General features: G+C 40.6%; 1 protein-coding gene and 8 non-coding genes across 9 annotated transcripts; 1 reads left to right on the top strand and 8 right to left on the bottom strand.

Moving 5' to 3' along the window:
* Window positions 1–1,791: 1,791 nt before the first annotated feature.
* Window positions 1,792–1,863, bottom strand: trnah-gug (transfer RNA histidin (anticodon GUG)). The gene has a single exon. It is a non-coding gene; the product is annotated as a tRNA-His (tRNA).
* Window positions 1,864–3,379: 1,516 nt separating this feature from the next.
* Window positions 3,380–3,451, bottom strand: trnah-gug (transfer RNA histidin (anticodon GUG)). Its single transcript has one exon. It is a non-coding gene; the product is annotated as a tRNA-His (tRNA).
* A 9,017-nt stretch (window positions 3,452–12,468) lies between these two features.
* Window positions 12,469–12,540, bottom strand: trnah-gug (transfer RNA histidin (anticodon GUG)). The gene has a single exon. It is a non-coding gene; the product is annotated as a tRNA-His (tRNA).
* Window positions 12,541–12,830: 290 nt separating this feature from the next.
* Window positions 12,831–14,669, top strand: LOC125896171 (general transcription factor II-I repeat domain-containing protein 2-like). The gene has a single exon (XM_049588537.1). It carries the CDS (start codon window positions 12,831–12,833, stop codon window positions 14,667–14,669), a length of 1,839 nt encoding a protein of 612 aa, XP_049444494.1.
* A 529-nt stretch (window positions 14,670–15,198) lies between these two features.
* trnah-gug (transfer RNA histidin (anticodon GUG)) lies at window positions 15,199–15,270 on the bottom strand. Its single transcript has one exon. It is a non-coding gene; the product is annotated as a tRNA-His (tRNA).
* A 3,934-nt stretch (window positions 15,271–19,204) lies between these two features.
* trnah-gug (transfer RNA histidin (anticodon GUG)) lies at window positions 19,205–19,276 on the bottom strand. Its single transcript has one exon. It is a non-coding gene; the product is annotated as a tRNA-His (tRNA).
* Window positions 19,277–22,028: 2,752 nt separating this feature from the next.
* On the bottom strand, window positions 22,029–22,100 carry trnah-gug (transfer RNA histidin (anticodon GUG)). Its single transcript has one exon. It is a non-coding gene; the product is annotated as a tRNA-His (tRNA).
* Window positions 22,101–27,852: 5,752 nt separating this feature from the next.
* On the bottom strand, window positions 27,853–27,924 carry trnah-gug (transfer RNA histidin (anticodon GUG)). Its single transcript has one exon. It is a non-coding gene; the product is annotated as a tRNA-His (tRNA).
* A 6,815-nt stretch (window positions 27,925–34,739) lies between these two features.
* trnah-gug (transfer RNA histidin (anticodon GUG)) lies at window positions 34,740–34,811 on the bottom strand. The gene has a single exon. It is a non-coding gene; the product is annotated as a tRNA-His (tRNA).
* Window positions 34,812–61,276: the final 26,465 nt, after the last annotated feature.

A 61,276-nucleotide genomic window follows, 5' to 3' on the forward strand; every position in this document is an offset into this window, starting at 1 on the left:
TTTCCGACATTTGGTGATATTTCCTCCGCTCTTTCGCCACAGCATGTGCGCGCTCACAGCACTGCATTCCAAGCATCCGGTGTTGTGACTTCATGCACCGGCCGTAAACAATAGCCAATTAAAAGGTTCCGCCTGTCTATCATCACATTATACTTCCGATCAAAATTATTAAATGTTTATATAATAAAAATAAATCATGATTAACAATGTTTTTTCCATCAAGTGTATTTAATTTTTTAATGCCTCTGCACATCGAATTTAATGCTTTTTAATGCCATTTAAGACCTTAATTTTCACAAAATCTATTTAATGACTTTTAATGCTTTTTAATGACCCACGGAAACCCTGATAACGTTAGCTAGCTGCTGCGGCTAGCTGCTGCAGCTAGCTAACGTTATATGGAGATGTCAGCTAGCTGCTGCGGCTAGCTGCATTTAAACCTCAACATAATATTTACAAAGCTCTCAAAATGCCTTTGAATTATCTCACAACACAAAAACCCAAATAAATATGCAAACGTTCTCGTTCTCTGCCGCCTCTTCGTCTTTTCCTCCTTCTTCTTCTTCTATAGAATTCCGGGAGGCCGTACGCTCACTTCTTCGTTACCCCAATGAGTGCAATCCCGGTGTCAATTGCGCCACAGCGCCACCAACATCTATGATAGTGGTTGGGGGGTGTATTGCGCATTGAAACGGGTATTTTTTTTTTTTTTTTTTTTTGTTGCTCAGACGAACACTTCAGCGTGAGAAATCGGGGGTGTGGCATTAGAGCGTGTGAAGCCAATTAAATGCGCGTGTCTCATGGCCAATGCGTGAGAGTTGGCAGCCCTGCAATGTTATACCAGTATTTGTTTTATTTCTACAACAGCATTCTGTCAGTTGTAATCTAAATAAGTGTTAAGGAATATATGATTTATAAAGTCTCAGTTAGCCTTCATAGCACTAAACATAGCCTAGCTAACGTTAGCTGGCTACAATTTCGCTGGTGGACATAAATACAGTACAGTAATATTCTATTCACAAAATAAAACCAATAATAAAGTTCAGTCTTACTTGTGAAAAGTAATCCCCTGAGCCCTGTTTTCAATAGTCTGCCGATTTGAACAGGAATACACCGCACAGTGCTCAGGCGTCTTGTATCTTCTGCTGCTTTGGAAGGATGACCGGTTCAAGATGGCGGCTGCATTTCTTGCACCCCAGCAGCCAATGCTGCGTCTACTCTTTATTATGTCTATGGGTAAGACATTCCAAAGGGACCAACTCAAATATAACCTTGCACCAACCACTGACAGAAGGGCCTCTATCACTAGTCCACTGTAATGATATTTTTTCTAGCAGCAAATGTAAGAATGATATACAACCTTTTGCTGGCTACAGTGGTTACATTCCTAGTTGGGAGACCTAAAATCAAAGACAATGGGTCCATTTCTAAATCTTCACCAAATATTTTTTCCATTTCACATAAAATATTAGACCAATACTTATGTAGTTTTTGACATGTCCACAGGCAATGAGTTAAGGTACCTATTTCGGTTTTACATTTGAGACACAAAGGAGAAAGTGAGGGGTCAAAAGAATGTCTGCGATTCGGGAATATGTATTCTATGTATAATTTTAAACTGGATTGCTTTCGTACAGGTAGATATCTTTTTGGCATGATTCCAAATATTCTCCCATGTGCCTTCATCAATAGTCACTGATAATTCTTTCTCCCACACACCCTTACTCCTCTGTATTTGAGGGAGACACCAAGAACTTTTTTAACATACAGAAACAGAGTATGTCAAAATTCTGCCGTGACCCGGATTCGAACCGGGGTTGCTGCGGCCACAACGCAGAGTACTAACCACTATACGATCACGGCGAGCTGCTGCTAAGCCTGTATGCACTGTATAAACACCTGCTGCAGAGCAGCATGACGTGTCAGAGATGGCCTTTGTTACTGGAGGCTATTACTGGGTTTTTATGTTATGTTCTTAGAGGATATAATCTCTAGCTTAGTATTCAGATCTTAAAGTCCTATTGTACTCATTTTTTGGGTCATATTTTTATATTGGGGTGTTGATGACAGCTGAAAGTCCAAATGAAAGAAGTATTGGTGTGATATACATATATATACTCTAACATCATAACAAAGTCAAAGGTGCATGATAATGTGATGCAGAAATATATATCCTGAGGCTTTTGGGAAACAGCATTTAAGTACTATTAAACATTTTCAGGTACTGTATCTCAAACACAAAACCACATATAATTTCTGTAGCTGTTTCCATCCAAAAGTGATTCGAATCATTGGGAAATGCGCATTAAAAGAAATACAAATCCTGTGTGTTTCCATTAAATGTACGGACTTTGGTGAAAACTACAAACTTGCGCAAGTTTTCCGCAAAACCACAAACAAAACAAGTCTCTCATTCTTCTTCTTCTATGTTTTCTGGCAGTTGGCAACCAGCTTGTAAATGCATTACCGCCTTCCCGACCTGGAGTGTGGATATCACCATGGAGAGAGGTGCACTACATCAGACTTAATTCGAACATAACTGTCTCCATCCCCCGTTTTGCGAATCAGCATTTTTTCGAATCAACCAAAACCCGGCTAAAGCGAGCGTATTTTAGTTAGTGCGAATCAGGGGATTTTAATTCGAATTTTGGCATTTCCATCATAATTTTCTGATGCGATACTTCAAGATGCACATCTAAACAGGCTGATGGAAACATGGCTTGTGTTATGTGTCTTTGCTTAGACGCTGCATCCTCAATACACGTGAAAAACACGTGAATGCCCCCACAAGTCAGACCAACTTGATAAGTCGGTGGAAATGTCGGTATACAAGTTGCAGAGTTGATGCCATATATGCACAAACATGTTGGATGATAGTAAATGTTCAGTTCATGGTAATAAACTTTTTATTAATTCACAATTACATTTTCATTTTTTCCTCACATGTCATTTTAACATGGTATTAGATTGTAACCTTTAGTTGCTGTCAATGTAGAGTGACTTAGATTAGTTAAAAAAAAGTTCCTCTTCATCATTTGTCAGGTTAAGTAATATTTCAGCAGTTTAAGGAGATGTACCAGTGCAACAAGTAGTCTGGGACAAAATCACTTTGAAATATAAAGCCTTAAACCATTTTCAACACATTGTTTAAATGTTCTATGCAATAAAAAGCTGTTTGTTGATGTAGCAGTGCAGTGTTTGTATAGTTTAAGCTGTTTGTTGGTGTATTAAGGGTACAGCTCAAGCCAAAAAAATAAATATTATTTGAAGACTGTAAGAACAACAGTTTCTTCTAAGCCTGGAGTGAAAGTGTTTTTGTAAAGTCAATCTGTAATAACAAAAACTTTTTACCATACAGAAACAGAGTATGTCAAAATCCTGCCGTGACCCGGATTCGAACCGGGGTTGCTGCGGCCACAACGCAGAGTACTAACCACTATACGATCACGGCGAGCTGCTGCTAAGCCTGTATGCACTGAATAAACACCTGCTGCAGAACAGCGTGACGTGTCAGAGAAGGCCTTTGTTACTGGAGGCTATTACTGGGTTTTTATGTTATGTTCTTAGAGGATATAATCTCCATCTCAGTGTTCAGATCTTAGTTCATCTTGGAAGATATTTTCCAACATACAGCAATAACTTATCTTCTGAATAATCCTATTAGAATGGTTGCAGCCTAAGGTAAGAGTCTTAACTGTAACACACCTTAAACTTAAAGATAATCAAAACACAAAGATATCTAAATAGGCTGTGCATGTTCGTGTACTGTTATAATGGATATTATCATCTGGTGTGATCTTTTTTCACCAAAGTGAGTAGCACAGCATCACTGTGTGCTACACCTACCTACATTAATCTCACTATTCCTTGTTGGACATGATTTTGCAAAGCCTACAACTCAACAGGGCTGCCTGTCTCTTCTTTAGCAGGTGAGTAAAGCAACCATGTCCATGTTCGCTCTTAGCTGGATTTTGACGACCCCATTTTCTTTTATTTTATTTGTTTTTTGTGGCAACAACTTGGCATAAATTAGCATTTAACGAATCATCTTCTGATTTTCAGCAAGGCACATGGGTAGTTCCACCAATAGTATAGTGTTATCAAACTCAGCTGACCAATAAGAGCTGAGTGGGGAGGGTCTATAAACAGCATGCACACACACACACACACACACACACACACGGACAGGGTTTCAAGACACACTACTTTCAAGTACATTTTGTTTAGGTGTCCGTTACAGCCTGATATCCAAATGAGTGTGGGTGAATGTACCAGAAATGGACAATTGAACTGCGTTTGAATGATTAGCTTGTGTTAGCTTGACCGCTAGCTATTGGACACTGAGAGAAAACAGCATACCGTGTGCGTTTTGTGCAACAGGTGGATGCGGTAGTCTACTGGTAGAGTAGAGAGAGAGAGAAGTAGTGGCAAAAAGGTTTTCCGTCGTCACAAAACTGGCCCAAATCACATTGCTGCAATCCGTGCCTTAAAAAATAAACCCACGCCGCGACCTCTTCCAAGGACGACTGACAGAATTGTGGCTGTGCAGAAGATGATGCATGTTTAGAACAACTTTATAGTGTTACAGCTGTTTCAATTATCTTCATCCTCTCTTGAGGGTCGCGGGGGGGCTGGAGCCTATCCCAGCTGACATCGGGCGAGAGGCAGGGTACACCCTGGACAGGTCGCCAGACTATTGCAGGGCTGACACATCGAGACAGACAACCATTCACGCTCACATTCACACCTACGGACAATTTAGAGTTACCAATTAACCTAGTCCCCAATCTGCATGTCTTTGGACTGTGGGAGGAAGACGGAGTGCCCGGAGAGAACCCACGCTGACACGGGGAGAACATGCAAACTCCGCACAGAAGGGCTCCCACGCCCAGGATCGAACCGGCAACCCTCTTGCTGTGAGGCGAGAGTGCTAACCACCACACCACCGTGCTGCCGGTTTCAATTATCTTAAAATACCAATTTCGAAAAGGCTAACGTGGTCGAGTTGATGACTAGCTTAAATGTGAAACCAACATTAAGCCAGTTAACTACTGTCAAACTAGATAGCTAACGGCAACATTAACATTTTTAGTACAGTGTGGTGGGGTGACTTTTGTTTTCTTTGTAACGGCTATTAAACCAGTAAACCAGCAAAGACTGCATTAGAGGGGGAATTAGCTAACGTTGGCTACAGTAGCTAAGATGTTATCTTAACTAGCTAACGTTAGCTTGACTAATTAACCGTGCACACAATGCTGTTATAACTTAGTTCACCAGGCCTGATTTTTTTTTTTTTTTTTTTTAATTATTACTTGTGTGTTTAAAATAATGCTACATCTTGACAAGTAGCAAACTCCTGTAAGGAATGACTTGAGGGATAATGTTAGGTAGTATGCCTTAGTGTGCAGCCAAATGCCAGAGTGTACATGCTGTTATAGCTATGAATGTAGAATGTAGTCCTCTAGACCTGAGCCAAGTCCCTGCATCTTGCTTGCTGCTGTAGCAGATTAGCTTGGAAGTTAGGTATGTTTTCGATCCAGTTAAGGTGGGCTGACCCTCATGCTGTTCTCATTTTTGTGGTAAGCCAAGTCAAGGCAAAACATATTAATATATATTTAGGAGTTGGTCCATGTACTGCTAAATTTAAATAATGTGGTGCAGAGTTTATAATTGGCTAATTTATGTCTACGTTCACTCTTATTCTGTTGCTTTGTTGTGGTTATTTGGACACTGTAACAACAGCAGTTTCTTCTAAGCCTGGGGTGAAAGTGTATTCATAACTTCATAACAAGAATTTTTTTTTTTTGAACAAGATATTTATTTGGTTTTCTGAATTTCAACAAAAATAATGCAATAGAATGCATACAAAACAAACAACAACAACAAAAACAGCTCAGATCAACAAATATAGGAGGTTACAGAAAATAGTCCCTGTTGCAGGGAAATCACAAAGTGTAAGAATCCATGTTATATATAACACATAACACAATAGATAGAAGTTATATATCAGAGACAATGAGATATATAATTTTAAAATATATATAATATATAATTCATACATATATAGAGAGAGTATCAATATAATCCATATATATGTGTGTATATACATACATACGTACATATATATATATATATATATATATGTGTGTGTGTGTGTGTATATACAGTATATATATGTCGAGAGAGAGAGATTGTTCTTTAGGGAAATCCTGCTTACCCAGCCTTTAAGAAAGTATAGGGAGTGATTGGTTGTGTTTAGCCAGTCAAGGGCCATTTGAAAGAGTGACTGTTCCGAGGCCGTTCTACCCAGGCAGATGCACATTCACATCAAAACAGCAGGAAATGTACCTATTCCAGCATTATCAGCACATATAGCAAAGCAAACCAAAAAGTTCCACAACAGAATAAAAAAGAGTGACAACCATGAGTGACTAGAGCAAAGCCTGGATAACAAATGGGGAGGGGAAGGAAGTGGAAATGCCTTTACAGCTCTCATCTTGCTTTTCAGACTTGCATAACAAAGCAAAGAGAGAATAAAAATGTAAATTCTCAAGTTAAACACAAGAACATGACACACCCCCGCCCCAAACTATATTTACACATGTACAAAGTTGCTCATGAAAGTTTTACATGAGCTAAAACCCCTGAAAGAGGACTGTTTTGCAGAGCTTCTTTCTCGTGCTCCCTTTCTGCAGGTCAAGAGAGGTGAGTTTGGCAATGTGGTGCAGCAATGTGGTGCAGCCTTATCTTAAGAAACACAGACACAACCAATGACAACAAGTTGGAATGATGGTTGTCGATGCCAAACTGTGTCTCCTCAGTGTGTTCCCCAAGCAGAAAAACATCCTCGGTTCGAATCTCCTCCCTGTGACTGTCGACACCTTTGGAGCATGCTTTGTTGAAGCTCAGCGAATCACCCTCTCTGCAGCTCTCAGCACCTTCACTGTGTCTTGTGATGGAATCACTAGGCCACTGTTGTTTTTCAGGGCCAGAAGGTGGTAGCTCTAGTCAAATGATGATGGTACAGCATCTCTGAACAAGCTTGCACGGCACACATCACAGGACACCTTTCGCAGAATCTGCTGGACTACAAATCCTGCTATGTAGACCAGAGCATTTTCCACCAGACCATCAAACCGAGTGGGAAGATAGCTGTGGTCACACACAACGGCCGAAATGTTGGCGAATGGAGATGGGTGCTCTTCAGCAGTTTCAGCAGAGGACATCTCTACAGCAGACAGGGACACAGTGTGATCTTGGGCTGCCACGTTGCCTGTCTCACTAGGTGAGACACCACACCGAACCATCAGACGGCGGAAGATGGCCTGGAACTGGCATGCAGATCGATTGTTATTCCAGCTGCCTTGATTGAGAAAAAAAAAACAAAATACACACATTACTCACAAGACATAACATATTATTAAGATATTCATTAAGTATATTTTCAGAATTTATTGTAATTAAATGAACATCAACCCTACCCGACGCTCTGATTGAATTAAATAGGAGCTCCAAGTGATCCTGGCTGAACCTGTAGGTGAGGACATACCGCTGAACTTGGAGCAGTTCAGGAATCATCAGCATCAACGTGTCGATGTTAATGACAAATCCGATAACAGACAAGTACCTGCAAAAGAAAAAAGTTTTATTACTCTGATCATGGCAAAACCAGACACCCCAAGAAAGCACCATATAATTTTGCTCATTCAAAGCAGTAATGTGAATTTTCCATCACATCCATCGGTAACATATAATCACCAATTCTTGAGTGCCTATCATAGAGGTGCAAACTCACAGAGAATGAAAATGGTAAACAGCTACCAGGGTGGATAGATAATTAGTTTGCATCCATGTTTGTAGGAATGGGATCAGTTTCTTGTTTAACTTATACAGTATACTTGTAGGACAGGAACTGGGAGAACTCGAGAACAAGAACACATGCAAGAACACATTCAATACATACCATTTTGACACCTACATGTACTTGATGTTGTGTAATACATACCATTTACAAACATCTAGGACCTGAAACACATACAAGACAATTCCGACAAACAAAACTGAACACTGAAAAACATTGAAATAAAAGAGCATCATGTTAGCATACATACTGTTATGACACTTGTGTGGGACTGAATACAAAACAATTTGAACAGAGACAAAACAAAAGAAAAAACATTGTAACAGTAGCATCATATGAACCTGATGCAGAGAACGGAGCATCTTAGGAACTCGATGCATAAGGGAACAGAGTATCATTGAACTCATGTCGTGAATAACAAGCACTATTTTAATAGGCCTCTTAGATCGGTGAAGGGGTGTTCCATCTTTTGTCACCAAAGTGAGCAAGTACTCACTGGCTCTTGACAAAAATGCTTTGCTCTCCATCCAATTCAAAGCACCCAAGGGAGCTTTGAATCCTTTGGCACGAGGATCGTGTCCATTCATTGTATCGAACAGCCTGTCAATCATCTATAAAGAAATAGCTGCATCTTAATCACTATCATTACAGGGTTTCATTAGGTATCAGATAGTTGAAATCAATACTCATCTATTCAAAATATACAGAGAACAGAGTACTTATTTCTAAACTGTATGTTCAACGTGTAAACATGCAAGTATTAGTATTTGCTTGACTTCTTTCTCTCCGTAGGCCTGCTTTGTACTACAGCAAATTTCACACAGAGCTTTACCACTCTAAAATTTGTGAGGGTATGTATAAGGTTATATACGAACATTTGTATTTATGAAGATATGCAATATCACGGTTTATGACAATATTTGCATGTTGAATTTAGAGACAGTCAGAATTATCAATGAATTGTTCCTGATGCTCAAATCAAATTTTGATGAATTATTTTAAAAAAACATGTACTTGGTTCTATAATCACTAATTGTATTACCTCAATGAATTCTGCCATTGCCTCACAGTCTTTAAACTGAGAGTACCCAAGATCCCTCATTGTGCGGAGAGCCACTGACACAGAGCGACTCAGTGTTTGTGCAGCCAGGGACACCCTCATCTTGTGGTTCTCAAAGTAGACATGTTTGTCTGTAATTTTATTGGCAGTGTGCAGTCCATCTTTTTTTTGGCACATCCTTGAGATGATTGATGTACCTCCAATTGATCTGTCCGGTGGTCATTGCAATTGGACTGTACGCCTGCAGAGTAAGAATCAGTCACTGCTCAAACAAGTACAAACAGCAAAATGTTGATCATCACGTCCAGCCATAACTGTGCAAATGAACAGACAACAATATATAGATATAACTTTTAGCAGCAGAGACATAACTTGTACAAATAGGACTACAATGATCATCATTTACCTGCAACATATTACGTGCCAACTTAAGCATGTGGCAAGCATCCGTCATTACAAATACTTTCTCACCAGTCACCAGATGCGGGAAACTGGTTTTAAGCGGTTCTCGTGGATTTCCCTTCAGCTCACACCCAAGTTGGTTGCACATGCTGACGTTGGAGTCATGCCCATCCATTGTTACACATACCACCCGAATGCCCCATGCATGCAGCTCCTCCAAAGCATGACTGAGGAGGACTCTTTGTGTTTCTGGTGACAGAGACTTCGTCAGGTAGTATGCAATGGGAGCCTTCCAATGTCCTTGTAGGCCAACCACCATGAACACAAGAGCCTCAGTAGCAACATCAGTCTCACTGTTTCCATCACCCATGTCTACAAAACCAGACATTGACTGGGTATGTGGATTATATTGCACATGTTTTCTGATGGCCATGGTATCCAACATGAGTGCAGCACATCCATATTTAGCCTGGTCTTCCTGGCATCTTCTCTCCAGCATATCCAGCATCATCTTGTTCAGGTCAGGCTTGTCATCCACTGAACACAAAAAAATTGAGAAGTAGCTATTTAACGTATTTTGCATCATTAATTTCCAAAAATTCAATCGGACAACATTAAGACTACCTTTGTAATGTATGTGGATGTGGGAGGGGAAAATGTCGAGTCTCTCTGAGGTATTTGTATGCCTTTGGACCATGTAGATGGAGTGTGAGGGCAAACTCTGTAGTCCTTTGTGTACTCATGGCCCTGCTTTGCCATGAAGTCTATCTGAAGATCTGAAATTTTATGAGCAAAAGTCCCCTTCACATAATAACTAAGGAGTTTAATAAAGAGTGTAAGAATAAGATGTACATTAATTTCAAAGTGCTAATTTCGTCTTACCTGCGTAGAATTCAAGCGTCTTTTTGAGCTCTTCATTAATGAGGTTCTTTTCCCTCAAATACCCCAAAAGACTCTTCACTGTGGTCTTTGCCGTCTTTTCTCTGGCCATGGCGTGGTCTTAAGAGAGGTAGGAGAAGCAGGCAAGGCATAGCCATGATCCTAGTAGCAAGAGGGATGAACATGGTTTGAGTGACGTTTCACTTCACACACATCACTCTGACACCACTAGTGTATGGCCCATATTTTTTCTTATAGTCATCACCTGTCAAAGCCACTGCCAGCACCGTGTGTGTGTGTGTGTGTGTGTGCGGAAATACTCACATCATTAGGCTGAGGTTGTGGGTGTGAGGTTGCAGTTTCTGGGGCATCCTGAGAGGCCACGGACAGGCTCTCTTCAGCTCTTCTGGAGGTAGACGTAATCCTGCCCTTATCCAGCTAAAATGAAGAAGCATAATACTTGAAAAGAATATATACAGGTTCACCTCCAAAGAGTAGGTGTATCATCATGAGGCTATTAGTATTCATAAATGTAAATATTCTATTATCAATCATAGGGCAGGGTGAGATACTTATATATATATGTGTGTGTATGTGTGTGTATACAGGGATAAGTATCTCACCCTGCCCTATGATTGATAATAGAATATTTACATTTATGAATGCTAATAGCCTCATGACGATACACCTACTCTTTGGAGGTGAACCGGAAAGCTGAAGATGGATGGAATAACACCATCTCTGAGTCTGACCTGTCCTATCAAAATCGTCCTGCTTAAAATGCTCACTGCAAAGCACGTATGAATCACTTGCAGTGAATCCTTCCCTCCTCAAAGCCACTTCCCACTTCTTCCTCACATCTTTGTCTTTGGGAAACCTTCAAAATGAAAACGGGAGATTTGGGAGAGTCTACACAAAAACATTTTACAAAGGAGGTCAAGCTTTTCTTCCTTCTTCTTACTATTTTCTTCCTATTTTTTCTATTTTTTCATCCTATTTTTTCCTATTTCCTATTATTCCTATTTTCCGATTTACTTCTTCCTATTTTCTTCCTTCAAATTTCTCAGAACCTTTCTTCAACAAAACTCCTATTTTTAATGCGTATCTGTTGATAATGAACCAAAGCTGCTGAAATTGTGAGTAAGCTTGTTTGCAAACTATTCTACTGTAAGATGTTCTGTTGTCTGTATTTTTAAGTAAGTGGGGTGGGTATGAGACATGAGAGGTATCTTACTTTTGTTAGGGTGAAAGAATTACATGTGAATAATACAGTCTGTGCCACGTGTGTAAAATTTGCTGGTCAATGTTATACCAGTATTTGTTTTATTTCTACAACAGCATTCTTGTGTCAGTTGTAATCTAAATAAGTGTTAAGGAATATATGATTTATAAAGTCTCAGTTAGCCTTCATAGCACTAAACATAGCCTAGCTAACGTTAGCTGGCTACAATTTCGCTGGTGGACATAAATACAGTACAGTAATATTCTATTCACAAAATAAAACCAATAATAAAGTTCAGTCTTACTTGTGAAAAGTAATCCCCTGAGCCCTGTTTTCAATAGTCTGCCGATTTGAACAGGAATACACCGCACAGTGCTCAGGCGTCTTGTATCTTCTGCTGCTTTGGAAGGATGACCGGTTCAAGATGGCGGCTGCATTTCTTGCACCCCAGCAGCCAATGCTGCGTCTACTCTTTATTATGTCTATGGGTAAGACATTCCAAAGGGACCAACTCAAATATAACTTTGCACCAACCATTGACAGAAGGGCCTCTATCACTAGTCCACTGTAATGATATTTTTTCTAGCAGCAAATGTAAGAATGATATACAACCTTTTGCTGGCTACAGTGGTTACATTCCTAGTTGGGAGACCTAAAATCAAAGACAATGGGTCCATTTCTAAATCTTCACCAAATATTTTTTCCATTTTACATAAAATATTAGACCAATACTTATGTAGTTTCTGACATGTCCACAGGCAATGAGTTAAGGTACCTATTTCGGTTTTACATTTGAGACACAAAGGAGAAAGTGAGGGGTCAAAAGAATGTCTGCGATTCGGGAATATGTATTCTATGTATAATTTTAAACTGGATTGCTTTCGTACAGGTAGATATCTTTTTGGCATGATTCCAAATATTCTCCCATGTGCCTTCATCAATAGTCACTGATAATTCTTTCTCCCACACACCCTTAATCCTCTGTGTATTTGAAGGAGACACCAAGAACTTTTTAACATACAGAAACAGGGTATGTCAAAACACTGCCGTGACCCGGATTCGAACCAGGGTTGCTGCGGCCACAACGCAGAGTACTAACCACTATACGATCACGGCGAGCTGCTGCTAAAATATTAGATCTTGGGTGCCCAACCAGTCGATCGTGATCGACTAGTAGATCGCAGACTGATTCCCAGTCGATCGTGAGATACATAGTCAATAAATAAATAGAACTGTAAAATAGAACTATTTCTCCGGCTGCACTGCGGCCTCTTGTGCCTCAAGCCACGCCCCTTTCCGTTGTGTGAGGTCCCTCCACTCCCTTGCGCAGTCAGACCAGGTTGACAGGTATATGGCCGTTATCAAAGCTAACTGGTTTAGCCGGATAAAAAAAAAACCCCACAAAGATGGCAGAAGCCAGAAAAACGAAAACCTACCATTTTCACTCAGAATGGGAGGAGGATTATTTTTTTGTTTACTCAAATTCAAAGTCCATCTGTCTCATCTGCAATGCCAGCGTGTCCATACCGAAGAAGGGCAATCTGGAGCGGCATTTCAAAACAGTGCACAAAAGCTCCGAGACGGATTTTCCTGCTAAAACTGCTCTACGCACTCGCAAAGTGCAGGAATTGAAGAGTCAGCTTGCAGCGCAGCAGTCTATTTTTACTAGGCCCAACACCAAGGGTAAGGCGGCAACAATAGCATCATATCGAGTCAGTCACGTTCTTGCTAAACACAAAAAGTCTTTCAAGCACGGCGAAGTTGTGAAAGAAGCGTTCATTGAGGCTGCAGATGCACTCTTTGATGAGTTTAAGAACAAAATGGAGATCGTTGCCGCTATTAAGGACGTGCAGTTATCCCGGAATACTGTTACACGGCAGTGTGAGGCAATGACAGAGGATGTTGAGGGGCAATTGAAGAAGGACATTGACGCATGTGAGTGCTTCTCCCTCCAGTTCGACGAGTCGACTGATACGGTGGATGTGGCACAGTTATGTGTTTTCATTAGAATGGTTTTTGATGACATAAGTGCCAAAGAAGAGCTACTCATATTTCTGCCATTGAAAGGACATACAAGAGGCGAAGATGTTTTCAACGCTTTCATGGAGTTTGTTAACAAGCGCCAACTGCCTCTCTTCAAGCTCATCTCCATCACAACTGATGGTGCTCCAGTGATGGTCGGCCACACTAGTGGGTTCATTGCACTGTGCAAAAAAAGTGAATCTTTCCCGGACATCCTTAATTATCTTTGTATAATTCACCAGCAAGCATTGTGTGAGAAGATTTTAAACATGAAAGAAGTGATGGATGTTGCTATGAAGATAGTGTGCTCTGTTCGGGCCAGGAGTCTACAGAGAAGGTTATTCAGGGCTCACTTGGAGGACACAGGTGCAGAACATACAGACCTGCTGCTTCACACAGATGTGAGATGGCTTAGCAGAGGTAAATTTTTGGCAAGGTTCAGTGAGTTGTTGCCTGAAATCAAAGATTTTCTGAAGCTTTCAAAACATGCAGAATATGCACAGCTAGAGGACTGCCAGTGGCTTTTGGACTTAGCGTTCCTGACAGATCTCACTGGAATGCTCAATGATTTGAATTTAGAGCTCCAGGGTCAGGATAAACATGTGATCAACATGATTAGTTCAGTGAACACATTTAAAAGCAAGCTACAACTGCTTTCAAGTAGGCTGCACCGCTGTGACCTGCGAAACTTTCCTTACATGCAAGCAGAACTTCAGCGTCAGGGCAAAGATTCTGCACAGCTTGACAGTGCACATTATAAGGAGCAAGTTCAGAGCATCTTGTCAGAATTTGAGAAGCGTTTTACTGACTTTACATCCATTGAGCCTGTTGCCAGCGAGGGTATCGATGTGGATTACATTGCTTCCAAAGTAGCATCACTGTTTCAACTGGATAGCTCTGCTGTTGAGATTGAGATTCTCACACTGCAAAATGACATTGAGATCAAATCCAGGGCGACACCTGGCATGAAAGGAGACTTCTGGAACCTAATGCTGGAAAACAAATATCCCAACCTCAGAAGTTGTGCCTTGAACTTAACAGCACTTTTTGGATCAACATATTTGTGCGAGGCTGCTTTCTCTCACATGAAAATCATCAAGTTGAAGCACAGATCTACAATGACAGATGACCACGTTGTGGCCTCCCTAAGGCTGGCAACCAGCTCCTACTGCCCTGACTTCGAGAAACTAGCTGCCTCCTCCCAGTGCCAGAGATCCCACTGAGGTAGGGAAATACATTTATGCAACTTTTTTGCAACTCACAAACTGCTTTTTATTATATCTGGATGGGTTTTCTGTTTGTTGTGTGCATATTAAATGTGTAGATAGGCTGTTGGCGGCTTCCTATGTGAACTGGTAGATCTCGACAGGCTGACAACTTTAAAAGTAGATTTTGGTTCAAAAAAGGTTGGGCACCCCTGTATTAGACCAATATTTCTGTAGTTTTTGACATGTCCACAGGCAAAAAGTTAAGGTACCTATTTCGGTTTTACATTTGAGACACAAAGGAGAAAGTGAGGGGTCAAAAGAATGTCTGCGATTCGGGAATATGTATTCTATGTATAATTTTAAACTGGACTGCTTTCATCCGGGTACAGATAGATATCTTTGTGGCATGATTCCAAATATTCTCCCATGTGCCTTCATCAGTAGACACTGATAATTCTTTCTCCCACACACCCTTAATCCTCTGTGTATTTGAAGGAGACACCAAGAACTTTTTAACATACAGAAACAGAGTATGTCAAAATTCTGCCGTGACCCGGATTCGAACCGGGGTTGCTGCGGCCACAACGCAGAGTACTAACCACTATACGATCACGGCAAGCTGCTGCTAAGCGTGTTTGCAGTGAATTAACACCTGCTGCAGAGCAGCATGACGTGTCAGAGAAGGCCTTTGTTACTGGAGGCTATTACTGGGTTTTTATGTTATGTTCTTAGAGGATATAATCCCCCCCCCCCTCCTGACCTCTGGTGGCCATATAAGAAATTGGCATGGCTGCAGACCAGATCAAAAAAAATCTTTTTGACAACTATAAAATGGTTTTGATGTGTAGTTAGTGATAAGCTCTTTCAGTCAGAATGGTTGAAATTAAAAAAATATTTTTCAGGTGTGTGTCAGTGTGTAATCTACTCACAGACACTGAAATCCTTAAAACCAGTATTTTTTATTCCTTGGCCATGGCAGCATAAAATCAGGATTTTCATCAGGTTTTGCATTCATTTTGAAGGTTAGGCCTCAAATTTTATGCTTTTACTCACATTTAGCTGATTTTTTTGTATTTCATATAGTTTCCCACTGAGGAACAGCCATGCCTCTGTCACGCCGAGACCCACACCATCATGTCATACCTCCCGAAAAGAGGAAGAATGTGCTCCTGTTGTCCACCAAGCACCACATATGAACCTCCTAGGAGGGTCTGGGGGCACGCGTCCGAACCCACTCAGGTACTAAAGAACCAATCCTAACAATAAGAAAAATAAGAAAAATGAAGATACAACAATTAGAATTAGAAAGAAAGATTTATTTTTTTAAAGATTATTTTTTGGGGTTTTTGCCTTTAATGAACAGGAAAGAGTGAAATGGGGTGAGAGAGAGCGGGGGGGGGGGGGGTTTATTTATGTAACAAAGATTTATTTGTCAATAGGAACAGGAGCCAGAGTTCACTGATGATTCTGGAAGATTCTGCCCCTCTCTGAAGCAGACCTGAAACCACAAAGACAAAGACTTGTACACCAGCTGAACAGCTGCCTATCATCTGGTCTGGTGTGCATATCTGTTTATTACTGTAATGTAAGGTGTGAAACATGAATATTCAAATATTGTACTTATGACTTGTACTTGCTTTTTTGGCCTTCTGTGCCAATATTTCCAGTGCTTTTTTCTGCTTTTTCATGATCTATGATAATCATAGATTATGAAAGTCTTGGTCTACACTAAGTGGAAAAAGAAATCCTCCTACACACCCCATAGTATTTTATTTATTTAGTGATAACACCTAGCACTGGCTACTAACCAACACTGACCTCTGCATTGGCTGCTCTTTCAAACAGGGGCACTGGCACCTTCACTGCTTCCCTTATCTGCACAGGGCTGTGACAGCTGAGTAGATGTCCCCTGTTGTGACAGGCCCTGAGTTGCTGATGTGACACTACGTGTGGTCAGAATAGTCACTACCTTCTGTCTGTGTGTTTGCATTTTACAGTGCGCCAAAAGGGCATGGGAGCCCTTACAAGAGCAGTTTATTACTTTGCAGCAGAGACTACATCTGGCATGACCTGGTTGGTCGATTTTCTTAAAGAAATGAGACAGGGGAAACACATATTCCTTTCCCTTAATATCAGTGTTTGAATCTAGCTTCAGCCAGGACCAGCTCCACTTACACCTGACTCCTGACTCAAGCTGAGCTACTGTCAGGGCATCCTCCTCCCCAAACTCCCTCATTCTGAAAAATTGAAGTGAGAATGGAAAGTTAGCTAGCTCTGCAACTTGGACTGGTGAAATGTGATGCTAGCTAATGTAGCCTAAATAGCCAAAGCATAGCACATTTCATATGCAGTGGCGACTCAAAAGTGCTTTACGTTGCAATAAAAGTCATATTATAAAACAGTAAGTGTATTAAAGGCATTTAAATAGAGAGGCATATGAGTGGCTCTTCTCCATTAGACTACTCTGTCGTGCAGGCAACACGGCACGAGCCACAGCTTCAATCACTGCAGCCATCAGCATCAAGTCAACATTTATCGAAAAATGAACAGCAATTCTCTGATCTTTGACACCGCCATCGAACGTGACAGTGACTACTGTAACTTACACTACACCATTAGTGGAACTTGATTAGCTACAATAATGGATTCATTCCTCCGGCATCCCACAACGCTGCAGTGAAGCTGTGCTAACTACTACAACTAGCTAATGCTACTATCTTTACTATGACAAATGTTAATACATTAGCACCAACATTGTTTAGCTAGTTAACAGATACCATGGCAAGCTAAAACGAACCAAATGTTGACAAGGTAATGGTATCATGCACAATTAGCCTACTAAAAGAGAACATATTGCTTACCGTAAAGCGAGTGTTCTCCACTTTCCACTTTCGTTAGTTTTAAATCACTAATGTCAACATTAGCCCCAAAAAAGGTATCTCCAGTGACACAGACCGCATGTGCAGGTCGCGTCGTGCACAAGCTGCACTAGTCAGGAAAGCAGGAGACTTGTTCTCGCGCCTCAGAAAAAAAAAACTTGCACGTCATGTGATTGGCACAAGGTGAGTAGGTTTGCCTGATTGCCTCGCAGTCAGATGGAGATATTTTCATGAGGACGGAAGACCAGCATGTACACTTATTATCGCACACACACACACACACACACACACACACACACACACACACACACAATAGCACATGGGCTTGACCCACAGATGTGGCCGGAGAACAAACAGGTGGCCACTACATGAGTCAGGGAGGCACGAGCACCAGCAGCAAGCACAAGCGTCCCAACCCAGAAATCAAGCAATGCAGACAGGGGCCTTTGCTCAGTCTGCCACAAGAGAGTGTCAATCCGCTGTGCCGTCTGCAAGAAGCATGTTTGCAGGGAGCACTGGGCTCCAGTGTGCACACCGTGCACTGATGGACGTTAGACGCACACACACACACACACACACACACACGACTTTCCCTTTTCAATCCAATTCAATTATTTGTTCTGTTGTAAACACACACACACACACACACACACACACACACACACACACACACACACACACACACACCACATTCCCTTTTCAATTCAATTCAGTTATTAGTTCTGTTGTTTGATATCTGTTTTGATGGATGTTCTAATAAATGCTGTTATTTTGCAAGATTTGGTGAGTGGTGTCAGAGGTGACAGAATGAGGCAATTTTGTAATTCTCTTTATTTTACAAAATTTCATGAAGTTTGCTGCAGAGAAATGGGAAATTACAGGGAAAATCTTTTTTTTTCACTTTGTTTCTCATGGGCAGTAAAAAAAAAAAAAAAAAAGTGGTTATAATGGAAGTCTGTGGTACCAGTCTTGTAGCTAACAAGGTCAATGTAACTTTTTTGTTCAATGTCACATTACATTTTTCAAAAAAAGCAGTTAGTGGTATATGATCAAAACTGGCACCTGAAGGGTTAATTATTAATGTGATTCGTTAAATCATGATATAAATCAATCAAGAACCCCTTAATAAAGAAACTAGGAAAAAAAGTTTGGAAAAATATTAATCTTTAATAAATTTATTCCAGTTTAAAGGTCAAACTACAAATCTTGTAGATAATAAGGCGAACATAACTTTTTTGGACAAACTGACATTTTACAAAAAGTAACAATACACCAAAATCAATGTGATTAATTAAATCATGACATAAATCAATTAAGAACCCCTTCATGAAGAAACTGGGGGAAAAAGTTTGGAAAAATATTCATCTTTCATAAATTTATTCCAGTTTAAAGGTCAAACTACAAATCTACATAGTTAACAAGGCCAACGTAACTTTTTTTAAACAAGGAATAAGGGTTAATAGATATTTAGGAGTTGGTCTGTGTGCTACTAAATTTAAATAATATGGTGCAGTTTATAATTAGCTAATTTCTGTCTACGTCACTGTTGCTTTGTTATTTGGACACTGTAACAGCAAGTTTCTTCTCAGCCTGGAGTGAAAGTGTTTTTGTAAAGTCAAACTGTAATACCAAGAACTTTTTACCATACAGAAACAGAGCATCTCAAAATCCTGCCGTGACCCGGATTCGAACCGGGGTTGCTGCGGCCACAACGCAGAGTACTAACCACTATACGATCACGGCGAGCTACTGCTAAGTATGTTTGTAGTGAATAAACACCTGCTGCAGAGCAGCGGACATGTCAGAGAAGGCCTTTGTTACTGGAGGCTATTACTGGTTTTTTATGTTATGTTCTTAGAGGATATAATCTCCATCTCAGTGTTCAGATCTTAATTCATCTTGGAAGATATTTTCCAGCATACAGCAAGAACATATCTTGTGAGAGGATTTGCAAAGTCACCCCACTAATAAATTACTTATGCAGCTGCACACAATGCTGTTATAACTTAGTTCACCAGGCCTGACAATGGTGGGGTTTTTTTGTTTGTTTTTTTTGTTTTTTTTCTCTGTATTTAGGAGTTGGTCCATGTGCTGCTAAATTTACATAATGTGGTGCAGAGTTTATAATTAGCTAATTTATGTCTACGCCAATCTTATTCTGTTGCTTTGTTGTGGTTATTTGGACACTGTAACTACAGCAGTTTCTTCTCAGCCTGGGGTGAAAGTGTTTTCGTATCTCAAAATACTGCCATGACCCGGATTCAAACCGGGGTTGCTGCGGCCACAACGCAGAGTACTAACCACTATACGATCACGGCGAGCTACTGCTAAGCGTGTTTGCAGTAAATAAACACCTGCTGCAGAGCAGCGTGACGTGTCAGAGAAGGCCTTTGTTACTGGAGGCTATTACTGGTTTTTTATGTTATGTTCTTAGAGGATATAATCTCTAGCTTAGTATTCAGATCTTAATTCATCTTGGAAGATATTTTCCAACATACAGCAAGAACGTATCTTCTGAATAATCCTATTAGGACGGTTGCAGCCTAAGGTAAGAGTCTTAACTGTAACACACCTTAAACTTACAGATAATCAAAACACAGAAATGTCTAAATAGGCTGTGCATGTTGTCAAAACAACAACAACAAAAAGTTTAAATGGTTACAGTCTGTCAGCAATTATTCCATTAACAGTGCTGATCAAAGTTGCACTGGGTAGTAGCCTAATGCAGATGGTAGGCTAATTGGTGTTTTTAGTTTTCGTGTACTGTTATAACGGATATTATCATCTGGTGTGATCTTTTCAGCATTCAGCATCAGTGTGTGCTACACTCACTATTCCTTGTTGGACATGATTTTGCAAAGCCCATAACTTAACAGGGCTGCCTGTCTGTTCTTTGGCAGGTGAGTAAAGTGGGGTCTGCCCATTGGTCCGACATCCCATTGTTCAGACCATATTAAACCCATTGTTCCGAAGACCCATTGTTCCGAAATCATCATGATGCCCTATGGTTAAGGTCTGGTTAGGTTTAGGCACAAAAACCACTTGGTTAGGGTCAGGAAAGGCACTTGTATCTCGACCAGTACCCTACTTTTGTTGCGTTTGCTGATCCTCTATGGTACACAAATACAGTATAGCCTAGTATAATCACATATCGGAACAACGGGACGTCGGACTAATAGAATGTCGGACCAATGACATGGACCCAGTAAAGCAACCATGTCCACGTTCGCTCTTAACTGGATTTTGACGACCCCATTTTCTTCACATCCACAGACTGCGCTAAGTATCTTCTTATCACCTATAATTAAGTATTTGGTATTTCCAGTGAAGCAGCATGTTTAGAACAACTTTATAGTGTTGTTTACCATACATTACAGCTGTTTTAATTATCTTAAAAATACCAAATTTGAAAAGGCTAATGTGGTCGAGTTGATGACTAGCTTAAATGTGAAACCAACATTAAGCCAGTTAACTACCGTCAAACTAGATAGCTAAAGGCAACATTAACATTTTTAGCACAGTGTGGTGGGGTGACTTTTGTTTTCTTTGTAATGGCCATTAAACCAGTAAACCAGCGAAGACTGCATTAGAGGGGAATTAGCTAACGTTGGCTAAAGTAGCTAACATGTTAGCTAGACTAGCTAACATTAGATTGACTAATTAACCGTAACTAATGTCAGTTTTGTATGTGCAGACAGTCCTCATAGGTTATAGAATATTTGTAATTGATGGGATTTGCAAAGTCACCCCACTAATAAATTACTTGCAGCTGCACACAATGCTGTTATAACTTAGTTCACCAGGCCTGACAACGTTTTTTTTTTTTGTTTTTTTTTGTTTTTTTTTAATTATTATATGTGCATTTAGAAGAATGCTACATCTTGACAAGTAGCAAACTCCTGTAAGGAATGACTCGAGGGATAATGTTAGGTAGTGTGCCTTAGTGTGCAGCCAAATGCCAGAGTGTACATGCTGTTATAGCTATGAATGTAGCAGAGTGTGCATAGTGTGGACTGTTTGACAGTGAAATGCTACAAGTCCTCCAGACCTGAGCCAAGTCCCTGCATCTTGCTTGCTGCTGTAGCAGATTAACTTGAAAATTAGGCACAGTTTCGATCCAGTTAAGGTGGGCTGACCCTCATGCTGTTCTCATTTTTGTGATAAGCCACTCCATGTGAGTTTTGCTCAGCTGTTAGTGTAGCAGTGCAGTGTGTGTATACTTTAGGCTGTTTGTTGGTGTATTAAGGTTACAGCTCAAGCCAAAACATATTAATATATATTTAGGAGTTGGTCCATGTGCTGCTAAATTTAAATTTTGTGTTGCAGAGTTTATAATTGGCTAATTTATGTCTACGTTGACTTTTATTCTGTTGCTTTGTTGTGGTGGAAACTGTAACAACGACAGTTTCTTCTAAACCTGGGGTGAAAGTGTTTTTGTAAAGTCAAACTGTACCAAGAACTTTTTAACAAACAGAAACAGAGCATCTTAAAATCCTGCCGTGACCCGGATTCGAACCGGGGTTGCTGCGGCCACAACGCAGAGTACTAACCACTATACGATCACGGCAAGCTGCTGCTAAGCGTGTTTGCAGTGAATAAACACCTGCTGCAGAGCAGCGTGACGTGTCAGAGAAGGCCTTTGTTACTGGAGGCTATTACTGGGTTTTTATGTTATGTTCTTAGAGGATATAATCTCCATCTCAGTGTTCAGATCTTAATTCATCTTGGAAGATATTTTCCAACATACAGCAATAACGTATCTTCTGAATAATCCTATTAGGATGGTTGCAGCCTAAGGTAAGAGTCTTAACTGTAACACACCTTAAACTTAAAGATAATCGAAACACAAAAATATCTAAATAGGCTTTGCATGTTTAAAAAAAACAAAGTTTATATAGTTACAGTCTGTCAGCAATTATTCCATTAACAGTGCTGATCAAAGTTGCACTGGGTGGTAGCCTAATGCAGATGGTAGGCTAATTGGTGTTTTTAGTTTTCATGTACTGTTATAACGGATATTATCATCTGGTGTGATCTTTTTTCACCAAAGTGAGTAGCACAGCATCACTGTGTGCTGCACTTACCTACATTAATCTCACTATTCCTTGTTGGACATGATTTTGCAAAGCCTACAACTCAACAGGGCTGCCTGTCTGTTCTTCAGCAGGTGAGTAAAGCAACCATGTCCATGTTCGCTCTTAACTGGATTTTGATGACCCCATTTTCTTCACATCCACAGACTGCGGTAAGTGTCTTCTTATCACCTATAAAATTAAGTATATGGCATTTAAAATGAAGCAGCATGTTCAGAACAACTTCACAGTGTTTTTTTTTTTTTTTTTTGTTTTTTTTTTACCATACTTTAACATAGACTCACTGTTTTCCAGACATCACGGTATTCTGGACACTTGAATCAATAAATAAATACTTCCAGGTCATGGTTCTTATAAATATCTGTGTCATCATTGACTCCAGCTCTTTCTCTTTTGGTAGGGAAGAATGTAAGGGAAAAGAAACAGAACTTACAGCAGGGAGACTCATGAGGCTGCTATGGAGGAGATTAGAAAAGAAGAGAGTGTCAAGAAAACCTCTAAAAAATATAACATCCCCAAATCTACACTTGCTGATCACAATGTGGTCCTCATCCAAACAGAGCCATTATCCAGGAAGAGGAAGAGGCCCTTGTTAATTATATCACCTGGATGGCTGACCATGGCTTCCCGCTGACCAGGTCAGTTATAAAATGCCTGGCCTTAGAAATAATTAAGGACAGCAGCCAGGAGACCCTGCTGAACGTCGAGAAGAGACTCAGTGACAGCTAGTGGTCCAGATTTAAAACATTGCCATCCAGAGCTGACTTCCCAGACACCGGACTCCCTCGATCGGGCCAGGGTCCTCGTGGCCACACCTGAGGCAGCAGAGAAGTTTTTCAGCTTGTACGAGGGTATTGTGGAGAAGTACAGTCTGCAAGACAAACCTGGTCAGATCTGGAATTGTGATGAGTCCAGCTTTGGGGACAAGTCAAAGTCAAAGGAGCAGGTGGTGTGTCAAAAGGGGAGGAGGCATGTTTACCTCCAGCAGACCACCACCAGAGAGCATATCACTATGCAACTGGCAGTCAGTGCAGCTGGTGCAAACATACCTCCCTTCATCATTTATCCCAGATGCCTTCCCAGTGTGCCGTATGCTCTGGATGGACCCAAAAACAGCCTGTATGGGTATTCTGATAGAGGGTACATGATAGCTGAAATTATTATTATAAGGCTGGACCATTTCATAAATCATGCCCCCCCAGAAGGTCCCCTATTACTAATCATGGACCAACATGAAACACACTGTAGCCGCTACATCGTCGACAGATGCCAAGCTGATCAAGTGGAGATCCTGCTGCTCCTCCCACACACCACTCACATGCTGCAGCCACTCGACATCAGCATATTCAACCCCCTCAAAGCGGTGTTCAGCACTCTGGCCAGCCGGATGGGCTTGGAAAGGGGGGACATGGTGGTAGGAAAAAAGCACTTCTCCTCAGTGCTGAAGCACGCATATGAGAAGGCTATCACCCCAGACAACATCATGGCTGGGTTCAGGAAGGCTGGCATCCATCCTCTGTCAAGAGAGCAGTGGACATGTCACAGGTTAGGTTTTTTTATTTTATTTCTGTATAATGATTCCTATTAATTGTTATGCAGCTTTAACGTTAGGAACCCTGTTCCTACCTTATCAATTTCTCTCCAGATCGTAAAGCTCGTGCCTAGTCAAGTTGCTGTGCCCACCGCCTTCTCCACTGTTCCTGAGGCCGTTCCCTCTGTTGGGCCCACTGCAGCGGCCTCCTCTGCCATGCCAACCTCCTCCGCCATGCTCACCTCCTCCAACCCATGAGCTGCCATTCCCTCTACTGTGCCCAGCAGCTCATTGCTACCTTCAGAGGAAACACAGAGTAACGTTAAATGTCCCACATGCAAGAGGTCCAACAAAAATCACCTCATTGAAGCCGGCCTCATTCCGCACTCACTTTCAGAAATCCTTATGACACCCACATCTGGGGACAAACCAGGAGGGGTACGCCGCCAGGTCCCACTGCAGGCTTGGGTCATCACGAGTGATGACTACGTTGCGCATTTGGATAGACTGGAAGCTGAAGAGAGGGAGAAAAACAAAAAGGAAAAAAAGGAAGGAGGAACTAGAAAAAAGGAGAGGAGAGAAGAAGGCCAGGAGGGATCCAAAAAATGTCATCCCTGCAGCAGACGAAGGCAGTCACTGCACATTCTGCAGGAAAGCAACACAGTGTGGCTCCAGTGTGAACTCTGTGAGCTGTGTTTTCACCTGGCTTGTGTCGACGAAGACGCTTTCCGGAGGGAGAGTGGCTATGTCACAAATGTTGTGTCACTGCATAGAACGCGTGCACACACGCGCACGCGCACACACACACACACAAACACACACATTACTGTAAATAGTTTACATACAAATACAAAATTACATGTTTAATTTTCTTGTTTTGTTTAATTTGTTGCAGCCTCTAATGCTCAGTTCACACACTATAGTTTAACGTTACAAACAAAAAAATTACAGCATGTCATTTTATTATATATAGCTATTATCTATTACAGTATATTATGTGTTATTATTTATATTATGGTAATTATTATATTAATTACCACCTTTTTCAATTGCACTGCCATTTTAGACCCTGTGATGCACTTCATATCAGAAAATAGTGGGGTTTCCATCCACCTATTTTTATTCACATTTTTAAAAATTGTGAAAAAAAAAAAGGATAGAAACGCCAGAAATTCTAAAAAAAAAAAAGGCTGAAAATTCACAAAAAAGTTATTACGCTTGGAGGGGGTGGATTTTTCAGCGTATCGATAAAAGGAAAATGCGACTTATTGCTATGGAAACAGGTTTTGCAAATAAACGATGATGTACCGGCACACAGATCCTCAAATGTGGCCCTTGACAAACGGAAATGTTTCAGCCAGAGTTCGTGAGTGAAATGCTGCTGCTTTTTATTTTGTTCATTTTTCATGAGAAGCGCCACCTACTGCTCTTCCTGTTGACTCCCAATAATCGCAAAACAATAACGAATGAAAACAGGCATAAATTTGCATTTTCTTTTGCACATTTTCACAAAATTTGCTCAAAAAGTTCAATACATTTGGATGGAAACCCCACTAATGTAATGCTTAGAGATGATAAATATATAATATCTGATAGTTATTCATCAATATCATGCATTAAATATCTGATATTTACTAAAATGTGTGCTTTAAAGCCTTTGGAAACACAGCTTGAAATAGTAAAAATGCATATATTATTTCAAAGTCGAGTGTCTCATTAATCATCCACAAAAGTCTTAGTGAAACTAACCATTAATAACTATTAGAAAACCTGGTTTAAAAACAGCTAATTTGCCAGGGCAGAGTGGGCGTGGCAGATAACGCTCTGATTGACAGCTCCCTCGTTTTGATTGACATCTCCCTGGCTCAGCAATGGCTGCCCAGCCCAGCCCAGCCGTTCACAAGCCGCCTGTTAATGCAGCTCCACAAGCTGCAAAGGCTCGGATTGTCCGGGCTCTGTAGCCGGTCAACCTGATTCAAGTGCTGCTGGGAGCCCGCCAGAGGCAGAGCCTCCGCTGGGTCTCAGCCAAGCGGTTCAGCCAGTTTACAATCTGTATTTTCTAAACATCAGACTAGAAAGACGAGTTGGCTCAGACTCAAAGAGGCAGATTTAGCTGGAGCAGAAAGGTTTTGTTGCGCTGCCACTGGGGGGTGGGATGAGACAACTGACAGATGATTTATGATCGGTTTGGAATTTATTGCGTAATAAATCTCAGAGATAACCACAGCCAAATCAAACCCAGTTTCAAGAATGTACAAAAACTTAAAAGACAGATATTTCGAATTTGGATGGAAAGTGATTTCTAATTGTTTTTACATGTTTAATATTATGTACATAAGACCCTAAATTACATAGTTAGAAGGCTATTGTGGATTTGGGTTTCCACTTGATCAGCTTTAATAGTGTTAGAAAAAACTCCTCCTTACCATCAGCCAAAATGTCCAACCGTCCAGATCACCGTGAGCATTCCCGTGTCAAGTGATGTTTTTTTAAAAAAAAAATTCTCCCCAACGACTGGTCCAAAATGAGTCACTCAAAATTTGGTATGCATGTAAGACCCGCCCCCAGGAACAGATAAGCCAATAAGGATTCTCTGCCCATGCATTGATATCTTAAGGGACTTCTACAAGTGTCCAGAACACCATGAGTCTACGTGTACTAATAAATTACTTATGCAGCTGCACACAATGATGTTATAACACCAGGCCTGACAATGTTTTTTTTATTTATTTATTTTATTTATTATATGTACGTTTTAAAGAATGTTACAGCTTGACAAGTAGCAAACTATAATGAGTGACTCGAGGGATAATGTTATGTTAGTGTTAGTGTTATATTAGTGTGCATAGTGTGGACTGTTTGACAGTGAAATGCTACAAGTCCTCCAGACCTGAGCCAAGTCCCTGCATCTTGCTTGCTGCTGTAGCAGATTAGCTTGGAAGTTAGGCACAGTTTCGATCCAGTTAAGGTGGGCTGACCCTCATGCTGTTCTCATTTTTGTGATAAGCCACTCCATGTGAGTTTTGCTCAGCTGTTAAGTGTGTGCATAGTTTAGGCTGTTTAAACATATTAATATATATTTAGGAGTTGGTCCATGTGCTGCTAAATTTAAATAATGTGGTGCAGAGTTTATAATTAGCTAATTTATAGTCTGAGTGGGCGGAAGTTCGCTGCATAGATCAGCCTCTCATTGGGCGGAACGAGCCACCCGCTGAAGTCCCGCCCTACCACCTCTGGTTGCAGTTTTCAACACGTCCTTTACTAACTTTTGTGGTGTTTGATCTTGCGGGGATGTAGCCATTTTTCTGCCATGGTTTGCGTCCTGTAGGCGATATTTTTGTGGGCGTGTTACACCAAAACCTGTTTCCCCCCGGCAATATTTTTGAAGGCGCATCGTTGCTGTGGCACCGCCCAGAACGATTGTGACAGGTTGAAAGAAATACAAGCAGCCGGGGTGTTTTTTTCTCCAATCTTAAAGTGAGAGTTGGCCCAGCCAGACCTTTCTTTTCTTGAGAAAGGTCTAGTGAGCCAGACTAGCTAATTTATATCTACATAACTCTTATTCTGTTGCTTTGTTGTGGTTATTTGGACACTGTAACAACAAGTTTCTTCTAAACCTGGGGTGAAAGTGTTTTTGTAAAGTCAAACTGTACCAAGAACTTTTTAACATACAGAAACAGAGTATGTCAAAATCCTGCCGTGACCCGGATTCGAACCGGGGTTGCTGCGGCCACAACGCAGAGTACTAACCACTATACGATCACGGCGAGCTGCTGCTAAGCGTGTATGCACTGAATAAACACCTGCTGCAGAGCAGTGTGACGTGTCACAGAAGGCTTTTGTTACTGGAGGCTATTACTGGGTTTTTATGTTATGTTCTTAGAGGATATAATCTCCGTCTCAGTGTTCAGATCTTAATTCATCTTGGAAGATATTTTCCAACATACAGCAATAACTTATCTTCTGAATAATCCTATTAGGATGGTTGCAGCCTAAGGTAAGAGTCTTAACTGTAACACACCTTAAACTTAAAGACAAAACAAACATATCTAAATAGGCTTTGCATGTTTAAAAAAAACAAAGTTTATATAGTTACAGTCTGTCAGCAATTATTCCATTAACAGTGCTGATCAAAGTTGCACTGGGTGGTAGCCTAATACAGATGGTAGGCTAATTAGTGTTTTTAGTTTTCGTGTACTGTTATAACGGATATTATCATCTGGTGTGATTTTTTTTTCACCAAAGTGAGTAGCACAGCATCACTGTGTGCTATACTTACCTACATTAATCTCACTATTCCTTGTTGGACATGATTTTGCAAAGCCTACAACTCTACAGGGCTGCCTGTCTGTTCTTCAGCAGGTGAGTAAAGCAACCATGTCCATGTTCGCTCTTAAAGAGCAAATTACAAGTTAAAGTTTTTACAAATGTTATACTTAACCTTGTGTGAAAATGACCATGTGAAAAATTAATGCAGGATTTAATATGTTTTACAAGACATAAGTATTCAGAGGAAAGAGTGGCAGTTCTGAGCAAAGCTCCTTACACACGCTTTTTTTCAAACATCGCGTCATATTACGTAACGGGAGGGAGTCGGTCTCCTCAACTCTGCCTCAGATAAGTGCGCAGTAGTAGGTGGTAGTGAGTCTGAGTGGTCATGGTATAGTGATTTGGTCTGTTTTCAGTAGTTTAATTCTGCATTTATTTATCATCATCATGGTAAATTATTGTGTTTGTGCTGGCTGCACAAACTCCAACCTGTCAGGACATCGGGTCTACCGTTTTCCTACCAGGAAAAGGAACAGTGCTATCTTTCATGCCTGGGTATGTTTTGTGCAGGGCATTCATGAACATGGCACTCCTGCATTTCGCTGCTGTGCTCAACCACCTCTGGAGGGAGAAGCAAGGAACAAGGAGTGGCTGGAACCAGTTACAACATACCGTGTACAGTATGTGGCTGAAAATGTTTAGTGATACATCTTCAATGTGCTTGGTTTATTTTGGTTCTATCAATGCATAACCCAGAGGGTGCTGAGAACTGCTTGTGTTGTTATTTTATAAAAGAGAATATCTGGTTTTTCAGCCCAACAGCTTTTTTCAAGATAAAGAGTAAAAAATCATGAACAAGATGTTATACAGTTCACTCCTGACTGTGATCATACATTCATGTCTCATCATCAGAACAAAATATGTGTTCATACGGGATCAGCTGTAGCAGTTAAACTGGAGAGTGAAGCTACTAGAACAGCTCTGGTGAAGGATGTTCGACAGTTGTCCCCACAGCATCAGACCTTTTGTCTGGAGGTGTTTCACTCTCTCATCCTGCACTTTTCGCCAAAGCACACAGGGTTCTCCTTCCTTGGGATGTAGAGCAGGTAAATATGTAATGATCAAAGAATAAGTATGGCTAAAACTAATGCGGTCTAACACAGCAGCGCGATAGGGTACTGAGTGTTCTCACCTCAAGAACTTCACATGGTCTCTCCAACTGCTTCACTCAGTGGTGCACTCAGAGCGCTAAGCTCCGCCCATGGTGAAACAGAGAAGACGAGAGAAACTCAGCGCGACCATAAATGACAGCAAAACGCAGTAGATGCTCACACTGATCTGAAATGAAACAAGTTCACATAAATTAGGTAAATAACAAAAAAAAAGGCCCTACTTCTGGGTATATTCACATGTGTACAACTTGTGATGAGCACATTCTACTTTTTCTACAGGCTTCTCTTGGCAGCTCTGCATTTCAACAGCAATGGCAGCAGAGAAGTTGCTCGAACCAGTGATGGTGAGGTATGTTATGCAGTTCGCTACCCAAGGTTCTGCAAAGGTGGCTGGGTAGTCCGTCCTGTCAAGGAGAAGCCATCATACGGTTAGCAGTTTCAGTCAGTCCAACTAAATATTATTTATTATGTGAGTCAGTCCGAGTCAACAGTAATAACAATGACTGCAGTGTTAACATTTGTTTCCTTCCTCTAGCAAATGCATCAGCCCTCATGGAATCTCTGTGAGTGGGATACTCCAGGTCACCACAGGCTCTCCGAGAGTAAAGTGCTGTCTTGTCTTCAACTACACCTGCCCTCCTTTCCAGATCCTTCCAGAAGATCAATAAGGATGAGGCAGTTGGCCTGTATCTTGCACAGCATTCTCGATTTAACACAGGACATTAGTGTGAAACTAGCACAGGTGTTATGGTTTGAATGACTCATTCTTGGTTTTGTTTTCAAGTTTTCTCAGTGTTGCAAGAAAGCATTTTTGAGCTTTTTTTACTGTTTATTTATGCTTATTATACTCAAATACACATATCTTGTGTATTTTGATGTAGATCCAAATGCATTGGAATTGCAATTAAAACATTTTCTATAAATGAAATATCTAATTGAGAACTGAGACGGCTTTAGTTGGAAGTATGCACTCTAATGAGTGCTTTTTAAATGGGTCAGTTGTCATATTTTTCTTTCAATGATATACATTTGGTCCATAGATATTTTAAAAAAGTTCAGATTTTGAGTTTTGGTTGTTTTACATAATGTGCCTTATTATCTGCAATTCATGAACAAATGAATACATTAATATAAATACATTAGTAGTCTATCTATCTATCTATCTATCTATGCAGCCTAGATAGATATATGACATGTTTGTTATTAGCCTTAGGCTGCTGTGCATGCAGGCCAAATCTTTTTTTTTTTTTTAAAGATATTTTTTTTAAGGCATTTTTTGCCTTTAATTGATAGGATAGTGAAGTGTGAAGGGGGGAGGGAGAAAGGGAGAGACATGCAACAAAGGGCCACAGGCTGGAGTCAAACCCCGGGCCACTGCACCAACAGCCTTGTACATGGGGCGCCTGCTCTACCACTAAGCCACCGACACCCCAGCCAAATCATTAATGCAGATCTGTTTGATATATGATCTAAATTTCATAAAAAGTTTTTACACAGTAAAACACTGTGATTGTGATTTTTTTTTATTGATTGTCACCCAAATGAGGCCATTCAAAGCCTTTGTATATTCCTCCTTCCTCTGGAAACTGTCTTCTGAGAGGTAAGGGCTTTCCTATGTGCCTGCCCAGAATGCCACAGGCCTAGCGGACAACCTGCCTGTAAGACTGTGGATATTCTCATTTATCCAGGTCAATTCCATTTTGGCAACAACTAAATCGTAGGCAACTGGACTTTGATTTTGTCTAGAAGACGTTTCGCCTCTTATCCAAGCGGCTTCATCAGTTCTCAACGCATCGGTCTGACTAGTCCTCACTAGTCTGCCTGTAAGCTGTATAGCGGTATTGCCTGGGGACAGGGACACAATATCCATATTGATGTCTTAATATTAATGTTATCAAAAAGTGTAATACAGGTAGTGATGACCTAAATATGGGCAACTTGTAATAGAGAAATACAATTATTCAGATTGTTTTAGTATTGTCTCCAATTTGCTATTCGTCTACATACAGATACTTAGCTATACTGTTTACTATTATTATTCTGTTTCAAAATGGTCAAGTCAATTTCACATAAAAGGTCAAGTATATGATTTAAAAGCAATGACTTTAGGTTTAGAAATCTGCTGAACACTCAGCATCAATATCTACTTCATTATCTTGGTCCACAAGGCTTTTATTCTAATTGTATAGAAAATCAGACAATTGAATGAATTCAACAGGGTAATAGATTATTTTTGCCCTAAACATACTCATGTCTGCTGGCCTGGACAGGGCCATGCTCTTGCCTGAAGCTCATGCAGGCTATCTGGAGCACAAATGGATTCAGACAGCTTGCTTCAAAGCCTGGGTGCAGTGTCAGGCATGATATATCTGGTCTGAGGGTGAGACCCTCCACCAGGGTCCAGAAGGGGTCCACCTCCCTGCAGCACATGCTCTCTTCAGCTGAGGCCATTGACTGGCATTTCCCACACAAGCACCTATCAAACAAAGCGTTTATCAGGAAGCTGTTTATCTCTCTACCCCTTCTCTCTCTCTCCCTCTCTCTCTCTCTCTCCTGCTTTAACGGTAAAGCACTATACAACGTAGCATGGAGTTGCATTATGCAGTGCGAAATACGACTGATAAAAGCTCATTAGTTTCTGTTATGGGTAAGTATCAGTACTCCTGCCAGTATTAGACGATCTTTGCTAGTTATAGCCTGATACGTGATAGCAAACTTTACAATGTTGTGATGTGAACACAGTGTTGGATAACGCTTGCTAACGTTCATAGATAAATGCTATATCTACAAGCTAATGCCGGTCACTGACCAAGACACCTGCCCAGTCCTCCACTGGTTCTCCTCGCACCACAACTGAATCTCTCTCCTCTGACCGTTATTTCTCCTGACCTTGGTCTGTTCTGGTCTCTTTGACCCCTAAGATACTCGTAATTTTAAGGCTGTGGTCCATCATCTTCGTATGAATACACATTCACAACCTCTTCAGTGTCACAACTAGCATTAATATCCATTATTTTCCTATTGTTCAAATTGGCCGCAGTCCATCCCATCTCATCCCATTCTCTCACAAAAACGACTCCAGAGGTCGCTGTAGTGTATATATATATATATATGTGCATATTTCAATGAAAATTCAGTTCCTACATCATTTTCCTACACATTGATTCACTGGGGTCTCCAACCTGCAATCTGCTCTTTAACTGGATTTTGATGACCCCATTTTCTTCACATCCACAGACTGCGGTGTCTTCTTATCACCTATTAAATTAAGTATTTGGTATTTCAAATGAAGCAGCATGTTTAGAACAACTTTATAGTGTTGTTTACCATACATTACAGCTGTTTTAATTTTCTTAAAAATACCAAATTTGAAAAGGCTAATGTGGTTGAGTTGATGACTAGCTTAAATGTGAAACTAACATCAAGCCAGTTAACTACTGTCAAACTAGATAGCTAAAGGCAACATTAACATTTTTAGTACAGTGTGGTGGGGTGACTTTTGTTTTCTTTGTAACAGCTATTAAACGAGTAAACCAGCGAAGACTGCATTAGAGGGGAATTAGCTAACGTTGGCTACAGTAGCTAAGATGTTAGCTAAACTAGCTACCGGCCATTAGGGAGGTAGATGACCTTGTGGCGAATGGCCACCACCTCCTCAGTAACTCGGAGGACGATGCGGTGAACAGTGGAGCGAGGCATCCCAAACACCGTTGAGACCACCCTGTATGATGCCTCACTCACCAGCCAGAAGAGAAAGACCAAGGTCTCTATTGTGGCACCCCACCCATGTCATCTTTCCTGGTGGAGAAGGTCCAGCAGCACCTCCAGGGACTCTCTGCTCATCCTGAAATCTCGCCTTGTGTCATCTTGATTGAAAAAATTCTGCAGCACCGGTACAGCCAGGTTTACCCTGCAGTACAAGGGCCTGGTCTGGATGAGGAAAGGAGGCTAAGAACAGGAGTACATAAATGATCAAAGCAACAATAGCTAGTTAATTTCAGTTAATAAGACAAATCTAGTTAATGCTATAGCTTAGATAAATAATGCTATATCTGTCCATCTATCTACTTTGGATTCTCATTATGGTTTTGATGTTTAATGACAAAACATTTTAATATTGAAATTAAGTCAGGGCTATTTACAGGGTTCGTACACATTTTACTAGGTCCAATTCAAGCACTTTATAAGCCCTGTCAAGCATTTAAACTAAGATTCAAGCACTTTTCAGACCGTGAAAACACAGCATGAAATTTACAGCATTTTCAAAGATTTTAAGCACCTGTATGAACCCTCTATCAAGTCTAATGGTTAAATGGCATTAACCATATATGCTAATCTATGGTTTATATGGCTAGCGTTTGTCACTTAACGGTATCATTTATTAATGAGTATATTAATTACCATGAACTTTGCTAGCTATATGAACATTAATGTGGGTTAAAATAACAGGTTTACCTCCCCACTGCTCTCTCCCAGCCAGAGATAAATGAGCCGCTGGTGTCGCTGGAGCTGCCTCTCCTCTTCCTCGATCAAAAAGTAAATTAAAAAAAAACAAAATGACAAGCTCTAGCTCCATTTTAGTAGCCGGTTTGTCGCTGCCGTCTGTTCTGTTTTGTTTTTGTGTATTTCCCGGGCTTGGGCCACAGAAATCATGTCGTGGTGACACACCTAGGAAATCATCCGTAGGCTAGACCATCCTCGAGTAGCATAGGCCGCGTCCTTCGAAGGATGCAGATCCTGAATTGGGACTCAGCTAGTAAAATGCTACAACTCCTCCAGACCTGAGCCAAGACCCCGCATCTTGCTTGCTGCTGTAGCAGATTGCTCAGCTGTTAATGTAGCAGTGCAGTGTGTGTATAGTTTAGGCTGTTTGTTGGTGTATTAAGGTTACAGCTCAAGCCAAAACATATTAATATATATTTAGGAGTTGGTCCATGTGCTGCTAAATTGAAATAATGTGGTGCAGAGTTTATAATTAGCTAATTTATGTCTACATTCACTCTTATTCTGTTGCTTTATTGTGGTTATTTGGACACTGTAACAACAAGTTTCTTCTAAACCTGGGGTGAAAGTGTTTTTGTAAAGTCAAACTGTAATACCAAGAAAGTTTTGATATACAGAAACAGAGTATCTCAAAATCCTGCCGTGACCCGGATTCGAACCGGGGTTGCTGCGGCCACAACGCAGAGTACTAACCACTATACGATCACGGCAAGCTACTGTTTGCAGTGAATAAACACCTGCTGCAGAGCGGTGACATGTGTCAGAGAAGGCCTTTGTTACTGGAGGCTATTACTGGGTTTTTATGTTATGTTCTCACAGAATATAATCTCCGTCTCAGTGTTCAGATCTTAATTCATCTTGGAAGATATTTTCCAACATACAGCAAGAACGTATCTTCTGAATAATCCTATTAGGATGGTTGCAGCCTAAGGTAAGAGTCTTAACTGTAACACACCTTAAACTTAAAGACAAAACAAAAATATCTAAATAGGCTTTGCATGTTGTTAAAAAAAAAACAACAAAGTTTATATACAGTCTGTCAGCAATTATTCCATTAACAGTGCTGATCAAAGTTGCACTGGGTGGTAGCCTAATACAGATGGTAGGCCAATTAGTGTTTTTAGTTTTCGTGTACTGTTATAATGGATATTATCATCTGGTGTGATTTTTTTTCACCAAAGTGAGTAGCACAGCATCACTGTGTGCTATACTTACCTACATTAATCTCACTATTCCTTGTTGGACATGATTTTGCAAAGCCTACAACTCAACAGGGCTGCCTGTCTGTTCTTTAGCAGGTGAGTAAAGCAACCATGCCCATGTTCACTCTTAACGGGATTTTGATGACCCTATTTTCTTCACAGCCGCAGACTGCGCTAAGTGTCTTCTTATCAGCTATAATTAAGTATATGACATTTCAAATGAAGCAGGATGTTTAGAACAACTTTATAGTGTTGTTTACCATACATTACAGCTGATTTAATTATCTTAAAATACCAAATTCGAAAAAGCTAATGTGGTCGAGTTGATGACTAGCTTAAATGTGAAACCAACATTAAGCCAGCTGGATGATTCTCTGAATTCGGTGCACTTTGTGTCCCACAGGTTTACCTCAAAGATTTTCATATGTAAACCACAAAATGCATTTAAAGCAATAACAGGAAAGATCTATGTGTCTTTGCATTATAACACGCAAACATACTTTTAAAAAATATGTTTTGAAAAATTTCATGGGTTGCTGAGGAGTAGAGGTCAGCCAAATGTGCATGTCCCCACTGACCAAAGTTGCTTTTTTTTATTGAATATAAAACAAATAAAAATAGCCAGTAACCCCAAGTCTTGTCTGCTAATATAATCATTTGCCCATCTACTTTAACCTAAATAAAAGAAATCTGAGAAAAATACATGAATTATTTACAGTACAGGCCAAAAGTTTGGACACACCTTCTCATTCAATGCGTTTTCTTGAATGAATATTTACATTGTAGATACTCACTGAAGGCATCAAAACTATGAATGAACACATGTGGAGTTATGTACTTAACAAAAAAAGGTGAAATAACTGAAAACATGTTTTATATTCTAGTTTCTTCAAAATAGCCACCCTTTGCTCTGATTACTGCTTTGCACACTCTTGGCATTCTCTCCATGAGCTTCAAGAGGTAGTCACCTGAAATGGTTTCCACTTCACAGGTGTGCCTTATCAGGGTTAATTAGTGGAATTTCTTGCTTTATCAATGGGGTATTGGGATATATTATGGCAAGTGAGATTCTCACTGTAGATTCCTTCAGTGAGAATCTACAATGTAAATAGTCATGAAAATAAAGAAAACACATTGAATGAGAAGGTGTGTCCAAACTTTTGGCCTGTACTGTATATTATTGAATCATTGTTACAGGGTTGAAGGCTGAACTGTTCTTAAACCATTCAACCAGCCAGCCCCTTTTCTCTATATGTTATTTCATGTTCATTCTTTTCAGATATCGTATGGCTACATCAAATGCAGAGAGGCAAAGAGAGTACAGGGCGAGAAGAAATGCAGATTCACAGAAAAGGGAAGAATACCTCAGGAAAGCGGTGGAAAAGAGATACAGAAGCAGGGAAAAAGAAATCCATCAATGACCTGAGTAAGAGAGCTCAAAGACATAAGCAGAAGGAGCGGCAGAGGGCTAAAGAAAGACAGAAAAGGAAAGCTGAGACTGACAACAGTGGGCCTATCTCTCTCACCCCTCCACATAGTCCTGACAGTGAGATTCAAGATGCAGTGCAAGCCAGACCAGAGTCCTCACGGTGAGGGAAATATGTGGCTAGATTTAATTATGCTGGGATTTAATTATGATAGCTTGTTTAAAAAACACTGCAATATACACTGCTTTATACATGATGATACATGCTGATTATTCTAGTGGCTCCTAAGAAATGCACATTTGGAGGGGAGCCATGGTTTACTGTTTTTAGTAGTGAATTCAGACCCCCCCTTCCACCCACCCACACACACACACACACACACACACTCACATACACACACTCACAAACAAACACATACAAAGCCATGGTGGTCAATTATTGCACCCTTGTGTATATCATGTAATTGCTATGTCACTATAGACAAATTCGGTGAGCGATTTGTGTATGCCGCCATCTTGCGGCGGTGCCATTACTGTGGTGACATGTGTCAGTCATCAATTCATTATGCTGTCATTGTGAACTGACTCTCTACAATGACAGCATCATGTATAGCTGGATTGATGATGTTAAACGGTGGCCTCCGGTAACTGATGAAGGTATCTTAAATGAGTACCGATATTATTATAGAAATTATTATTATAATTGTGACGGCCTCCTGCCTCTAGGGCCTGCTGTTGTGTTTTGTGTTCCCTCTTTTGTGTTGTCGTCTTTCCCTGCAGGTCGTAGGTGGGGCTTGCCACACCTGGGTGGACCTGGCCAGTCCACAGGTGTATAAGAGCTGGCACTGCTCCTCACATTGTTCTCTGCTCCGCTCTGCTCTGCTCCGCTCCATGACCTACCTGGTGCGGCTGCATCACTGCACCCGCGATTCCTCGGCGCATTATGTTGTGGTTTAGTTAGTTCTGTTAGTGTTTGATTATGTTGCCCATTACCTAAGTTTATATTGTTTGTAATAAAATCATTTCGTTTTACTTTCACAACCGTACGTCTCCTCGTCCTTGTCATGGCTTTGAGCCAGGTCATGACAAAATGGGGGCTCGTCCACTTGTTTTTCATGTGCGCACTGGTAAGTCATCCATTCATTCGGTTTGTGTATGAGCTCGGAAAGTTGTGAATGAAATGACGTTACCGTGCTTACTACGGAGAGGCGTGGGAATCCGGAAACTGCAAGAGCTTTGTTTGAAATGTTTGGCACGTTGCGCGGAGAGGTATGGTTGTTAAAAATAATCCGTTTGGTAAGTAATATTTGCCGTGGCTGCTTTGTATTGAAGTAAAGTTCATTGTTTTGTTTTGTTTTGTTTTTGAGCACCCCGATAAGCTTAGCCGGCGGGCAAGCAGGACTTGTCACTTTGTTATTTTTTCTTTTTTTTCTTTTTTGTTGGCAAATCCTGAGGAGGGAGCGCTCCGGGCTCGGGGTATTACGATCGGCTGTGTCTATGGTCGAAAGTGGTATGTCGGGTCTGGTGACGTTTCGAGCTCGGCAAGCCATCGAAGACGGCTATTTGAGGCTCAAGTTAGATCTGTGGGTAGGCAGTCAGGGTTTGGGGTGTCTCAAACTTTTCCCATTTGTTAAAGTTTAGGGGGAATTAAAGCAGCTTGGTGAGTATTTGGTGTTTGATGCCACTTTGTGCGCGAGGTGCTTGGTAGGTAAATTTGTTAATCTTTGATTTGTAACCGCTGTAATAACAAATGGCTGACATTTCTGACTTCGTTAAAGCTCCCTCTGAGGACTTTTTGAATAAATGCACTAAGGAGCAGTTGTTAAAAATTGCAGATCATTTTGAAATTGATATTTCGGACAGGCGGTTAAAGGACACTGTACAGCTAATTTAACTGAGATGGGGGTGTTGGCCGGAGAGCCTGTGTGTCCTCCTGAGGCTGGTTTTTCCCCGCCGTTCATTGCAACATCTAATTTCACTTTCGAGCAGCAAAAAGAAGTGTTAAAGTTGCAATTAGAACATGATAAAATGAGACAAGTGGAAATAGAAAAGCAATTAGCTATTGAAAAGTTGCGCTTTCAGACTGAACAGGCAAAGCTCCAGCTTCAGCAGTATAAGCTGGATTTAATGAAAAGCGGTAAGTTAATTGGGGATGGCTCTTTTGAGGTGGATGCGTCTTCGTGTTTTCCGGGGTCTCCTGACTGTTTTGATGTTTTAGGTAATCTTAGGTTGTTGCCTAAATTTAGTGAAAAAGACCCTTTCTTCTCGTTATTTGAGCGTGTTGCGGAGACGAGAAAGTGGCCTGAGTCCGCTCTTCCTTTAATGTTGCAGTGCGCGCTGACCGGTAGAGCGCAGGAAGCTTATTCAGCTCTGCCCGTGTCAGACAGCCAGAATTATGGCCTTGTGAAATCTGCTGTGTTAAAAGCTTACGAGCTCGTACCCGAAGCTTATCGCCAACGTTTTCGTACGTGGAAAAAGACTGATAACCAAACACATCTCGAGTTCGCTCGGGATTTAACTGGACATTTTACGCGTTGGTGTTCCGCATTGGAGGTCAAGACTTTTAATGAGCTGTGTGATCTGATACTGCTGGAGCAGTTTAAAAACTCTGTTCCCGTGAACATTGCGCAGCTTATTAATGATCACAAGGTTAAAACAGTGAGCGAAGCCGCTGCCCTGGCTGATGACTATGTGCTGACGCACAGACGGTCTTTTGGAGAGTTGCGCACTCAGGTTGCCAGTTTTGGTGAGTGTGCAGGTGCCGTGAGTTATGTTCCTTTGGGTAAGTCTGACTTTAGAGAGCACAACACGAGAAAGTCTGATAAAATCTGTAACTACTGTCACAAGAGAGGGCATTTTAAAGCGGACTGTTTTGCACTCAAAGCTAAGACTAAGCAGAGTGGACCTGCGGGGCAGCCGAAAGGTGCCTGTCTCGCTGTGTCCGTGCCAAAAACACTCACAATACAGGTAGAAAGTGTGACTGAGCATGTTAAAGATGTACCTGCTGAACTTGAATCCTTCTTGCCTTTCGTTTCTGATGGTCACGTTTCTTTGGTGGGGAGTGATTGTAAAGTGCCTGTTAAAATACTGCGGGACACTGCTGCCTTTGACTCATTCATTCAGGCTTCGGTGTTGCCGTTCTCTGAAGAGAGTCACACAGGGTGTTTTGTGCCGGTTTTGGGAATGGGGATGAAGGTTTTGCAAGTTCCTTTGCACAAAATGATGTTGTATTCTGATCTTTTTCAGGGGGAGATAACAGTTGGGGTGCGTCCTGCGCTGCCAATTGCGGGCATCACTCTGATTTTGGGTAATGGTGTGGCAGGTGGACGTGTCTGGGCTGACGCTCCACCTCCGCCGTCCCCTGTAGTCTCGTCTGTTCCGCTGGTGAGAAAACAGCCCGATGAGTATCAGGCCAGCTTTCCTGAAGTTTTCACTGCGTGTGCGGTAACGCGTTCAATGACACGTGACACTCCTGATTCAGTCTCTGAACCTGTAAAAAGTAAAGGTGAGGTGTCAGTTTCGTTTTTTTTTTATCTGTCTTACGTCCTCTCTCAGCTTCGCAGGAAGAGCTGAAATTGGAGCAGCAGGCGGATCCTTCTCTGGAGGGTTTGTTTGACATGGTATTACCTGAAGATGAGGTAAAAAATAATTCTCATGGTTATTTTTTGCTGAATGAGCTTCTGGTGAGAAAGTGGGTGCCTCACGGAGATGACTTCGTTGGAGACCCCATTATCCAAATTGTTGTGCCTGTTAAATTCCGTGAGTCTGTGTTGAAACTTGCTCATGATGAATCTGGACACTGGGGGGTGAAAAAGACTTATAACCGGGTCCTCAGGCACTTCTTTTGGCCTCGATTAAAGAGGGATGTAGCATCTCATCTTAAAACGTGTCACACCTGTCAGCTTATAGGTAAACCGAACCAGAGCGTTAAGCCCGCTCCTTTGCTCCCGATTCCTGCCATAAATCAGCCGTTTGAGCACCTTATTATTGATTGTGTCGGACCGCTTCCTCGCTCTCGTTCAGGTGCTGTGTATTTGTTAACGGTTATGTGTCGAAGCACTCGTTTTCCTGCGGCGTATCCATTACGCACGATTACTGCGCGCTCTGTTGTGCGCGCACTGTCTCAGTTTATTTCTATTTTCGGTATTCCAAAGGTAATCCAGTCTGACCAAGGCTCAAATTTTACCTCCAAACTCTTCTCTCAAGTGCTGAAACAGCTTCACATTAAGCATAACAAAGCATCTGCGTACCATTCCCAAAGTCAGGGAGCTTTGGAACGTTTCCACCAGTCTTTAAAATCATTGTTGCGTTCCTATTGTGTGCAGATGGACAGAGATTGGGAGGAGGGGTTACCCTGGTTAATGCTGGCAGCTCGAGATGTGACACAGGAGAGCACTGGTTTCAGCCCAAATGATTTGGTGTTCGGCCACACTGTGCGCGGTCCTCTAAATGTTCTGAGTGATCAGTGGAAAGATGCCGAGCCACCTAAAAATCTTATTGATTATGTGAATGGTTTCCGCCATAGACTGTTTACTGCCGGAGAATTGGCAAAGAAAAACTTGACATTTGCTCAGACTAAGATGAAAAAACTGTATGACCGGCGTGCTGAACGCCGTGTTTAGTGTGGGGGACCAAGTCTTAGCGTTGTTACCTATTGTGACTTCTCCTTTTCAGGCTAAGTATTCTGGTCCATATGAGGTGACAAAAATAATCTCTGAACACAACTACATGATTTCTACTCCAGAGCGCAGAAAGAAAATGCAGCTGTGTCATGTCAACTTGTTAAAACCTTATTATGGTCGTGTTTCAGATGACGCCGACAGTGAGAGTGCCTCAGGACTTTCGCACTCTGCTTGTTCGGTGGGGAGAGTGTCCACAGTTTATTCTCCACAGTCAGTGTCCACTGAGGTAGAGGATAGTTTACCTTGTGTTGATCCCGCCGTTCTTCAAGGTCGCCTTAAAAACTCGGAGTGCCTGAGTAACCTGCAGGCCCTCTTAGGTCACTTAACCGAGTCCAAACAGGCAGATTTATGTAATGTCATTAAATCTTTTCCTTGTTTGTTCGGCGACACTCCCACGCAGACAAACTTAATAGAGCATGATATTGATGTTGGAGATGCCCAGCCAATCAGGCAGAGATTTTACCGGGTGAACCCTGAAAAACGTAAATATCTGGATGCTGAAATAAAATACATGCTTGATAATGGCATTGCTGAACCTTCTTCTTCCAGTTGGGCTTCCCCTTGTCTTTTAGTGCCTAAGTCTGACAACACTCCCAGATTTTGTACCGACTTTCGTAAGCTAAATGCTGTAACGAAACCTGACTCTTTTCCGCTTCCTCGCATGGAGGACTGTGTCGACCAAGTGGGCCACGCCAAATATGTCAGCAAGTTTGACCTCCTAAAAGGTTATTGGCAGGTCCCTTTGTCTGAGCGCAGCGTGAGTTATCCACGCTTATTACACCGACTGGTTTGTATTCTTACAATGTCATGCCTTTCGGGTTGCGTAATGCCCCTGCCACATTTCAGAGGCTCATGACAAAAGTTCTGGGGGACTTGGAGGGGTGTACCGTCTATTTAGACGATGTGGTTGTCTTTTCTGACACCTGGGTTTCTCATGTTGAGCACATGCGTGCGTTGTTCGCCCGTCTGGCTGAGGCGCGTCTGACCGTTAACCTCGCAAAGTGTGAGTTCGCCAAAGCAACGGTGACGTACCTCGGTCGGGTGGTGGGGCAGGGTATTGTCCGTCCCGTTGACGAGAAAGTTAAAGCAGTTGCGTGTTTTCCTGTTCCTACAACCAAAAAGAGCTCATGCGCTTAGGTCTTGTTGGTTATTACAGGAGCTTTTGCAGAAATTTCTCTGATGTAGTCGCGCCATTAACGGATTTGCTTAAGGCAAGCGCGACTTTTGTATGGTCTCCTGTTTGCCAGCAGGCATTTGGAAAAGTTAAATCCCTGTTGTGTAATGCACCTGTTCTCTCTGCTCCTAGGTTCGATCGTCCCTTTGCGCTCCAAGTTGATGCCAGTCACGTGGGGGCGGGGGCGGTACTGTCGCAGAGTGATGAGTTTGGTATCGAAAAACCAGTGAGCTTCTTTTCTAAAAAGTTTAACTCATACCAACTCAACTATTCTACCATTGAGAAAGAAGCATTGGCATTAGTGTGGGCACTTAAGCATTTTGATGTGTATCTTGGATCTGGTGTCGTACCTGTAGTGGTCTTCACTGATCATAACCCTCTTGTTTTTTGAACTCGTTACAGTGTCCCAATCAAAGATTAGTGAGATGGTCACTATTTCTTCAGTCCCACTGGCTTGATATTCGACACATAAAGGGTCTGACAATGTGGTGGCAGACGCATTGTCCAGAGCGCCTGTAGAGTAAATATAGCCCAGTGTTTTTCCTATGTTGTTGTTTCCTTGTCCCACTTGTTTTTCTCCCCTTACCCCTCTTAAATTGCTCCCAGGTACCAGGTTGCTGAGGTGGGCGGGGGGGGTGATGCAGGTGAAAGAAGGAGTCTTAATAATAAGCATAGGTAGGTTTTTGTACATAGTGAAAAAAGTGACTTGTTGGGTAAGTTTGTAATAGTTTAGTGTAATGATAAAGATGAAGTAAAAGAAAAATAGATGCATTTGATTTGGTTAAATTAAAAAATTTATATTTTTAATTTCAGTTAGCGCTGAGTTGTCTGAGGTTCCGGGATAGGAACCCGGTTTTTAGGGAGGGGGGTGTGACGGCCTCCTGCCTCTAGGGCCTGCTGTTGTGTTTTGTGTTCCCTCTTTTGTGTTGTCGTCTTTCCCTGCAGGTCGTAGGTGGGGCTTGCCACACCTGGGTGGACCTGGCCAGTCCACAGGTGTATAAGAGCTGGCACTGCTCCTCACATTGTTCTCTGCTCCGCTCTGCTCTGCTCCGCTCCATGACCTACCTGGTGCGGCTGCATCACTGCACCCGCGATTCCTCGGCGCATTATGTTGTGGTTTAGTTAGTTCTGTTAGTGTTTGATTATGTTGCCCATTACCTAAGTTTATATTGTTTGTAATAAAATCATTTCGTTTTACTTTCACAACCGTACGTCTCCTCGTCCTTGTCATGGCTTTGAGCCAGGTCATGACATAATCATTTGTTTGAGCGATAAGCAGGAAAGATTAGAGTAATAGGGAGATAATAGATTGTATCGTTAAACACTGTGTAATATAACGTTAGCATACGTTACGTGTGCTGACGTTAGCAAGCTAGCAGCGTGAGGATGCTTGCATCTCTTGTCTGGCATACTGCAATGAATTTGTGATTTATCTCGTCCAAACGATGGACGGACCAATGAACGCCGGGGGTGGGGGCGGGTCTAGCGATTAGCCAATCAGCGCTACGCTGATGTCAGCAACAATAGCGACCGCTACAGATCCTACAGACCAGACCTACAGACCACATTAACGATGCTATCGAGGTATTTCGCCACTACTCGCGTTAATGGAGGACCAAATTAAGGAAGCTGCTAAACTTAAATTTAACGGCGATGCAGCAGGTCCATGTCATTGGTTCGACAGCCCATTGGTTCGACATCACATTAGTTCGACTGTCCGCGGTGCTGAACAGCTCGCGGCAGGCATATGGTGCGCCACGACCGGCTTGAGGCGGAGCAGGCTCACAGCTTATGTGTTTGTCACTTTCTTTTTCATTTTAACCCACACCATGATCTTTTCCTGACCCTAACCAAGTGGTTTTTGTGCCTAAACCTAACCAGACCTTAACCACAGGGCATCTTGATGATTTCAGAACGGACTTAGGAACAATGAGTTTAATATGGTCGGAACAATGGGATGTCCAACCAATGGGCAGTTCCCGATGCAGCTGGGTGTGCACGACGATGGAGACATTTTAAACAGGCAATGCTCGCTTGTTTTCAGAACCCCCAAGGCATGGATACTAATGACGTCAGATTCTGGGTGAGTTGTTGATCTCTACTGATTGGTTAGGGAAAAATCAAATTCCCTCCCTCTTGTAAATCGCCTTCAATGGAGGCAATGTCAGACTGAAGGTTCTGGCAGCTTCAGTCTGACACTCAGGCTAATGTCACTACTAATGATTAATGAAATAGTTTTACCTCATATGTTTGTTTCTTCTTGTTTGTTTTAATGAAAAGTCAATTTCAATTTGATTAAATGTTGTGTCATTCATTCAACCCTGTTACAGTTACAGTGCGTTCAACCCTGTTACTTGATACATTTTCATACATTTTTTGATAATAATAACAAATATTAGATAAATGTTTGTTGAACTGTTTGCAGAGTTTAGAAGACAAGTAGAAAATATATGAAAGGCGAATCTAATGTTTATGTTAAAGTACATTTTCATGATTTATGAAGACCGCTTGTACATTAAGTTGCCATATCCTACATGACAGTCAAATTGTTATTATTTAGAATCAAATAAAATACTTTATTTATACTTTAATACTTTATTTATATTTAGTTATTTTACACAAGGGACAGATGATTACCAAGGCACTGCAAGAATTAGTTTGAATATGTTTTAGAATTATATTCACACAGGCATCAAATTGTCCCGTTATGGGGTTGAATTTGTAAAACAATCTAAGTGACAAAGAAATTCCTAATAATGTTTATGGTTTCATGCCTAAGGTGGGAAAACGTATTTTCTCAGAGGTTCAAGTAGTCCTTCATTAGATGCAATGTTCAGAAACACAATTATTTGTGGTATTTTTTTTAGTAACCAGAGAACCCAATGTGCACCAAATTCAGAGAATCACTCAGTTAACTACCGTAAAACTAGATAGCTAAAGGCAACATTAACATTTTTAGTACAATGTGGTAGGGTGACTTTTGTTTTCTTTGTAATAGCCATTAAACCAGCGAAGACTGCATTAGAGGGGAATTAGCCAACGTTGGCTAAAGTGACTAATACGTTAGCCAAACTAGCTAACGTTAGCTTGACTAATTAACTGTAACTAATGTCAGTTTTATATTCGCAGGCAGTAGGATATTCATTTGTGAGGGGATTTGCAAAGTCACCCCACTAATAAATTACTTATGCAGCTGCACACAATGCTGTTATAACTTAGTTCACCAGGCCTGACAACGTTTTTTTTTTTTTTGTTTTGTTTTTGTTAATTATTATATGTGCATTTAGAAGAATGCTACATCTTGACAAGTAGCAAACTCCTGTAAGGAATGACTCGAGGGATAATGTTAGGTAGTGTGCCTTAGTGTGCAGCCAAATGCCAGAGTGTGTATGCTGCTATAACATGTAGCTGTATGTGCATAGTGTGGACTGTTTGACAGTGAAGTGCTACAAGTCCTCCAGACCTGAGCCAAGTACCTGCATCTTGCTTGCTGCTGTAGCAGATTAACTTAGAAATTAGTCACAGTTTTGATCCAGTTAAAATGCTGCCCATCTCTGCCAACAATGCATAGGCCTATGTGATACAACAATATAAAAGAATACAAGTAAATATATGCTGCATATAATTTGAATTGTCCGTATCAATAACCTGAAGAATTGCAGGTCTGTATAATCCATCAGAAACTAAGAGAAAACCAGGCTTTCATTGACAGCAAATAAATCCATGGGCCTACTGCCATCTGCTGGTAAAACAGACAAACATCAGCTTGACACTTCACTGACACAACGATGCGTTATGGAGAAAACCCGTGTTAACAGTAACAACGCGGCACACACAATAATTTATTATCCTTGATTACTTTATTGCAAACAATTCGGCGAATGAATATTAAAACACAACCTTTGAGGGAATCCCTATACGTCCTTCATGGGAACAATATGCATGATGATTTCCCTCTGAACAGCAATGTTATGGCTGAACAACAAATTTGCGATCATAACATTTTATTTCTATTTTTATGAATAAAAAGTTCCTCACAGCAATGGCAGGCAGCTTTTCAAAATGCGCAAAACATCAAGTGTAAGTGGAAATAAAAGATACATGGGAAAGTTTTATAGGATATTTATAAGTTTTAGGCAAGCTTATCTTCCTGTCTTTTATTTTGAAGTTACTTCCGCCTCTGATGTCACTGCAGTTCTACTTTTTGTCCAAAACAATAAATGAAAAAATGAATCTGCAAAAAACCAAAATGGGGCTGTTATTTGAATGTGGTTTTGTTGTTTTTCGTTTTTTGATTCTGATAACAAAAATGGAAAAATGGCTCAGTTTTTTCGTTTTAAACCAAAAAGGAAAAAACGGGAAAACCATGGAATTTCCGTGTTTTCGTTTCTGGTTTAAAATGAAAAAACGAACTGCCTGAAGGTACCCTGACCGGATCAACCCACCTTAATTACATGTATTTAAAATGTTTTATCACCTAGTATGACAACAGAAATGTCACAAAAGTACATCCTGTGCCTTTTTTCAAAATCTGATTAATCGAATAAAATAATCAATGATTAATCGATTATTTTTTAAAAATATATGTTAGTGGCAGCCCTAACTGTATGCAACACATCTGATTCATATTATTTTAACCTGTTAGTGTTTCTTGCAATGTCCCTCACAAATAAACTAATAAATACATGAATACAAACACCTTAGCTACTATTGAACATTAGAATGTGATGAGGAACCTTTAATGTTCATATGAAGGCAAGTGAAGGAGCTGCTACGTTCTAATAACCTTTCCTATTTTAATTTAAACTTTTTTATGTCAACCTCCCAATGAGGTGCAGTTTCCTCATCGCTGCCCTCCAGACTGGACTGCTATGGACGGAGTGTAGGGTGGTCCTCCTTACTGCTGGGCTTGACCTGTACTGGGATCACATAGTCTTGCAACAGTGAACCTCGACAAATATCCACTTCATGAAAATTGGGATTTAAAAAGTACAACTATGTTATCATTTATGACCTGGATGTGATTGCAAGTCCATAAAACCAAGCAATTGTCTTGATGTCTGTGTTGTATTTGTTTAAATAGTCCTACAGAATGATGCTAGCAGCATTGTCACCCTTACGCTCCTCAGTTTGTTTATACTTTGAATATAACTAACCTAATGATCCAAACTGAATAATATTGAAGGGGAACAGTAATGACAGATTCAAAATGTAGTGTGTACCAGTTAAAGTTACTAGTATTAAGGCCAGGCTTGTGTTGACCACAACATGCGTAAAGTGCGGACCACAAGTAGTTTCTTTAACAAATCTTTACTTTTCAATGAACACAAGAAAAGAAACCTCCTGTTTTGTCCTGGCTGGAATTAAAAATGAAACGGTCAGGAGACTCTGGCTGTTCTCAGCGTTGCCGGGGACGTGTCCGCCGGGAGGTTTGGACCGGTGATTCTCAGGAACAGCACATACTGCGCAGAGGCCCCATCTTCATCCTGCCTGAGCCATGATGACTAGGGATGTGAATCTTTGGGTACCTCACGATTCCATTTTGATTCTTGGGGTCACGATTTGATTCAAAATCGATTCTTGATTCAAAACGATTCTTGATTCAGTACATAGAGGTGTTTAATTTCTACTCCAGTCTGCTGTGCACGAAGAGAGACAGTGTGGAAAATTATGGCATGAAAGCAGAGTAAAGTATGTACAAAATTATGTCATAAAATTATGTTTATATTTGAAAAAGTCAAATCAACTGATTGCAATAATCAAACATACAAAGGCAAACTTAAGACAAAAGGTAACATTTATTCAAGCTTAACTACTCCAAATGATGACACTAACATAAAGGCAGCAACGCAAACAGCTGGAAGAAGACGAGTACAAAAGGAGCACGAAATTATATTTAGATTAAAGCAGATGAAAAACAAAAACAAGAAACAACAGGAACAAGAACAAGAACTCTAAAATAAACTAGGCTCTAATAACAGAACGGAGCATTCCAATAATTTCATCCATCCCCGTCATGATAAAGTAGTTTCCTCCAAAGGATGTGTCCCTGCACTTGGGACAGGTGGGTGAATTAATCACCCATTCTGCCACGCAGGCTCTGCACCCCACCATGCTCCGGCAGCAGGGAGCCACCACTGGAGTTGCCATCACATCTGCAAGATTCATGAAAATTATAGATCAGTTATTATTAACAATTTTAAGTCTTCATCTTCATGGCAGTTTCAAGCTTTTTTCAAGTCATTCTTTCAACTGCCAAACAGCTCCAAACAAAGCACCACTCATGGTCCGTAGAAATTGATTCATAAAAACATTGTTAATTCCAAAATAACTGATATTGGATCCGCTGTTGAGTATGACATTTGTGTCTATTGCCCCATATGAAACATATCTGTAAAACTAATATGTTGGAAAATGCATGTTTGCACAGGTTTCCTTCCATTATTATGGCCCCTTTCATACACAATTTGTATACGTATCTGAACATACTATGTTTGTGCATGAGAGGGGCCATAATTGTGGAAGAAAACATACCAACACTATATTTAACATAAATGATTATTCAATTTTTTTTTTAAAAAAAAAATCTATCTCTATGTGGGATGTCCGGCATAAAACAAACAAAAAAACCCTGTATCTCATGTTTTTTGTTCAAAGAAATTTCATCTGACACATTTCAGATAATGAGGTTTAAAAAATGTGCAAGCATTTTCTGTTCGTTTACCCTTAAAGGTGAAAAGTTGTAATTGTGTTATTAAATTATTATTAAATTCAGTGCATGATGCTCCTTTGGTATTTTTAAAAAAAAAAAAAAAAAAAAAAGCATTTGTTACCAACTGTTACTTTAACCTCAAATAATTTGACATTTGAAATCTACACGTTTGAATAGAGGCAAAACTTATTTGAGGTCGACTTAGTTTTTATTGATCTGGGATTGGATAAAATACTTTTAAATCAATGTGGAGCATGGGGATTACGTTTTGGTCAAAGTCTGTTACCAACCTGAATACTGTCTTGAGAAAATAACTAAACAGTATTAGCAATAGAGATTTGACATATAGCTTACAAACCTCTGTGTATAACACAACAGAAAGTCTCCTGCACAAAGGAGGCTTGGGTTGTGTTAAAGGCCACAGTTATTTTGGCTGGCCTTGGCATATTTGGCCAGCTCTCTCAAAGTTATGGATATGGCTGGCAGCTCCTGAGCTGCCAGCACCAACTCCTCAACCTTTTCGGCCATATCTCCAGCCTCAAAGTAACTGGGGGAACAAGCAAAATGTACAAAACATCAGGGGTGTTAAAGGTTCTGATACCAAGACCGAAACCATGATACAGAAGACGGAACTGTGTCTCAAGACCATGGACATTTGTGTACTTTGGCGAACATGTTTTAAATGAAATGTTTAAATGTGTGTCTGTTTTGGTAAAATGCGATTGTTATTACCTGTTCCTTCTCCTCTTCTTCCTTTGTAGCTCATTGTACATGCCCTCATGGAGGGCAATGATTTTTCGAGCGTTCTGTCACCAAAATCCAGTCCCTAAAGAGAAGATATATGAATGTTTATAGATCATGAAACGTGTTCTGTTCTTAACAGTTCTAGGCCAGCGTAGGGTACAGCATAAATGCTGACAAACATTAATGTTAAATAACAAGCTTCTGAACTACAGAGTATTCTGTACAGTAATTGACCAAATACTTAAAAAATAATAATGTACCTGTTGCCCCAGTCCCTTCCAAAGTCTTGTTGCCCTGCATGTCACAGAGGATTGTTTCCTCCGTCCTTAAGTCACGCTTGACTTTCTCGGTCATGCTGGGGACCGTTGCCTCACGTTCATTGAATTCCACCACCATCATACCACCATCCAGAATAATGGCACCTGACTCCACCCTTCCTATATAGATGTTCCCTTTGAAAGAGAAAGAGAAAGAGAGAGAAAGAGAAAACGAAAAAGAAAAAGAGTAAATTGATCAAATATGAGGACCAGAAAGGGTAGCCTTTAAACAGTTTATTTGGTCACAGGCTTTCACTTCAAACAGTTGAATGCATGTTCCTGGATGTTAACAGAGAATGAGTGCACAGAGTCCAACAGATGATTTACATGCTAAAAGGTAAAGGAAAAACAATAAACTTAAGACGTTCAGATGCAATCACAGGTAGTTATTTCAGGATCCATTTGATCCATTTATTGCAAGTAAATCGCTGTCAAATCTAAGTTTAATTTGGGTTCATACCGAGTTTTGTGTGACAGGTTAATGCAGTTTATCACAACAAAATGAACAGAAGAGTTGATAATATATCTCTCAGTGTTTACAGACAAGTGTTGGTATTACTGTTGTTAGCAGGTGCACTATCTGTCATGATAGCAGGCAGGTCGGTGCTACTTGTGTTACTGGGTAAAAAACAAATATCCTGCGGTTAAACTCGTGCTAAGAGTTTGGATACTGTGTGAATACACTGTTAGCAAGGAAGGAACAGTGTGTGAACACACAGTATGTGAACACACAGTATGTGAACACACTGTTTGCAGCTGCGGTAAACACTAGGTCAGCTGTAGCTACATACTGGTCAAAAGTGCTGGACCAGAAGTCTCATAACCGAACCGGAAACTGGCTGCCTGTCATGGCAGCCTCCGTATCTCCGTGAGGAAAAAAGGTGGATAGATGCACACTGGCTTTCCACTAGCTTTATGCCAATGGTTTGTGTGTATATTTTCCATATATATTGATGTTATGGGAAGGTTTAGTGTATTTGTAGCAAAGCTTACACAAAGATACTGGTTTACTACAAGATGGCCCACCTACAATATACCCCCATTGTATGAAATGGTATACATTTCCGGTCTCCTAAGTAGGTGTTGTCCCCCGTAGCCCAATCAAAGACGATGGAGAACCGCCAGTCAAAGACCCCAACCTCACTTGGTTATCGTAGATTAGCTGGCCTAACCGTTAGCCATTAGCGGTGTCTGTAATAACTCAGTATCTCAATAAACAGTCCGTGAAAAAAATATTTTTTCCAGCGGATATCTTAGTTACAACATGATTGAACTAGTAAAGCAGTTTTGTGTTGCCATGTGTGGTATTTATTCAGTTTTGGGACATCACGATGTCTAGAAAGCATCAGTGGCTGCAGCTGACAGGGACAGCTAACAGCAGCAGCAAAGCTAACATCAGGACATCATCTGTTAAAAGCCTCCCGGTGTCGGATACGACATGAAACTACTCCAGTTAGCTCTATCATGTTGTAACTAAGACATCTGCTGGAAAAAAATATTTTTTAATCCAGTATCTTTGGTGAAACTGCACTGATTTCAGCACCAGAGAGGAGATATCTGTTACCAGATCTCGCGAGAGTGTGTTGTTGAGACAGAGACAGGTCTTGAACAAAGTAAATTTTCTCCTGATTTGTCCGTCTGAAATTTGCCATTTTGGTGTCGGAATGTTCTGAAGATATGTGGCTTGTGATAAATGGGTCCAATATCTGATTCCGTGACTATGGGGCGAAAGAATCGGCCATAATCTGTAATCACGTTCATTTCTCCCACTGAAGTCAATGGACTCAGGACCTGCTGTTAGTCTCCTGAAGGGGCGTGGTGGCCGCGAACCCCATGTGACACTGATACAGGAAACTGACTCGCAGTGGACCGTCTTAGTATATCCACTGTCTTTGGCTTACAGTAAAAACGTTCATTGTGGGATTTGAATCTATACACAAGAGTGAAATAGAGTATTCCTGTGGTTGCAACAATTGAATCGGTATTATTTTTTGCATATATTTCACAGTTCTCAGATAATTTTTCATTGTTGTCAAATACACACAGTATTACTATGTTATTACTGTATTATTATTATTAATACAGTATATTTTAGTTGGAAACAAAAACACGTTTTCCAGTCAAGTACACATGTGAAAATCTCACATTAGAAACATTAGAAAATCTGGATAAAAAAATTTAAGCTCCAATCTTGTTTTTTCAAGCCCTAAGAGCAAAAAAAAATCCTGACTGAGGTTGTCATAATCCATGCATGAAAGGGTTGATATTATTAAAATCTGGTACTGGCTGCAAGCTTTTTATAGAATCACTGGCAGGGAAAAGATGAACTCTCAAATCCAAAGAAAATCTTAAGTAATGAACTAGATTAGATTAATTTCGATTAATTTAACAGTGTTATTACTAGGGATGCACCGAATATTCGGTAACCGAATATATTCAGCCGAATATTGCAAAAAAACCCACACATTCGGTATTCGGTGGAATAAGTGAAAAGCAAGACTGAATAATAACGGCATGTTTTGATAACGCAATCAAACAGCGTGCGGCGACGGACAGAGTAAAATGTCGGCAGTGTGGCGATATTTTACTCCGTCCGTCACTGCACACACATTTGCGACTAAAAATAGTTTTGTTTGAGCAAAATAAATCATTCAGCACACTGTGTGAGTACAGATTTCAACCAGCAGCAGAAACAAAAGGCGAATCCGCCGCTTGTGGGTTGAACGGGGGTCACAGACACAGACAGGAACGTATTCCTGTCAAATACGGCGCCCAACGGCTTACCGGCGAGGAGAAGTCCGGCTCCAATAATGTCCTCTTCTTGGCATCATGACTGCCCACAAGTACCTGGACAGCCAAGCCGTGACGGCACACAGGTATGTGGCATGTCAGAGGAAAAACAAGCCATTGACATTTCTCTCTTTGTGGCAGGTAACGGTCCACAAACCTCACCACACTTTAGGGACTGTTCATTACTTATGAAGGGACTGTTCTTTACTTATCAGGAGAGGAGGGTGGCTGGTTGATTTTTATTTTATTTATTTATTTTATTTTGATCCCCCCCTATGTTAATCCCTTATTGATGCTGTTTTTGAAGTATGAATAAGTCAATAAGTAATTTATTCCATTGAAATATCATTGATGTATTATAGAAAAGTGATTTATCTTTTTATAAATGACAAAAGGCACATCTGCCTCATTTTCGCTGTGATATCGTGATACTACTCAGAACCATGATATTTTCATTGGTATCGTACCGTGGGTCCCAATTTTGGTACCATGACAGCACTAATCTGGAGGGGGTTCACCTGTAAAAACTAATGAAAAACTAAACAACGGTATTTGTTATTCGGTATTCGGCCAAGCGTTTAATTTTATTCGGCTTCGGCCACAAATTTTCATTTCGGTGCATCCCTAGTTATTACCACCTTATGACAATTTGCATGGACATTAATTAGGGTGGCGACGCTGCATAAAGTGCCGCGGTGCGGCACGTTGACGCGCGTTGAGCCACCACCGGTGTGGGTTTGTAAATAGAAAATAATGGGAGCGGCTGTTTTGACGCGTGTCGTACGGCGCCGGTGTGTTTTGGCGCGTCGGGGTTCCATTCCCCTGTCAGGAGTTATTTTTCAAATGTCACTGGCTCACTAACAGTATACATTATCCCTCACGTATTCTAAAACCTGACCAGGAACAAAGACTGCAAATTAGCTGAAGCTAGACATCTTATATGCATCACATTTTCCCATTTTTTGTGGCAATGTTCTATGTATCGTCCCTGTTAAATAAACATTAAAGAAATAAATTGCAAATTTTAAAAGTAGTCAAAATGACTGCCTCGGTTGTTTCTCATGTTAGAAGTCAATTGAGCCCCAAAATATCAAAGATGACTGCAGTTTATTCATCAATAATGTGTAACGTCAGCATTATGAGGATAAAATTATAGCTACTCTTTCTTTTTTTTTTTTTTAAGATTATTTTTTCGGGCTTTTGCCTTTAATGAACAGGTCAGAGTGAAATGGGGTGAAAGAGAGAGTTTATGTGCTGCTGCAGGGCGGTGGCATGACAGGATTGGCGTATTATTTGTGTGTCTGTGGGGCATGATGCAGGTGACATGTGGGTAGGGTAAGCTGATCTGTCCCAGAGTCAGTTTGACAGGATTTGAGTATAAACATTTGTCATTCAAAATATGAATCTTTATCCATGAGCAATATTCACAATCTGTATGCAATAAGTCTGCCCAAGCCCACACCCGCGGACTATTTTCCCCCATGGTAACACTTAAAAAGTAGGACCTGGATGACTTTCGACTATTCACTATCATCAGAGCCATCATCCCATGTAGCTCTTCCCTCTTTTTCCTTGGAAATATTTGCAGAACTTTGGCACCAGCATAAATTTGTAAAAGGCAGTCTTACAGACATGCAGGAACATCTTGCTACCAGAGGTGGACAGAGTACACAACTTCAATACTTGAGTAAAAGTACAGATACTCCTTGTCAAATATTACTCCAATACAAGTAAAAGTAGCTTATTCAAAATATAACTTAAGTAAAAGTACTTAAGTATTTGCTTAAAAATTTACTTAAGTAAAAGCACTTAAAATATCTCAAACATCATTTTCATCATCGTAAGTGCAATTAAAAGAACCTGAAAACCTGAAAAGAGCCTTCTGTAGCAGAGGTGCCTTGTGATTGTGTGTGGCTCTCCATTTTCTGTGTCACTGAGTAAACAGACAGTAAGAAAACCATGAATGAAGACAAAACTAACATCTCCTGCCCTATCCTCTAACGTTCACGCCCCCTCGCCCACTACTAAATCGTATTAAAGATAATACTAACAGAGAGCTCTAATCTACTGAGATTATGTAAGTAATTGATTCATTGATAGGTTAATTAGCCTAATGATAATGTAACCTGCATTGTGTCTCACACCAAATTCAGTCACTGGAATTCAATCCAGCAATCACCAGATTGAGAGACGGACGCTCTGACAAGGAGGCTAAAACCCATGGGCCCTAGCATCAGTCGCCAGAGCATCTATTAAGGTGTTGGGAGGGAGGCTAATTCACCCACTGGCTACCGTTACAATAGCAATGTGGTATACAGTATTAATATATGGAAATAATTGTTTGACTTACTGGTACACCTCTTCATAAATTGTAAGATTATATTTGACGGGCATGGTAGAATGTCCAACCATTTTTTTGCTGAATCCATCAATTGCAATGACATGGATAACACCATACGTGGCCAGTTTCTTATTTTGTGTAGTTTGTGACCCATGTATTCAGCTTGATATGGCTGAGGGTTCAGGTTTCTTGCATCCTTAAAAGGAACAAATGATAAAATTAAAGATCACATTTACATTTCTGTGGCTACACATAATCCCTGCAGTGACAAATTTAAGCCCTGCCCTACTTTAACTACTGTAGATTACCTCCTCAAATAACCAACCGCTAGGTCAAAAACTTAGCCTGGTTAAAACCATCCTGATCATGTCTGGCATTCTCTCCGTTAAACGATTTCAGTGCGCAGGAGTATTTTCCTTGACAGAAAAGCTCCTTCAGCCAATCAGCACTCAACTCACACAGATAAAAAAAATCCAAATCCAGTCGGAAGAATGGCAAAAACGTCTTTTTTCCTTTAGTGCATACTGTTGTTCTTGTTTAGCTGTTATTGAGTCTATCTGCAATTACAGCAATTACGTGTTAGCGCTCGTTGCTTCAGGAGCTGCCATTATTGTTTTTCAAGCAATGGACTGTATTTTACATTTTACTTGTATATAAATTATCCATTAAATGTGTTGCTTTTATTTAACATGCAATAACGACTTAGGAGCAGACAAAGCCCCATACAACAGAGAGAAGGCCAGACTGATAAGTAGAGCAAACAGAAATGTTGAGCTCACATGATCAGGATGGTTTTAACCAGGCTATCAAAAACATGCTACACTTTATGTGCATATAAGCTTAGTAGGCCTTTTTCACGGTAGCCATTAATAATTAATTAAGGTTCTGTTCCATTCAGATATTTGGACTGGCTTCCTGTCTGTCAGAGAATTGATTTTAAAATACTGTTGTTGGTTTATAAAGCAATGAACAACTTAGGGCCAAAATATATTTCTGATCTGCTGGTACGTTATGAACCATCCAGACCTCTCAGATCATCTGGGACAGGTCTGCTCTCTGTCCCCAGAGTCAAAACTAAACAGGGAGAAGCAGCGTTTATTTTTATGCTCCACATATCTGGAACAAACTCCCTGAAAACTGCAGGTCTGCTGCAACTCTCAGTTCTTTTAAATCAGAGCTGAAGACTTTTCTGTTTGCTGCTGCCTTTGATTAAACCAAATCTGAACCTTCTGATTAATATCTCATACTGCACTGTAACTTTTATTCTGTTTTATCTGTCTTCTGTTTAGGTTTTATTTCTGTCTTCTGTTTAGGTTTTAATTTGTGTCTAACTATTTAATTTCCAAATTAACTCTTTACTTTTGATTACATGAATGTGATTGTTTTTTTATGTTGCCTATTGCTTTTACTTGTTGTATGTTTTATGTGAAGCACTTTGAATTGCCTTATTGTTGAAATGTGCTACAGGCCTACAAATAAACTTGCCTTGCCTTGCATAGTGTAGCTGAGCCTTTCCAGAGAGCCAACATTCACAACAGCAGAACCATGACTCTGTTTGATCTGAATGGAACAGGTCCTTAGTATCCTTGGTAACAACTGTCTTTACCTGCTATTTCATGTCTATGTGGCTGCTATGAAAAAAAGTCTATTGGTGAATAAGTCAATTCTTGATTAGTTTTTTTTTTAATACTTCCAGTGCAGCCTGCAAAATATCCTAATAAACATGAACATGTGATGCATTTACCACCTTTAGCTATGATTGATGACAAGACCCTTTTAAGCTTAAGCCTACCTGCCGTCGCTCCTGGTGATAGGGCTCATGCATCTGTGCCAGCATCCTCCCTACTCGACGCTCCGATGCATGGACACCCTGAGCTGCTAAATACCCGGTCATCATTTTTCACCCATATCTTGGTCCAGTCTGTTATTTAAAGAGTGTAAAATACAGTGGTTTTAAGTCAAGGTGATACCTTAATATATATAGTCTATGGGTGATACTGACAATGTCATTTTAATTACATTTATTATCTAGAATGTAACATTTATGAATAAACATTGGTGTGATTACATGAGCATAATAATAATCTACTGATAGTCGAATTTAGTGTTTTTATTTTTATTTTGTTACATGTCTTATATTGTCATGATTGATATATCAAAGTGAGGGACACACCTGGTCTATGGCCTCTGCAATGGTCATCTCCAGTTGTTGATCGGAGATGTACTCTCTGACTAGTCCCCTGTCGATCCGGAACTGCCTCACGCTTCTTTCTGAAGCTCCCCTCCGCACCCCCATCTCCGTTATTAAGTAGTTGGAAATTTGCTGGTCCGAAAAGCCATTTCCATACATTTGGCGTATGGTCTCTTCGTAGTCCACCAAGCTAGCCATAACAGATCTGTATAATGTTCCAGTGTTAGCTAAAACCCTGACACCTGCTACAGACACACTGTTAGCGGTAATTACGCTGTTCTTTGGCGATAATTACACTGTTCTTCTTCTGTAGATTTAACGGCGGGTCGCTAGCTACGGTCACTATGATTGCTACCTAGGCAACGCCATCTACCGTCACGGAGTATATAACAATGACAGAGTCAGACCCATGAAAAAAGAAAATCAACTAAACACAGAATAAACACTGTAAATTAAAACATTAAAAAAAATAAAAGGATTTGTTGGGGAAATTATTGCATTGTTAGGCAGATCATGAAAGGGGGAAAGCTGATTCCATATGTTGCTTTACCATTTTCACAAATATATCTCAGTTGTTTTACTTAGCCTATAGACTTTAATTTCACCTTTTTTCTACAACAAATGCATAGACCTCGAAACTAGGGGTGTGGGGGGTGTGGCAGCACCCTCCCATCCGACCCCAACCCCCTTCCGTTTCGGAAAGTTTGCCAGCGGGTTTAAAACAGTTCGGCTCGGCTGTGAGCTCAGATGGGAGCCCAGCCAGCGATGACATGTGGGGCCCAGATGGGTTAACCACGGGCTACATGGGTACTGTGTGGGCATGGGCTTTGGCTGGGTCAAATCAGTGGGTCCCATGTGGGTTTTGTAGTATGAATCCCACATAGGAAGCCCATATGAGCTGACTGCATGGGCCCCATAGGGGACATGCATGGGCTATGTGGGCACGGGTTAGAACTGGGAAAACATATATGGGGCCCACAACGTATATTTATGGGCTAAGTGGGCATGGGTTTGAACTGGGGAACCATATATGGGTCCTGCATGGGTTTTAAAACATGGGTCCCACATAGGAGGCCTGTATGAGCTGACTGCATGGGCCCCATAGGGGACATGCATGGGCTATGTGGGCATAGGTTAGAACTGGGAAAACATATATGTTACCTTTTGTCTTAAGTTTGCCTTTGTATGTTTGATTATTGCAATCAGTTGATTTGACTTTTTCAAATATAAAAATGACATAATTTTGTACATACTTTACTCTGCTTTCATGCCACAATTTTCCACACTGTCTCTCTTCGTGCACAGCAGACTGGAGTAGAAATTAAACACCCATATGTACTGAATCAAGAATCAATTTTTGAATCGGGAATCGTTTTGAATCAAGAATCGATTTTGAATCAAATCATGACCCCAAGAATCAAAATGGAATCGTGAGGTACCCAAAGATTCACATCCCTAGTCATCATGGCTCAGGCAGGATGAAGATGGGGCCTCCGTGCAGTATGTGCTGTTCCTGAGAATCACTGGTCCAAACTTCCCGGCGGACACGTCCCCGCCAATGCTGAGCACAGCCAGAGTCTCCTGACCGTTTCATTTTTAATTCCAGCCAGGACAAAACAGGAGGTTTTTTTTTTCTTGTGTTCACTGAAAAGTAAAGATTTGTTAAAGATTTGTTATCAAACTACTTGTGGTCCGCACTTTACGCATGTTGTGGTCAACACAAGCCTGACCTTAATACTAGTAACTTTAACTGGTACACACTACATTTTGAATCTGTCATTACTGTGCCACCTCAGTATTATTCAGTTTGGATCATTAGGTTAGTTATATTCAAAGTATAAACAAACTGAGGAGCGTAAAGGTGACAATGCTGCTAGCATCATTCTATAGGACTATTTAAACAAATACAACACAGACATCAAGACAATTGCTTGGTTTTATGGACTTGCAATCACATCCAGGTCATAAATGATAACATAGTTGTACTTTTTAATCCCAATTTTCATGAAGTGGATATTTGTCAAGGCTCACTGTTGCAAGACTATGTTATCCCAGTACAGGTCAGGCCCAGCAGTAAGGAGGACCACCCTACACTCCGTCCATAGCAGTCCAGTCTGGAGGGCAGCGATGAGGAAACTGCACCTCATTGGGAGGTTGACATAAAAAAGTTTAAATTAAAATAGGAAAGGTTATTAGAACGTAGCAGCTCCTTCACTTGCCTTCATACGAACATTAAAGGTTCCTCATCACATTCTAATGTTCAATAGTAGCTAAGGTGTTTGTATTCATGTATTTATTAGTTTATTTGTGAGGGACATTGCAAGAAACACTAACAGGTTAAAATAATGTGAATCAGATGTGTTGCATACAGTTAGGGCTGCCACTAACATATATATTTTTAAAAAAATTAATCATTGATTATTTTATTCGATTAATAAGATTTTGAAAAAAGGCACAGGATGTATTTTTGTGTGACATTTCTATTGTCATAGTAGGTGATAAAACATTTTAAATACATGTACTTAAAATGCTGCCCATCTCTGCCAACAATGCATAGGCCTATGTGATACAACAATATAAAAGAATACAACAAGTAAATATATGCTGCATATAATTTGAATTGTCCGTATCAATAACCTGAAGAATTGCACTTCTGTATAATCCAACAGAAACTAAGAGAAAACCAGGCTTTCATTGACAGCAAATAAATCCATGGGCCTACTGCCATCTGCTGGTAAAAAGGACAAACATCAGCTTGACACTTCACTGACACAACGATGCGTTATGGAGAAAACCCGTGTTAACAGTAACAACGGGGCACACACAATAATTTATTATATCCTCGATTACTTTATTGCAAACAATTCGGCGAATGAATATTAAAACACAACCTTTGAGGGAATCCCTATACGTCCTTCATGGGAACAATATGCATGATGATTTCCCTCTGAACAGCAATGTTATGGCTGAACAACAAATTTGCGATCATAACATTTTATTTCTATTTTTATGAATAAAAAGTTCCTCACAGCAATGGCAGGCAGCTTTTCAAAATGCGCAAAACATCAGGTGTAAGTGGAAATAAAAGATACATGGGAAAGTTTTATAGGATATTTATAAGTTTTAGGCAAGCTTATCTTCCTGTCTTTTATTTTGAAGTTACTTCCGCCTCTGATGTCACTGCAGTTCTACTTTTTGTCCAAAACAATTAATGAAAAAATGAATCTGCAAAAAACCAAAATGGGGCTGTTATTTGAATGTGGTTTTGTTGTTTTTCGTTTTTTGATTCTGATAACAAAAACGGAAAAACGGCTCAGTTTTTTCGTTTTTTCGTTTTAAACCAAAAAGGAAAAAAAACGGGAAAACTATGGTATTTCCGTTTTTTCGTTTCTGGTTTAAAATGAAAAAACGAACTGCCTGAAGGTACCCTGACCTGACCCTCATGCTGTTCTCATTTTTGTGACAAACCACTCCATGTGAATTTTGCTCAGCTGTTAGTGTAGCAGTGCAGTGTGTGTATAGTTTAGGCTGTTTGTTGGTGTATTAAGGTTACAGCTCAAGCTTAGACATATTATATATTTATTTTGGAGTTGGTC

The sequence above is a fragment of the Epinephelus fuscoguttatus genome, linkage group LG10, assembly GCF_011397635.1.
Source record: "Epinephelus fuscoguttatus linkage group LG10, E.fuscoguttatus.final_Chr_v1".
NCBI lineage: Eukaryota > Metazoa > Chordata > Actinopteri > Perciformes > Serranidae > Epinephelus > Epinephelus fuscoguttatus.

Coding starts and splice junctions, on each gene's coding strand:
- LOC125896171 (XM_049588537.1), top strand. CDS start 12,831: ATGGCAGAAGCCAGAAAAACGAAAACCTACCATTTTCACTCAGAATGG.